The sequence below is a fragment of the Stegodyphus dumicola genome, chromosome 6 (assembly GCF_044657685.1).
Source record: "Stegodyphus dumicola isolate Sdum_Otavi_A_Nest chromosome 6, ASM4465768v1".
In the NCBI taxonomy this organism is placed as follows: Eukaryota; Metazoa; Arthropoda; class Arachnida; order Araneae; family Eresidae; genus Stegodyphus; species Stegodyphus dumicola.
The window spans coordinates 34,813,660-34,885,748 of record NC_140773.1 but is presented as its reverse complement, the minus strand read 5'-3'; positions in this window follow the sequence as shown (position 1 = coordinate 34,885,748).

The following is a 72,089-nucleotide window of genomic DNA, read 5'->3' as shown; positions in this document are numbered from 1 at the left end:
TTAACAATTTTGTTCCATACGTAGAAATTCTGGAATTATTCGCGGCAAATAATTGAAGCGAATCAGGATGCATTTTCTTAAACTTAGAAGTCGGTGTCACACATGAAACATCCGAGCCCGAATCAATCAAAAAGTTTAAATTTAGTCTGTTATCGTAAACATGTAAACGACATGAATGCGCGACTGCCGATGAATTTCGATCGACAGCCGCTACTGCTAGTTTTCCTGGGCCGTAGTGTTCTGAGAAAAGGAACAAGGTGCTCGACATTTTCGTGCATTATTACCGAATCGCGAATGAAAATAACAATAATTGTTCACACGCTCTCGGGAATGCCCACGCGAAAAACTACGTGCTGTGTTATGTTGATCCCGGGGGAAATTATTCCTCGTTTTTCCGCGGGAGAGTCGCTCGACTTGTTTACTTAGGGCAGAGATTTCACTCCTTAAGGCCTTAAGCTCCTCGAGGGGGGCACCAGAATCGTTAGGGTTTCTGGGGGAACTCGCCGAAGCTGCCTGGACCGCGAACACGCTGTTGTTCGTTGGCGTGCGCACTTCAGCTATCTTATCAGCCATTTTTGCTAAATTGTCTAAGGATTCCGAACTTATTGATAAAATGGCATGCACCTCGGAAGGTAACCTTTGCAGCCATAATGATTTTAAAAATTCGTCTGTTATACAGTTTCCACCTAATTCTCTCATTTTTCTCAATAAGTGAGATGGTTTGTCGTCCCCTAAATGCAATTCAGAAATAAGTCTGCGTATTTGCTCGCTTTCCGAATCTGAGAATTCTACTATTAACCTAGCTTTAAGGGCATCATATTTAGCCGTCGCTGGGGGATTAAATAAAATATCTGATACTGCGGAAAGAGTTTCAGGGTCTATCGAAGAAACCACGTGGTTGTATTTTGCACTATCGCTACTAATCTTCGCTAAAGCAAAGTTACTTTCAACTTGAATAAACCAAAGTTTAACATTCTTTTTCCATAAAGGGGGAATTTTAACTGCCACGTGTGAGATTTGTGGCTCCTGAACCGCCATATTTGATTCCTCATTGGTTTGGCCTTCCGATCCTGGCATGGTTGCCAATTATAAATATATCGTAAATCGTAAACTTAATGTTTTGCACTATACCTTATCAAAACAGTATCAATTTAGAATAAAATAATGAAGACATTCAATATCTCAATAAAGTGTGAGTACAAATATTACCCAAAGATCAATTTTAAACAATCAATAATTAAATTAAAACTATAATTTTAGAGCAAAACATATCACAAAAATATAATTAAGACCAATCACAGATAATTAAAAAAATTTTGATCACATACCTGTAAATCCTCCTTAAGTGTGATAAACCACGTGTAATCCGTACGATAAAATGAGGAGGAAATAAATAGGGTTGAGCCTTTATCAGTCATAAGGAAGAGCATTGGCATCAAAATAAGGCATATTTTTAGTTTTTAAACAAAGATTGAGACAGATAGTCATTAGGGATCGAAACAGAAGGAGCGAGGGACAGGGTCACCAATGATGTACGTGTGAGTAACACGTGCATACGAAAATATCCCTAACATTAACTAGGAAAGCCGAAATCTTAGTTAAGATAGACATGTTACAATTAATAATCAAATTTAATAAGGAAAAGTAACAGTTGCCGGGTACATTATAACGGCTTATTGGCGCTGCCGCTGCACTGTAAAGTACAAAGGTTCAAAGTACAAAAGTGTAAAGTCTAAAGGAGAATTTCGTTGAAAGGGTCGCATGAGTTCACCATTGGCTACTCGTGGGGGTCGTATGCTACACCTTCTGCTTAATCTTTTCGAGGAAACATTTCAATTACCTGTGGTAACGCCAGTTTATCCTGTTTGGATTCTTTGACTCAACTAAAATAATTTCTCCTGGAGAAACTGTCTTTCTCCGGGAAGACGACTTGGGATTTCTGATGAATTTTATATATTTCCGTATATTTAGACGTATGATGTGAAGGTAACGCACGTGTTTCAGTAATTGCTAAGAGTCAGTTAAATCCAAATGAATGGTTTCTTAATCTTCCAAATCTCGAATAATGTCAGCAGGCCTAAGCAGTCTCAATTCTTATTCCAGGGCTCGTCTACTTACAGTGGCCTCAGAATTAGTAGCAAAGTCTATATTTCTTTATATGTGACACAATGAAGTTACCCTCGCTCTATATTAAAAATTACGAAGTAAATCTTAAACACTTATTTCCTCGAAAAAATTCCAGAAAGGATTAAGCATGATCTAATTGGTAATAATAAATAAAGGCGTTATCTTTGTTATTGCGAAGCTAAGTTTCTCTAGATTGGCAACAAATCCACTAGTATGCTGTTTCAAATGTAAACAATCAATGGCCGCCATAAAAAAAAGGCTTAGCGGCACTTAAACAACTTTAAAATTGTTGATTATTCTAAAAATATTGCATACAGATTTACTAAAGGCATAAAAACCTTAACAGGAAGATAAGAACAACATAATTCAATCATTTTAAAGCAAACAATGTACAATTTACAAACATATAAGAGTAAAGAAACTGAGATTCTGAGCCGGGTAACAGAGTTGATATATATATAAATATATTTATATACGTTTGGCGCGGCCGATTGCAACCAAAATACGAGGTGCACATTGCATGTTATAGTAGTCCTATATACAAAATTTCAACGTTCTGAGCTACTCGTTTTTGAGTTATGAAAGATTTGTACGTACGTACGTACATACGTTCGTACAGACGCCACGAAAAATTCTCTTCAGAATTTATTTCAAAGCAGTTTTATAATTTTTAACGAGTCTTTTATTCTGTCCTTATGCACAGGTATCAAGCAAAACAATCGTTAAATTGCATTCGAAAGTAGTCAAAATGAATATTTTCTTTGAAATATGCTGCCTGAAACTTTTCGCGATTACAGTACTTCCTTTTTACTTCGTACAAGGAAGTAAAAAGGACCGAAAAATATGCACTGAAATTTCTTCATAAGAATTTTGCTTCTTTTCCGTTTATAGTTGTTATGAATTAGTTCACAAAAAAAGGTAAGTGGACTGTAATATATCACTTGTTTATTTTACATAACACTTTGGAATAGAAGGAATGCCGTCCACGTGACGACACAGCTCACATCACTCCATGCACAGTAGCAATTAATAAAACAAAAAAGAATAGAATACAAATCACATAAATTATGAGTTGAAAGTTCGTTACCATAGCAACCAGAATTGAATCATCAGGCGGCAACGCCATCTAATGTTGCAAAGACACACTAGTAATTCATTTGGTACGAAAAATACTAAACATAGCCCCCGGCCTTGAAGCCTTCTAAGGGTTCAAAAAAGACAAATAGTTAAAGCATACATAATAACATTAACAAAAAAAATTAATTGAAAATATAACTAAAATTAAAGTTCAATAATATGAAAAAAGTCAATAGTTCATAGTTCATATTAGTCATGATTGGGGATAAGACACAATTTAGTAACAGCTCGTTTGAAATTACCAGCGGCTGTATGGATTGTAGCCACTCGAACTTTTTTATCACTACCTGGATGAATTAAGGCAATTCTTCCAATTTTCCATTGGTTTGGAGGCAGTTGTTCGTTTTTGATCAGAACTAAATCACCACATTTTAGATTTGGAGACGCACGAAACCACTTAGCACGTTGTTGAAGTGTTGTTAAATATTCTGCACACCATCGTTTCCAAAAATGTTGCACAGTCTGTTGAACTAGAGACCAACGTTTAAGTCGTGAAGATTTCACATCACTCAAGTCAGATTCCGGAATGGCAAGCAAAGGGGCTCCAATCAGAAAATGACCTGGAGTCAATGCACTAAAGTCGTTTGGATCACTAGACATCGCACAAAGAGGACGGGAATTCATACACGCTTCCACTTGTGTAAGCACTGTTAAAAATTCCTTGTAAGTTAGAAGTTTGGATCCTAATACTCGTTTAAGATGAAATTTCATGGATTTCACATTAGATTCCCACAAGCCACCGTAGTGAGGAGATGTCGGAGGATTAAATAACCAAGTTATACCTTCTGAGGTAATGTAGTCACATAATTCACTGCTTTTCTCAATGCGAGCTGCATTTTTATAAATCTCCTTCAGTTCCTTACTAGCACCTTTGAAGTTAGTAGCACAGTCACTCGAAATTTTAGATGGTTTGCCTCGTCGGGCGATAAATCGTTTTAGAGCTGCTAAAAACGTTGAAGTTGATAAATCACTGACTAACTCCAAGTGTACAGCTTTTGTTGAGAAACACACAAAAATGGATATGTAACACTTGAAAGTTTTTGTTCTTCTCCCAACTTGGGACTTAATAGAATATGGACCAGCATAATCAACACCGGTGACTGCAAAAGGTCTTGATGGTTGAACTCTGGGCGAGGGTAAATCACCCATTATCTGGGTCACAGTCTTTCCTCGATTTCTAATACAAGGAATACATCTGTGAATAATCTTTCTCACTACGCTTCTCACCGCAAGAATCCAAAACTGCATTCGTAAAGTGCTTATTAATAACTCTTGACTAGCATGCAAATAATTGACATGGTAATGAGTTACGATGAGATTAGTGACATGTCCTTCCTTTGGAAGCAAAATAGGATGTTTGCTATTTTCAGGAATGTTTGCATTTTTTAAGCGACCACCTACTCGAATGACGCCTTCTTCATCAAGGAAGGGAGTTAATTGTATTACTCGGCTGCTCACACCTTTTAATTCTCTCGATGTTTTTAAATAAGAGAGCTCTTGAGGAAAATATGATTCTTGGACATTTTTTATCACTGTTTTTGTAGCTAATCGAAGCTCATCGGTTGTCAGAAAACCTTTCAAACGATTTTCGGAGAAGTTTCGACAGTTGTAAATAAATCTTAGGCATAATAACTATACGACGTAATTTTGTCCAAGATGAATACCGTTTAAAAATGTCATTTTCCTTTGCCGCACAAGATACTGAAATGCAAGTTTTTCTTTCTTCTCTACGAACTCCTTCATAATCTACATCAGAAAGATGTTCACTGTCAGGACATGGTTCGAAATCTTGTGAATATAACCAAGTAGGTTCAATGAACCATCGTTCACACTTCAGAAATTCTGCTGGAAATATTCCTCTTGTACCTGAATCAGCTGGGTTCCGCTTTCCATTGATATGGTTCCACCTTACATTAGGAATTGTATTCTGTATTTTAGCAACGCGGTTTGCAACAAAGGGAACCCAACGGTATGGTTCTGCAGAAATCCAGGACAGTACAACAGTTGAATCTGTCCAGGCCAAAACTTTACGTATAGGAAACTCTAAATGTTCTAACACTGATTTAAGCAAATTCACTAACAAAACTGCGGCGCATAACTCTAATCGAGGTAATGATTGCACTTTCAGAGGAGCAACTCTTGTTTTTGATGTTAAGAGTGTTACTTTGATGTCCAAATTACGTGACATTGAACGCAAATAAATTGCTGCACAGTAGCCTTTCTCGGAGGCATCACAAAAAGCACAGATATCAATATAGTTCACATCAGGAATCAAAACAAATCTCGGTATTTTTAATTGTTGAATAAGATGTAAATCATTTCGGAAAGTCTTCCATTTGTTAGCAATCTCATCACTAACAGGTTCATCTTACGATAAATGGAGTTTCCACATCTCTTGTATCAAGATTTTGACATAAATAATACAAGGAGCAAGCCAACCCAATGGGTCAAATATTTTCGCTAAATCAGAAAGGATATCTCTTTTAGAGTATTTAAGCTTTTCACCAGAAATGGATACGGAAAAGTTAAAGTAGTCTTCACGGGGGTTCCAATTAATTCCTAAAACTTTGATTGAGCTATCGTCTTGAATTTTCATAGCCTCAGAATCATTTCTCAACTCCTGGGGTATATTCTCTAACACTGACAAGTCATTGGATGACCATTTACGCAGAAGAAATCCTCCACGTTCCAACATTTGCAAGAGTTGATTTACTAGATTTTTGCACTCTTCAGTGTTTTGAGCACCTACCAAACAATCATCTACAAAAAAGTTTTGAAGTACAGCCTTCGAAGCTAAAGAATAGTTATTCTGCTCATCGTAGGCAAGTTGGTATAAAGCACGAGTAGCCAAATATGGAGCCGAGGCAGTGCCGTATGTGACAGTATTAAATCGAAATTCTTGAATAGGATCACTTGGACGGTCCCGCCAAAATATCCTTTGAAAGTTTCTATCCTCTTCATTAACTAGAATTTGTCTAAACATTTTCATGATATCAGCTGTGACAACTACTGGGTAACATCTGAATTTGACCAAAACTGGAAACAGCTCTTGTTGTATTCTGGGACCTGTCATCAATATGTCGTTAAGAGACAGTCCTGATGAAGACTTACTAGTAGCATTAAATACCACACGTATTTTACTCGTAGAGCTAGATTCCTTAATTACTGCATGATGTGGCATGTAGTATGCCTGACTTGGGGACTCTGAACTACGGACTGGTTCCATGTGCCCGAGATCCAAGTATTCCTTCATGAAATGTTTATACATATCATATGTGTCAGGAGATCTTAAGAGATTTCTCTCTAAAGATTTAAATCTTTGTAAAGCAAGATCTTTAGAATTACCCAACCTTGAAGGGTTATCTTTAAATGGAAGTTTCACTACATAACGACCATTTTGATCACGGAAGTGTGTTGTTTTAAAGAACTCTTCACATTTTTTATCCTCACTTGAAATACGTTTGACTTCCGGAATGGAGTCTAAAGACCAAAATCTTTCAACTAATTCGTTTGTATTCAACTGAAGATTATTCACTGTAAAAGTGTTAGTTAGATTCGAATCATCAGTAATAGTGTTCCCGGAAATGATCCAACCCAACTGAGAACAAATTGCAAAGGGTAATGATTCTCCTCTCTTTATGATGTCTCCCTTAAGCATAGTAAAAAATACATTTACACCTAACAAAATATCTATTGGTTTTCTTTCATAGAACTTAGGATCAGCTAAGACTAGATCGTCAAAATGATTCGCAATTTTAGAAGGAAGCGACACGTTAGGCACATCTGAAGTTATCCTTGGAATCACGAATGCATATGTTCGAAATTTGGAATTTGACTCAAAGTGCGGGGTAAAGATTAATTCCACTTCTCCACTTGTTACAGTGTTGAACGAACCAAGGCACGATACTTCAATTTTTTTGTTAAATCTGCCTAACTTTAGTTTACTGACACACTCTTCACTTATAAAGCTGGCTTCACTGCCACAGTCTAGTAAAGCCCTGCAAGGGATGGCTTTACCATTGGAATCACTAACTTTAATGAGAGCAGTACACAGTAATACACGTTTTGATTCACCTTTAGAATAACTAAATTGTCCTGTACATGTTGTGGCATTTGTAACGACTTCATTCTTTGGTAAGAACACTTCGGCTTTGGGGGAGAGTGAGGACGTTTGTTTTGGTTTCTCATTTTCACTAGTTTTGATATTTCGATCAAAATGAAGAACAGTATGATGAGGTAACTTACACGTCATACATTTATGTAAACTACGACAGTTTTTCACTAAATGAGGCTGAGAAGATAAACAATTAAAACAAAGTTTGTGTTTCTTAACAAATTCGATTCTTTTTTGGACACTTAAGTTTAAAAACTTAGCACATTTGTGAAGAGAATGATCTTCCTTGCACATTATACAACTGTTTTTACTCGACACTAAAGAAATTAATTTGGAATTAGAAAATTTCCTAAAATCTTTAGATTGGTTTCTACTATTCTGCAGGGTTCTAGCGTGGTCTTTTAGAAACTCGAGTAAATTATCTATAGTACCTAATTCATCTTTTTTCAAAGTTCTTTCCCACCAAAATTTTATGTTTTTATCTAATTTCTCAGTTATCAGATAAACAAAAAGAACATCAGAAAGATCAGAAACTTCTAGCTTAAGATTTTTCAAAGAGCGTATACATTCATTCACTACATCAACACAATGTAAAATAGCTTGAGCTGAATCAGAAACATTTGGCAAATTAAACATTTTACGGATTAATGCATTAGTTAATTCTCTTTTATTAGAATAACGTTCCTGTAAAAGTTGCAATGCTATATCATAATTAGCATCAGAAATAGGAATTGACTCAATAATAGACAGAGCCTTTTTTTTACAAGAAGCTTTTAAATATTGAAACTTCTGACATTTAGAAATATTCGGATTGTTATCTACACTAGCCTTAAAAAGATCATAGAAACTAATCCACTCATCTATTTTTTCCCCTGTAAAGGTAGAAAGTTCTAATTTTGGTAATCGAACGTCAGACGAATTTACTTTTGCTGCACTACTTGTTTCGATAACAGAGTCACTGGAAAGTTTCTGTAACTTTTTATTTATAGTTATCCATAATTCATCTAAAGTTTCTTGTATTGTTTGTTGTTCCGTAATGAATGTATCACAATCTTTTTCAGGACACAACAAAAATATTTCTTCATAAATAGAACGAAGCTCACTGTTAAAAGCATTTAGTTTCGTTTCGAACAACTTTACCTCTAAAATTTCTGCTTGTTCTAAATTCGAATTTACCTTGCCTTTAAATGTTGTTATATTGCTTTTTAGAACCTTCTTTTTAGTTAAAACTGGTTTCAAATCAGCCATTATGAATAACAATAAATATTATACTAACAACTCTAGCAAAAGAAGATGAAATATTGGAACGTACTCACCCCAATGTTGAGGTTTCTACGCTACACCATGCCACGGGAATATTCCACAAATCGAATCGAAAGAACACTAAGCTGTTTATTAATCCACAAATCGAAAGTGATTTAACTTGCTAATATTTGAATAAATCACATCATATCCAAAGATCGCTAACTCTTCTCTCCGGTCGCTAGGACCAGAAATGTTATGAATTAGTTCACAAAAAAAGGTAAGTGGACTGTAATATATCACTTGTTTATTTTACATAACACTTTGAAATAGAAGGAATGCCGTCCACGTGACGACACAGCTCACATCACTCCATGCACAGTAGCAATTAATAAAACAAAAAAGAATAGAATACAAATCACATAAATTATGAGTTGAAAGTTCGTTACCATAGCAACCAGAATTGAATCATCAGGCGGCAACGCCATCTAATGTTGCAAAGACACACTAGTAATTCATTTGGTACGAAAAATACTAAACAATAGTCATATTTTTTATCTTCTTACCAGAGTCAGAAAATCAAGATTTTATGTGCTCTATCAAAAAGGGATTCTTTTTGCTCATGTTGTATTATCATAATTTAAAGAGATTAATAACCCTTTTATCATTATTCTCTATTAAATAATGACCGATAAAGGTATATAGCTTGTTGATTCCTTCAGAATTTGTTTCACGCTTTCAGGAGTTATCAAGATGCCTAAATTAACACTGTTCAATGAGCAATTGTTATTTTATTTTGTGTGTGTGTGTGTATATGCTTTCATTTTTGAATCATAAGCTAAACAATTTTTTAAAAAAAATGTACATATAACTGTTATTTTTATTTATTTATTTTAATCAACATGTTTTTCTCTTGAAAATCTGTCATATACTCCTACCGTTTCGTCATCTCCACTAGATTTTGTTAATTAGGCTGAAAACGCCTGCAAACGTTGCAAACACTTCTCAGTTTGTATCTGTTATAAGTGGCATTTTTCATAATTAACGCGATTCTTCCTTGCTGTTGAATATTAGGCAAACAGTTCATAAAAATCTTATCAATCCGAATTCTGTGATAGCCCTCAATTAGGCAAATTATAAATAACGGTAGTTTTATGTTCATTTTATTCCCGCGAGCAACGGAAGTAATTTGTTTCGTAAGTTTCAGTCCATACTTCAAGTTGAAAGATATAATTTTAGTTTTTTTCTAAGAGGGGGTGGGAGCAAACGAGTTTGACGTTTTACAAAAGTTTAAAAATATATAAATTAGATACTAGCAAGTATAATGTGAAATATGCATAAAATTACTTTAGATTGAACTTTTTGTTTTATTACTTCTTCTTTCAAAGAGGAACAAATTCGTTGAGCTTTCCCAGCAATAATCTATAATCATCAACGACATAAAATTCTTTTACAAAAATTTATTTCCCAGTTGTTAAGAAACTCCGTTGATACTGAAATAATTCAAAGCATTTGCAAAGAATGATTTTCAAAGTGTTTGATAACGCACTGAAGCTATAAAAATATCAGAATTAATGGTGCGCAGTGAAATGCGAAGAGATAATTCTGTGCAATGATGCCTATGTTATTGATTAAAGGGTACATAAACTTTTTAATCTCGCGTTTACTATTAAATGCATAGAATTAATTGCGGAAAATTATTTAATTTAGATAAGAGAATGCTTTTTAAAACAATGAATATTTATGTATATTGAATAAAAAAATATCGAATTTGTTATTGAATTTTACTTATTTAGCAACTTTACCGCTCGGCCGCTTCCCTATCATCCTAGTAGCAGTAGCTTGTCTTATAGCATATGTTACTTATAACATTATAAGAAACATTTTTATAATGTTATTCCAGAAATTATTAGATTTCAGTGACAAAGATTTCCAGCAACTAAGATATGTAACATTATAAATAATTCCTCAAGGATACGATGCGCATGTGACATTGATGTATTTCTTTCTGCTCTTTGTTTTAAACTTAGGCGTGAATAATATCTTTTCAAAACAACCACTCAGTTTTTAAAACTTAGTTTCTGACAAGTCATGATGTATCACAACATTTTTTTTTCTGCAATAGTTTATCTGAAAATCAATATCAAGCAGATAAAGAGGTTTTGCTTAATAAAAACTACGTTTTGGACAAGAAATATAGTAATGTAAAAGTTCTAATATGATCCGTTGCTTAGTTATAGGACTCATGTCAAACACTGACTCTATTACAAATTTTGTGACATAATTTGAATGCCTGAGCTTAAAAGACATATTTCTTTATATTACCAGTGCAAAGCGATACAATGTGCGTTTGAATTTCTGCTTGTTGTCTTCTAAATATGCGCCGGCTTTTGGTTTCGGCAAAATTTATCAAAGCATCAGTTTAAATCCAAAAGAGATTTAAAAATAGGTCATTCTTCTAGAATTGATATTTTACGTTGATCAATTACCAATTTCAGTGATGTTCATTATTCCATAATTTGGAGAATAGTTCGAAAATTTGCAGTAAGTCCCCTAAAAAGCAGGAGGACTCTTACCAAATTCGATACTACAACCAAGGAAAAAATATTGCGTCATTAAATAAAATTGTAATTAGTCTCCTTCGCAACACGTATTATAATATGATAGCAAGATAAAAATATATATTTTGTAACGCGTCGTTAATTCCTATTCGAGATAAAAATCCGAAGTAGCTATTTTAAGATAAACCTCAACTGATCTTTTGCTAAACGAACTGGGACAAAGAGTGCCATCAGTTCTGCCGAAGTGTATCTACAAACCATGCCAAAAACAATAACTCTTTAACAAAAAGCAGATAATTTTAGAGTCATTTAAACACTACACGATGATTAAGAATGAACGTTTCTCCTATTCATAGGCTATTAAATCACTCCTTAAGCAAACCAATCTTTTTCCAAACAAATCTTTGTGATTAATTTCAATATATGGAATATATTTAATTGCAATTGGTTAAAATTCTCGATCTTCCAGCAACTATAAAATACATTATTTCAAAATCAGTACTCATACGTTCAATAATTTACGCCATATCGTTGAGAACTTAAATTTTGCACGTCGTTACGTGAAACAGGATGTACAGTAATCTAGATTCGTAGTGTTTGCGAACAAATCCAGAAACTGGCAGCAGAATGTTTCCTGATGTTATAATAAGAAATGGAGAAAATCCGATGTTCGTTATCATTTTTCATAAGGCTCATCAAAACGAATGGTATGTATTAAGCACACAAATGTAACATTTTCTTTGACTAATTTATATATAATATATATATCATTCGTTTGGCATTAAAAAAACACATGTATATTTCAGATTGCTATTCCTTTTAAAAGACGTATAGAATCTACTTATTCTTTTAGTGAATATGCAACTTCGACACTATGTGGAAGACGAAGTAGCGAATTCTTGCTATGTCTTTTAAAAATGAACTTCAGAAGAAGGTTTTAAAATAACCTTTTATTTTAAACTAAAATGAACATATGCACGTACTTCGTGCTCACAAATCACCACCACTTGTGGTTTCGTAAATTAATAGTGTGTGTGTGTGTGATTATGGCAAAGCCTCGAGGGCTATCTGCCTAAAGGGAGGGATGCATTTCGTGGAGGACTTTCTAAGGGAAACTGGCTCGTATACACGTTACACATGGGGAAAACAACCACGAAAACGCCCATGCAGCCAACCCGTTCGCGGGATTCGAACCTCGGACCGAACTACCAGTGTTCAGCAACTTTACCGCTCGGTCGCTGGTGGGCCGTAAATTAATAGAAAAATAAGAATATAACAAATCACTCCTTAGCTTAGCTAACAATAAATCGGCTACACACAGCAAAGTGGAGCCGATAAATATCAGTATGAACTGAAAGGTGTCGAACACGGAACTAGAGAGCTAATTTCAAACTCGCAGCATAAACATCGGAATTAAGTCCGCTACTACTAGTTTTGAACTTCTGACACGCAGCTTAAATACTGCTTCTTAACATGTTTATAATTTGCATCTACATCATAATAAACTTAACATTCCTGTAGGAAATTGAAATCAGAATGAACAGGAAAGTGAATTAATGTATAATTGGTTAGAATAAAATAACTCCTTGCAGACTCAGAAAGTTTTGCATTCCATCAAATTTAAATTCAGTTCTCAGGTATTTAGAGATGATATTTAGGACATTTTACGTGTGTTTTTATGCGTATTTAATAGAGTAACATACCTGTTGAAAGCTGCCTCTCTTCCACATCCAGGTTGGTTAATTCAACAATATTGTTATCAACTTTGTATTTATGTAAATAATTTTAGTGAATTTACATGCAAAACTGTAATATCACACATATAATGTAACATAACAGACGTCAAGAGAGTGAAACTTCGTCGGAAAAATAAGGTTATAGGGGCAAGTTATCACCAAACAAATGGCGATGCTTTTCTCGACAAATTGCCGTCGCCAAATTTGGCGATAAATCGTGAAAGGTCGGTGACCATTTGGCGATCCGAATTCTCTATAACTGTAACTGATCTAATCCCTACGCGTGACTGGATTTCCCTATATGTATCTCGAACTGAATATGCCTTCCAGGAATTTCGAAACCTCGAAAGTATACGAAATTTCTCGCCTGCGGTGGGTAAACTGTATAAGAACGGAGAGAGCATCACTTTATCAGTTTATTTCAGATTTTAGTTCAGAGTTTAGCTCAGAGTATTGAGGGTATTGAGAATAGCGATTAAGCCATTTTTATAACGTGATGTGCTTAACGTTCTTAGTAGTTTTAAGTGGTAACTACTGTTTGTACTTTGTCATGCTGTAAAGTGCTGTTTGAGATTCTGGAAAGTTCCAGAACTGTAAAGTGTTTCTTTTGGGAAAATAAATATAATCAAGCTATAATCGGTTCTGTATGCATTCAATCCGTTATTTAGATTTTACATTACACATTACACAGAAAGGTACATCGTCGATCTATGAACACCACTGGGGACAATGAGCTGCCATGCAACTTTTAAAAATTTGGTGATTGTATTGTTGAACTGTATGAGCGAAGAAAACGGTAAAAAGGCTGAATAATAAAGGTAAAAGACAAAAAAAGGAGGAGAATAAGCAGAAGTGAATGCAAAAGCAGACTATTAAACTGCGAGCTCAGAGAGAGCGTAAAAAACCTTAACAAACCATTTTCGGAGACCAATAAAGTCTGAAACCTTTCAGATTTTTTTTAAATTTCGTTTTCGTGTTTTTTATTTTATTCTAGACCTTTTCATGCAGTACTTTCAAGATTCACACTTTCTCAAAACTTTATTAAATTTCTTAACGTATATCTTCTCATATTGTTCATGTAGTTTATTTTGATTGGGATTTTTCTCATTTGTAATGATTTATGAATTAGAACTGAATTATTTACATTATGAAAAATCTTGCAAGAGCTGTCTGTTCAAGAAATTGATAATTTCGAGGAGAAAGTTTAAAGGAAACTTACTTATATTCAGGTCATATGTCGTGTTGATTTACAGAAACTTGTAAAATGAACAGTGTAAGGAACTCGATTTTACAATATTCAAAATTGAATAACACTATACCAATAAAATAATAAAATTTGATGAATGTATGTTAATGGAACACATACTATTTACAGAGAAACACAGATTAAAACTTAACATTCCGGCCCAAAATTTAATCTTAAAACAGCTGACATGCTTGTAGGCCATTAACCAAAATCTCCAAAAATAAATGCAGTGTCCACTTAGCAGTTCTTGAATACAAAACTGACCATTCAATTTTACGAAGTTGAAAACATACGCGCATAACATTAAACACAGGTAGTTCGCCGCTCTTTTGTCTTTCAGCGATTTCTCGCACACAGGAAACGAAAGCCTCCTTCTTTAGACAAATAGCCATTGAGTCCATTGCCTTAGCTTATGCAACTTGTAGAGACATCAGGTTATTTCGAAACAGGAGATGTGAAAATGAGCAATACCCTCCCCGGGACTCGAGCCACGGACCTCTCGAATACGCGCCGAGCGTGCTGACCACTACACCACGAAGGCATGCTAAGAAGGCGGTAGAAATTCCTTATATACTACACCCTTTTAAAGGACGACTGGGAATTAGGGGACCCAATCGCCAAATCCTAGTGGTGGAGAATCATCATCCACCACCTTTTAGTTCGGGTGCCACTGTAGAGACATTAGGTTATTTAGAAACAGAAGATGTGAAAAATGAGCAATGTCCTAGCCTGGACTCGAACCATGGACCTCTGGAATACGCTCCAAGCGTGCTGACCACTACACCACAAAGGCATGCTAAAAAGGCAGGAGAAATACCTTATAAATTCAATGAAAATTCTTCAGAATTATTACTAAAATGGTATCGTAAACAGGACCTTAATCTGATAAGGTAGTAATATAGGCCTTTTAAATTTAATGTGAGCTCAAAATATTTAACATTATTTTATGCCAGTCTTAAATCAGCAATAAAAAATAAATAAAATATATAAATAAACCCAATATATTTCCTCACAAAATCCCTCATATCACGAACAGATACAGTTATGCATGAAGTGCAGTTTATTGTAGAATATAGTATTTAACATAGATTGAATCTTATTATGATGAATCTGTATTATTTAATATATATTTTCAGATACTATGCTATTTATTTCTTACTAAACTGACTCTTCAGTTTTCATAAGTAGGACAATGGGTATTTAAATCCAATATTATTACTTTATATTAAAATCATAGATCATATTTTTAACTAACATAATCCTCTTATCTAGCGGTTCCTGTAATTGTTCCAGTTAATTTTATTTGTCTCCAGTTAATTTTATATGTTCAGTACGGTCTGAAATAATGACACAAAAACGAGCTAAGTTTGTTTATTTTGTTTATGGATAAACATATGTCGGCTATCTGCCTAAGGGGAGGGTTAACTTCGTGAAAGACTTTCTAAGAAAATTTGGCTTGTATTCTAGTTACATATGAGGCACATCATGAACACCAACGATGCAGTTACTCGCTCGTCTGGTTTCAAACCCTATAAGGACTTTGTTTCAGCTTCAGCTTCCAGCTCAGATTTATGTGCTTTTTTTTAAACGGGTAAGAATTTGGAATAATAGACCATCAACTTACGATGAACGTGAACAATGCTTTTCCTGAAGAACTGACCTACACAGAATGTTTTCTTCAAAAATTGAAAACAATTAATTAAATAATAACTTCAGACCAAATTAAATAACAATAAATGTATTTCTTCAAAATATAATAAAAGCAGTACTTTTGTTTTGAGAAATAGAAGAAAAATGAATATGAGAAGTCTCTTTATATGAGGCAATGATATTTTGTTGAAGAAGTTCGCCCTCCCAGTGACCTCAGCTTCCGAGTTAACATGAACATATTGAAGGACAACAAAATTAGTTATTTGATTGTTATTTGCAACTAAAGGCTTGGATCTTTATTTTCGTTGTGCTGGTTTATATATGTCCCCTGAACTTTTTATGATGTGTACTGGCTGTTGTTCATATATACATTTTTCAAATATGTCTAACATTTAACTAACTCAATTCCCGTCATCGCATTCTCTTAAAAATCTTTTTCTAGTTTCTTATTACCCAAACTAGTTCATTAATTAGAACATCCCAGACTTATTAAATTGTTTTTGAAACTCAGTGCAGCTCTCGTATTTGACGGTTATATCATTTTGCATTTTTTTCCGTAAGAGGCATATTCTAATTTCACTTTAAAAAAATCTTTTACTTACAGTTTTTAAACTGATGACATAGAGGGAGTTTTTTGTATATTATTATCTACTAAATTCCGATTCAGTAGCAAGTTTTGTAATGAAATATTTCTAAGGACATCAGTATCCGCAAAATTAAGAGATGCTGTGTGACAGTATATGTTCAAATATTCAGATTGACTCAGATAAATCGCTTTTTACCTGCAGTGTAAATACACATTTATATAATGTAATGCAAGTGACCTGAAGAGATTGAAATCCGATGCAGGATATTTTGCAGAATTTCTGAACCTTTAACATTTATTTCCGTACAGTTATATGCCTGTGTCTGTATAGAAATTATGCTTCAGAATGACTTCATTTGGGCAAGACAAGAAGGTCTTCTGTCGTTTAAAAATTACGGTGGCACATGCCATAATCTTTAATAAAATTTGAACATTTTGCTACCAGAATTCTCGAGAATTATCAGTGAAACTCGTGACAGTGCAGTTTTTTATAATTTTATCAAAAGTCAAAAAATATTTGGGTCAATGGAAATAATTGAAAAAAAAATAGTTTATAACTAAGTATTGTACAGTGCCTTGCATTAGAAAACACTTTTATTAATCATGGTAATGCTACAAACATTCCTGTAAATTATCATTTAGATAAGTTACAAGTAAAACTGATGTTTCGAAGGAAAGCACTAAAGATTATCTCTTTTCCAGACCACGTAAAAAATTGGAATTTAAGCGAAACATAATCGTGTATTGGCATATATTTGAATAAAATTCATTTGATTACGACTGTGATTAGACATAGGGTCCTTCTTCTTCGGCAGCAAAATATTTTTGTCCTTCTCCTGTAATGAAATGGGCCCACCAGCGGCCGAGCGGTAAAATCGCTGAACACTGGTAGCTCCGACTTGGGTTCGAATATAGTCGAACGGGCTGGCAACATGGGAGTTCCCGTGGTTTCCTCATGTGTAACGTGTGTACGAGCAAGTTTCCCTTAGAAAGCCCTCCATCAAGGGAACCCTTCTCTTAGGCAGATAACCCTAGTGTGCTTTGCCGTAATAAACTAAACCAAACCAAACCTACAATGAAGTGACAGCTCGTTTCAAGCGTAACTTATAAAAATGATCCTTTTATGTTATATTAAACATACAAATGAGAAAATTTCAAAATATGTCTCGAAACCGAATGCGCAAAAGAGTAGAGAAAAGAGCAAACGATTAAAATATCAAAGCTTCAAAAATGAAGCAAAATACAGCATTAAAACAGTGCTTGTAAAGCGCTAAATTACAAAGAGTTAAGTTAGAATTTCAAAAACATAAATTATCACACACAGATTAAATCATAAAATCAAAAGATCAAATCAGAAGAAATGCAGAATCCTCTCTATCTTCTGAGAATGAAAGTAATTAGGTACCAATTCAAATGGCAATTTATGTCACGAAATGGCGTTAGATGGCAAGCTACAAGAAATTTATATGCCATATTTAATCTATTTTTTTAATTACAAGAAATTTAAAAATTAGATTAAATATGGCAACCTTAAAAAGCAAAGATAGACTGAATTTTAAATAAAACCAATTTTAGTAAATACTGAATAAAACTCAGTGAAAATAATAACTGAATAAATAGTTAGAGTTTTATACAAAATCTCCATCGAAGTAAGGTTGCTTTTATTTTAAATACAAATGTGACGTTAACTTGCTTTCAACCTCACAAGAAATGTTTGCTCCTGAAAAAGACAGATGTCTGATAGTCCTCGAATTTAAATTAATTATATTCAAAATGTGGGGTGTTTTTTCCTTTTCTTTCAGTTTTTTTTAAACCAGATCTATGTACTGCATTGGAATTTTTCTTTTTTAACTAAGTGAATAAAATACATGTTATCTTCTGTAGTACGAGTTCTTGTTGGATCTTTTGTTTATGAAAATACTTGGTTGTATAATATGACGCGATCTAACTTTTCCCAAGACTCCGCTATAGATTTCCAAGATCAAAACTAAAACTTCGTTTTCCTAAATAAGATGAAAGAAGAAAATTATATTCAAAAGAATATAGCAATTTAAAAAATGCATTAACAAACATTTAGAAAATTACAGCATCGAAATCCATCTTAAATTATTCCATTCAGTTGCAAGTAATCATAAATTCAACCGTGGAATTACACTATTATTATATATTTTAAATATTTTGCTTAAACTATTCATTAACTAAAATACAAGCTAAATTTTTTATCAAATATTTAGTTATAAAATCAGGATCATCATGGTAAAAATCTGAAACTTATACGTAAGAATGATTACTTGCTGTAACATTATAAACAAAAGCTACATCTTTAACTTTCATTTATTGTTCATTATTATCATGAAGAGCCGAAATAAGAAAAGCCGCAACCGCGCTTAATTTATTCTGCTTTTTTTTCTTTCAGATAAAGTCTCTTTTTGTTTCCTAAAAACTGGCTATCATGAAAAAGACGATGAACTTAAGTGCGGTAGCTTCCAAAAGAACGCATAATATCCTCCTGGAAAGCTAAAGCAAAAGGAATAGCACACTTCAAAAAAAAAAAAAGAAAAAGAAAAATTTAATCTAACTTCTTCGATCTGCTCGCAAGAACAAATTTCAAAGGGAACCATCCAAATAAAATTAAAATTCCTGCAAAAGAAGACGACTACTAACAAAAGAGTAGAAGAGAAACTTCCGCATCAAGCGGCATTCAGAGGTCTCGGAACGTTACTTCGGCAGAGATTGCAAACTCGTGCAGAAAGGCTTCATGCAAATAACTCAGATGTGGGGGTAACTGTGATGAATTAGATCAACTCGACTGTAATGAGAGTAATTTTAGAATTATTCTTCAAGTAGCAAAAGAATTCTATTATCTTTAATAAAGAGAAGAAAGGAAAATGGAATTGTGTCTTTTTTTCCTTGTGTTCAATGCCGCTTAAGAAGAAAATTGGTTTCTAAAACATTAGTATAAACACTCATGCTTGCTTTTCTTTCCTTGCTTTTGTGCTTTTTTGTTTATATATATATATAAATAAAAACGAGTTTGATTAAAAATATTTAGGATAAATTATATACTTGTACGTATCATTAAAATAGCTTCAAATGCAGTGATCGTATGTTACTTAAAACAATAGCATACCAATATAACTTCCATTTTATGCTGTAGAGTTCCTCACTTCGGAATTCTAAGTTAATGTTGGAAGTGAAGAATCTAAGAACTGATAAGCAAATAATCGCTTGAGTTCGGTGACAAGAAACAACAAGATAGAAGGGTAACTAACCTTTTATTATTCCAATAAGATTTAACAAAACTCCGCCTGGGAGTGTACAAACAAAGCCCGCACTTGGACTTGAACTTAAAAGATTAAGAATTAAACTAAAACTAAGATTAACTAAAGAAGTATAACCGAAGCTATCAAGGTTCAAATCAAGTTTGGCTACGAAGCTTAGCAAAGGCCTGAGTACGGCCGAGCGTATTAATAGCTTTGAGAGAGAGAGTGGCCAAAAAGGCAGACGCGCGTGAATCAGAAACTCTGATTCTCTCTGACTCAGTAAGTAACTTCGTGATTTACATACCGTTCCGCCTCATTAAATATTCAGCAAGATTCCATAAGTACGTTCTGGCCGGAAGTAGTAAGTTGAAGTTAAGAATTTGACAGGAAAGGAACTTAAAATTTAACTGTTAATAAAATTAACATAATTCAAACTCACTGAAGACGTCGTTAGCGCAATACAGGATGCATGCGAGTAAACTCTTCCAGCGAGATCAACTAAAAGACTACAAGCACTGAGCTGGTGGACCAGTGAACTGAGAGTTCAACAGAAGAAATGCCGGGCCCTCCGACGTCGACTCAAATGAGAACGGCAGAGGAGCAACGGCACCGAGACGACTATTCTCACAACATTTCAAAGAGAAAGGGCACTTTATAAAAGGATAATTCTTCAGGCAAAAGTAAACGCATGGAGAGCCTTCTGTACAGACAGTACAGCCCCATACGGTATTCACCACAAGCTGGCCACCGGAAAAAGGTTCATGCCAACCAACTTCCATCTTTTACCAGCAACAGGAAATTACAACGACAGTCCCACAGTGCACACTTTAAATGACATCCTGGATGCGGTCTTCCCGGAAGATAATGAGGATGAGGACACAACAGAACATCACTCCTTGCGGAACACAGCTCTGGATACCCACCACCCTAACGATCAGCAATTCACCTCTCATGAGATTCAGCAAGTGCTGCGTCAGCTACGTCGCCAAAACGCACCGGGTCCGGATGGTGTCAACAATAAGATCATTAAAGTGGGGATTCGCACCAATATTGAATTCTTCAGGACCCTCTTCAATAGCCTGTACGACACAGGCACATTTCCAAGATGCTTTAAAGTAGGCCAAGCGGTTTTCTTTTTAAAGAAGAATAGAGACCCCACCAACCCGGACTCGTACAGGCCAATTTGTCTGTTGTCCACGTTGGGAAAGGTGTATGAAAAGCTCTTAATGAACAGGCTGCGGCATCTCCTCCATTATACGGACTACCTAAGCCCCAACCAGTTTGGGTTCAGAACAGGCAAATCAGCAGTCCATGTGCTAGCAGAGGTGAAGAATGTAATACTTTCAAAAAGGGAAGCGGCCACCACACAGCATTCATCAGTCTAGACCTGAAAAGTGCCTTCGACACGTTGTGGTGGTCCGCCGTCCTAAACGCATTAGCGGATGCCAGATGCCCCTCCAACCTCTACCGCACTATCCGACACTACTTATCAGACAGGAGCACGGTCATAGTGCACAATGGTCGTATTCTACAAAGGAGGCAAACCAGTGGATGCCCACAGGGCTCGTGCGCGGGCCCTCACTTGTGGAACATTACTTTTAATCGCATAATAGCAGAGCAGTGGCCATCACATACTAAAGTAATAGCCTACGCAGATGACGCGGCCTTTATCGTAAAAGTACGTACCAGGAGGGAGCTCGAAGCTAACTGCATCGAAACCTGCTCCATCTTCAACACCAGATGCAACACTTATAAATTACTCATAGCAGAGAGCAAATCGCAGATAGTTCTGTACCCCAAAAAAGGTGGTTCACTCTCGCGTCAACCGCACATCACGCTAAATAACCAGCGGATAAAGATTGTGCCTCAGCTTAAATATTTGGGACTCATCTTCGATAACAAACTCAGCTGGATCCCTCATATAATAGATTTAAAGAAACGCACACAGGCTATCGCTAAGTACTTGCGCCATATGCAGGGTTACAGATGGGGCCTTAACCCCCATATACATAAGATGCTGTATCAGACTGTAACAGAAAAAATGGTAACATATGGTGCGGCCGTGTGGGCGCAGCCGATGCAGGTCCGAAAGGTCCGGCACCTGCTCAGCATTCAACGACAGTTCGCTCTTAATATAACGAGGGCATTTCGCACAACGGCCACAAATGCGCTGAACGTTCTAGCAGGACTGGTTCCCTTACACATCAGCACGGAACGGGAAGCAGTTCTACAGCAAATCAAACAGCTCAGTGTGCCAGCATCTTTTGAGGATACGTACTGGCCGAGTGACTATGAAGTACCTGCGGACTATGACTATGAAGCACCCAGCCGAACAATGCATAGGGATAAACGTCAGCATCAAAGAACAGTCTCTCGAGACCCATAGGCACAATACTTATGCTTACACCGACGGCTCAAAGATGGACGGACAGCCAGAAGAATGTTCAACACCCTCATCTTCACTGATGGTTCCAAAATGGACCACAATGTGGGATGCGCGTTTGTTACGTTTCAAGGCCAGGAGCAAGTCACGCAATGGAAGGGCCATCTTCATGGAAACAACAGCGTCTTTCAAGGGGAGGCAGTTGCTATCCAGAAAGCAGCACAATATATTGCCAGCAACAACATCAGAAAAGCTGTTATAGTATCCGATAGTATGTCAGCTCTGAGAGCCTTGCAAAATCCGGCACACTCCTCCTCAATAGTCCAGGAAATTCAAAGCCTCTTACGACAGTTTAAACATGTGGAAGCCCGCCTGACATGGACGAAAGCCCATGCAGGCCATATGGGAAATGAGGCAGCAGACCTCCTTGCGAAAGACGCTGCCCTAAATAAGGAAGCCGAGCAGCTAGCATTACCGTGCCCACATTCTACCTTAAAAAGAATGCTCCATCTGCAAGCACTCTCAAAGTGGCAGGCTGAGTGGAACATTGCTGAGACCGGCAGACGTACTCATTATCATCATTATCATCTTTTGTATGTTAATCCAGCCAGGCTCTACTCTAACCCGCACCTGGTCCGTTATGTTACAGGCCATGGACCCTTCCCGGAATACTTTGCCAGGCACAGCACGACTGACACAAACCAGTGCAGCTGCGGTACCTGGGTACTCCGGAGCATTACGTCACGACCTGCTCTCTGACCAACGGGATGCACATACGTATTCCCACTACAAACACACAGGCATTCTGTAAGCTCATGGTCAAACAGAAGCACCTCTGCCGGCAGCTCATCAAAATTGTGGAGAAACTAGCCAGTCTCGGCACGGACCTCTGCGCAGCAGAATAAATGACCCTGGAGTGACCATTACAGCAGAAAGTATCCTCTTTTAATGGCAACAACTGGAATACTAATCGTTAGCACTTTACAGACTTTCACTACATCTTTGTCTTTATCGTAATTTGTTATTTACACAAATGCAACAATTTTACTGCCAAGGTATACCACAATTGTTTGTAATCAATCATTCATTTTTAATAATGTACTCATGTATTTGAATTAGTGTTGCCTTAAGGGTTCTCTAGATCATGGTGGACGTGGTGCTACACTAATTAACCGTATGGTAGAGGCATAGTTCCACGTCCCCTGTTCCTTATCCTTATCCTTACGATGCTTCAAATTATATGCCCTCATTAGGTGAACAAATTCGAATGCTAATATCAGAAACTGAACAAAATAAAAGATAATTACATATTCCTGGATAGGCCACACATCCGCAAAACATACGCCTTTCGTTACCATCTTTAAGCTACTTCTCTTTTTGTGAGGGCATTCGGTATAGCAACAGGTCTAGTATATTTCTTGTAGTTTGAGCAAAGCGAATGCTTTATTGTTATTTTGCTTATGGTGAATTTTGGCAGCGAGAAAGAGTTGTAATTCGTCTTCTCGGTTTCGTCTCAGTTGGTTTCGTCTCAGTCTTCTGGAGAATTTTATATTACTATGCAAGGTATTTCTCCCGCCTTCTTAATTTGCATTCGTGGTATAGTGGTCAGTACGCCCGGCGCGTATTCGAGAGGTTCGTGGTTAGAGTCCCGGCAAGGGCATTGCTTATTTTTCTTCTATCCTCCTTTGAAAAATATCTAATGACTCTACAGTGTCCTCCGAACTAAAAAAGGTGGTGGATGATGATTCTCCACCAGCAGAATTTGGCGACTGGGTCCCTTAATTCGCTGTCTCCTTTAAAACGAGGAGTATATAACGTATTTCTTCCGCCTTATTAGTAGTGGTCACCATGCCCGGCCTCGTGGCGAAGAACGAAAAAGAACAGTCGCCCAGTTCCAGCAATCTTGTCAGCCATGAACCTGTTTTTCTCCCGGAAAGTGGGTCTTCCAGCTTCCAAAACTTGGCTCAAATCGTAAAATTCACAATGAAACACTGCAAGGCTACCACAAGGCGGAGAAAACAAAATATCTCCCACTAGCCTCGCCTGCCTCCAACAGGGTGCAAATCTAATAGAGGCGAAAACTGAACGGCCAAAATTTTCAACCCTCTCAAGCGGACCACGTAATACAATTACATAGCTACTTTAAGGCAGGACTTTAAAGTGATTCATTATTCATTTTCACTGTGGCAATATAACACATTACTACGCTTAATTGCTCCCCGTGAGTTTACTCCGCTACGTAGCACTTCTCGACATTTCCCTGGACAGCGACGTACATGTGCGAGCCTAGTCCAACGTTGCCTTTGACATACTGGACTGTACACCAAACGCTATAGATTGCTATCACACGTACGTTTGTTTCTGAACGAACAATTGTTTAAAACAATTTTTCTCTCATATTTACTGAAAGAAAGACATACGACCTTTTTTCTTCCCTTCACCCCCCAAAAAAATTTAAAAGACAAAAAAGAAAAAAGCAGAGTTGTTCGTTTGAAACCAATCAACTGTCAACATCGAATCCTTTATCGCCATCTTAATGGAGAACCGGTTTCCCCTTTACTTGGAAGCCTCAAAGTGATCTGTGGTGATTGGCTGTTACATATCATGTGACAAATTAGAAAAATTGTTTTATAATATTGTTTTTGAGAAATATTTTCAATGTGTGATACGTCCTTTAGACGTATGTCGTATGATGCGTTTATAATGTGCTTTAATATCGAGTTTCTTCAATGAAATACTTAAAGAATGTGAGAAAAACGTTTCTGTTCATATTTGTAGTACTTTAAAAGCAGCTTTATACAGGATGTTTAAGATTGCACTGCTGAACAAATCTTAAATATTTAATTGTGGACTAATAGTTCAAGTTTAGCAATGACCCAAGCAAGATAAACTTTCAGATTAGTACAATTTTAAGTCACATGCACGTTTTAATTGAAACAGACGAAACTAAATTGTATGTGTATGCTCCAGAAAGTAACTTAATAAAGGGTTCTTTATCCTATTAGAAACCTTTCAGAAAGCTGCAAGCTAAAAAATACAAAATTTGCTTTGAAAATAATTATAAAATTTTATGACTTTTATCATTTTCAATTGAAAAGGGAGAAAAAATGCACCAGTATAATATTATATGCTACAAAATTTTAAAATATAGAATTTTACCTTTACAATTACTGATGTGAAATAATGAAATAAATACGTCTAAATTATTTTTTTTTTCTAAATTAACAGAATTTTTTAGACATGTGCATTCAAAAATTTAGATTATAAATGTCTGTCTCTAGCAAAATATGTGCCGTGTCCAGAAATTTTATTATTAATATCTCGGATAATTTTGATCGTATCAAGACGAAATTGTTTAATAATTCATAAATTTAAAAAAAAATAATTTTTTATAAAAAGCATTCCTCGTAACTTGATTTTTTAATCGTGGTATGAAACTACATTATTAATTCATTTCTCAAACTGGAACTATATGTTTGCCACCCGCTATTCAAGCGATATTTAGTCGCCCGATCTTCTTGAAACAATCTTTACAAGAACACTGTAAATACATCATCCAGAATATCTTTTCCATCTTTTTATCTAAACTGGTGTTAATGTACTTTACACTCAACTACTAGATACATGAAGGCCCAGAGTAGTTATTGATCAAAAACAACATGCTTAAGTAGAAACTATTGAATGCGACTTTAACATTACAAAATATGAATATATGAAGAGCTACCATGCAAAAGTAATCTCACTAGGAGAAGATATCTTAAATTTGGTGTACGCTGACGGTGACTTCTCAGTTAAATGCTGTTAGAGAAGAAATTTTATCCCGGCTCGAATTTCCGCGATTAATTTCTCCAATTTAAAATTATTTCGAAAAATTTCGCAAATATCAGATTTTCTCGCAAATATTTAACAAAGCTAAAATTTTCAGATTCATTCTTTTTCTATTTTTAAAATTTACTTTTTACTATAATTGTCAGATTACTTTATATTAAAAAACTTTCTGTACTACTTTCACTTCAAAATTTTCGATAAATTCCGCAGCAATATAATCCTCTTCCAAAATACATCCTGGAAGACCGAATATTGAATTACTTTTAAGTTTTACTCTATTTCTAGAATACGAACAAAATTATACATTTCGTTGCCTATCAGCGCCGGAAAGAATTTCAATACTGCACTATCTTTTTTACAAACATTGAAAAAAAATGGTAGTATGCAGCATACTATGTATAAACACCATCCAAGCATTATCTAAAGTAATGATGTTGAATGCATTTATAAAATTTGTCAGTTTATAAACTTGACTTCCTAATGCAAAATGTATGGTATGTATTTTTATTTAATCACATGTTATTATGTGAATGCGATTATTTAATTTCTAGTGTATATCTCTGCCTTTCCCTCAGAAATAGTAATGTAAATCCTCGACCACAATGTATTTCACGAAACTGAGTAAATTTGAGGATACTGAAAGTTTTAGAATTTTCAGAATTTAACCCATGCTCCTTTTTACTGCAATAAAATTATAACGTGCACTAAGATTAGGTCTGTAACACATAAGAAAAGCATGTGAAAATAAAGCCACGCGTGTAAACCTAGAACGGCTTTCTAATTGACAGGCGAGCAGAAACTTTATAAGTATTTCTCCCTCCTTTTTAGCGTGCCTTCGTGGTGTGGTGGTCTGCACGGTGGGCGCGTATTCCAGAGGTCCGTGGTTCGATTCTCGGCGAAGGTGTAGCATATTTTTCATCTTGCCTGCTTCCAAGAATACCTGATGTCCCTAAAACGTATGATACGTTTTAACGGATAACTATGTTGTGATCAGGCTATTTTTAACTTAGAAACTTAGAAAGGTTTATGAAGTTAGGTAAAACTTAGAAAACATTCAGTTTTACAGTCATAATGTTTTTATTATGGAGTATAATTAGAACTAAATTAAATTATAAATATATAATTTTAAACTTACTCGTTGTTTAAATCAGACGACTGAAATAATATGTATCTCTAATTACAATTTCAGAAACGTTAACTTTAAATGCAGAACTCTGTAAGCTACACTTAACCCTTTTTCTTCCACCATCGCAAATGCAAAAAAGGCAGTAGGCAGAAATGTATTTGGAATTTATTTATAAATTCACTTAATGCAAGATCCCATTAATATTTTACTGACATCTTTGATGCTACGGGTTTTGGTATTTTATTCATTTTCAAAGAATTTTTTTAATGTAAGGAAGATTTAAAAAATTCTCTTTTACCCAAACTGAAAGATTTCAAAGAAATCTTTTAAATAATGACCGACGCCGGGGATGAGAGTGGCGGCCGACGTCAGGCAATTGACTCAGAGCTATCATCACAAGAGCACGTGCAAACTTTATTTTCCCGGTTAATTACATCTGCTTCATTTTACTTTAATTTAGTACCTTCAAGACGTTATTCCATTTAATCCTTGAAACGAAAAAGAACCAAAACTGTTAAAGAACGCCGGATTTTTTTTTTTAAGTAATTGCGTTAGTCATTAATATGCATGAAATTTGCCCTAATAATGCGATTATTGTGCTCGAAACACGCTTATATGTAGAAACGAAAGATAGGAAATGCGACCAAAAAGAGAACATTGCAACTAAAAGAGGTTTAACTGAAAAAAATATTTGAGTTGGGTTTTAGTCACACTGAGCATGCTAAGTAAATTTTATTTGAAGTTGATCATGGTGCGAAAAGAAACACCACCGATATATCGATAATGGGATAAAAATGAAAATTTCAGGATGCAGAGACATTAGGCATTTTTTTTTTGGAAGCCAGAGAGATGAAAAATATGCAACCTCCTTCGCCGGGAATCGAACCACGGACTTCTGAAATACCGACTCAGTGTGCAGAACCACTACACCACGAAGGCACGCTACGGAAGTGGTAGAAATACCTTATAATAAAATATTCGATTTTTAGAAAAGAAACATGCAAATATAAAATTTAAATTAAGTCCAAATAAAAGCAACGTAAATTGGGAGCAGATATTTGAAGAAAACTCTCGGTTTCTAGGATGATCAGACGGAAGTCTTTCTTCGGAAACAAAAATAATTCTGCAAAAACGAGAGATGCGACAACATTTTATATCATGAGCATTGGCTTGAGTTAAGCGAAAATGAATTTAGTATCATCTGTAGAGGAAAAGAGTAATAATAATTACAAAAAGACTTCTGAACGTTTTAGGAAGAATAAGATTGGAATTAATATAACCAATGAAGATACATTTTTGGGAATGTTAAAAGTTTCAAGAAAGTCTATTTTATCATGTTAATGAGGTATTTCTTACGCCTTCTTAGCTTGCCTTCGTTGTGTAATGGCCAGCACGCTCGGCGCGTATTCGAGAGGTTGGAGGTTCTCAACAAAGTGACGAAGTTTTACGGGTAATTTTCGCAGAACCAAAAGTTAAAACTGTGATTTAGAGCTTACTTGGGATTGATTACAGAATATTTGTTTATATCTCCGTTCGAAAGTAACATTCATGTTTCTTGACTATTTTAACGATCTTTTAATCTGGCGCACATACGAGATTAACCGTAATGTATATTAACCATAATGGCAAGACATGACGTAAATGCCGCATGAATTGAAATCCCAGATGGGATATTTAAGAATCGAGCAATGGATTTTACTGACAGGGGTTAATTTATCAGTATATTTGTAGAACATTTATATTTACAGATAGGTAAGAATCTATCAGAACCTATTTTCAATTCCAGATAAGCATTTCGCTCATTTCCGCTTTGCTCTTTTGAAATTTAAACTAGTTGTAGTACTAGCTTTCAGTTCCAAACGTAGCTCTTGCCAGTAACCTGTTTAACATGAAGGTATTAAAAATACGTAATATGCACTTTTGGAGAGTACTCTTATTCATTTACATGTAATAAATGAAGTAGACACTTTTGCCTCTAAGCAGAAAGTTTCAGAGAGGAGGAGTGTTTCAATACATCATTATAAAGTATCATTACAGAGCAATTAAAGACTAAATAACATTCTAAAAATATAAGAGATGTTGGAAAATATTGTCCAAAATAGTAGTAAAATATATGCAAGGCAAAATATGTACAAGTCGCTTTGCTCTGTTCATTGGTTTCCTTATAAATGTTTACTGCTCGTCCCATTTCTGCAAATATTTTTTTCCTCAGAAGAAGAATGATTTGAGCCTAACGCTCTCAATACTGCTGTATTTGTAAAAATTGACGCCAAACTAACATCGCTTTCCTATCTAATTTTAAATAATTCATACTTATTTTTCTTAAAATTTTGACTTTGAGTAAATTGCTTAATTATAAATTGCTTATTGCATTCGTGTAACCCGATTTTTCTTATCGTAGATTAACTGAAAAATAAACTGTTTTTAAAGAAAAACCTTATATATTTAAATTGTATTAAAATTAATTTGTATTATTATATTTAAATTGTGAATAACACAACTTGATATTCACTAAATTATTTGAAATATTCACCATATTTATCACATAGGAAATTAATATTTTTTTTAGCCCAAAGGGCTTTAGCCCGGAAGGGCTGTTAATTTCGTTTGACATTTTGCGTTGGTTCACTATAAATGACGGTTAACTTTTAAAATTGTTGCTACCAAATGTTATTGCCCTGTGTTATATGTAAAGAAATTAAACAATGAAGAATCGACATATGTATGTCTCTCGCATTGTGATAAAACAACGATACCTAGAGCCACCAAATTTTGAATTACGTAGTCTTCCACCGAATATGGGCATCTGGAAGCCCTTAATTTGGAATTTGAAATTTGTTTTATGATCGATTTCCTATTTTGTAACATTTGATTAACAAATTCAAAGATTTCAAAACGAGTAATGGCAACACTGTAAAAATTAATTTCTTTTTCCAACAAACGTTTTCGAGAACGTAAATCCTTTTTTTCAAGTAATTGAAGAAAATGTCTTCCTGCAGCAAATAATTTTTACATCGCATAATTTAATTGCAAGGAATATTTTTACGATGCATAATAATAATCATATTTTTAAGAATGTATGGAATAATTTTAAGATGCATGGAATAATTTTACGTCAAAAATAAGAAAAATTTTCAAATACTTCCTTGAGAAATTATTAAATCGCTTATCAACTCAAAAGAAATTTAAGCTCCCTTTCTCTCTGTATGTAAACATGCATGTTAATTTTATAATTTATGCCGTTATAAACATAAGAGACAACTGCTTTGTTGATGGTAAATAATTATGTTTGAATTTCAGTCTTCGCACTCCTCAGGGAAGGTATTCCGTCGTATATCATGTGTTGATTCCTGTTTAAGTGAGCTTGAGTGAATCTCCGGTGAATTTCCTAAGAGCCTCCTGTCTTCTGGGAAGATAAGTTTATTCAACGTGGTTGCGTTAAATCCTTAAATGTTATTCTGATCTCGATATCCTTATTTCTGGAGTAGAGCTCATGACATACATCATAATGCAAACTTAGACAGCGAATTCAGGAGTCTTCGAGGTAAGATAAGTGCAAAGGATTACAGAGATATGTAAACGAATGAATGCACTAATATGACGTGTATTTTCCGCACGCAAAGGCATCATGGTCTAAATAATTGTTAAAATGTATATCAGAAGGTTGAAATTCCATTATTTTAAAGTGGAAATGTTATGTATTTACAACTGTTGTTTTTTAGTTAACTTCTTGAATTTATAGCTGTGCATTTCGAAAATACTGTTATTGCCTTTTGTTATATTTAAAGAAATTAAACAATGAAGAACCTTCATAAATGTATGTATGTCTCTCGCACTGTGATAAAACAACGGTACCTAGAGCGACCAAATTTCGAGTGCATTTCGAAAATACTGTTTCTAGCATACAACAAGAAAATAACACTAGGAAGAAACAGAAAGGGAGAAGATGAGATTACTCTTTTGTTATAAATGTTTTATGGAGTGCCTAGCAGTTTGCTTTAACGCACAAAATCGTCCAAGGTAATTTGGGCAATAGCTGACCAACCGCTGTCGAGGCCCGGCTAATAATAAGGGTAATAATAAATTCGAAAAAAAGAGAAGCACAGGGAAGTCTCTCCGCCCCCCCCCTTATTCGAATGATACCCATGAAAAATGTCGACAAAAATATATAATTGTCTATTGTTTAATTAAAATTAAATACTTAATTTGATTTTGAAAAGAATCTTAACGAAAAAACAACTTACGTCTTGCAAATATAGGTTTAAATTATCTTTTATCGTCACTTTATGACTTTCTTGCACAGGGTGTTAAATTATACACATATTTTGCTGCACTTCATTTAAACACATTTCCTCAAATTTCGTTAGAGATATATTTCGCATTCAATCAATTTAGTTCTCACTTCCCGGCAAGGTAAAAATACATAACATTGAAAATATTTTCATTAGAAATTATTAAATAAAGAATAACCTAAAACGTCAAATACAATTAAAAACAGTTAAAAACGTTTACAATTAAAATTACAGTTTATACATAAAAACAAGCAATTCGGTCAACGGACAGAAAGATAAAATTTTCGATGCACAAAACTGAAGGATAATTTTTGGCCCCACTGCGCAAAAGGACACTGGATATTGTGCACCAAATGATTTAAATCGCTATTCTACTAACAGATTCAAACGTAAGCAAATGGCGTCTTTGTTAGGACTAGCGCAGCTTAAACTTTAAAGTGTTGGTAATTCTACAATTATTGCATGCAGATTAACTAAAGGCTTAAAAAATTCATTCTGGACATAAGAACAATATAATTCAGTCATTTTTAAAGTAAAAAATACCCAATCTACTAGCATTTAAGAATAAAAACACATAGCCCATTAAGTCGGGTAATCAGCAAAACTTCCTGCATTAAACGCATCATGGAATATTAACGAATTCATTCTCAAGGCTAGCTACAGATTCAATCTGCCCAATGGAACTTTCATAGAATGGAAGTCAGTAGTTATTGCTCAACTCAAACGAGGTACTAATTTTTTTTCTTGGCAGTTACGATTACTCAAGTTACACAACATACTCAGGAATTAAACCACTGTCACAGAAATCAATAAATCTAGCAATAACTTTAACATTATTTGTAAAAGCTTTTATGCTCAGATGCTGGAGATAGAACTAGATAGCATCTTTACCTACAAGCACACCAAGATGCAAGATCCTACGATTGTTAAATAGTTTTTAGTATTTCACAAAATGCTTAGAATTGCACTTCTTCCAAGTTGCAACAGATTACCTAATCTTTATGCAGTTCCAAAATTTCATAAAGTTCCAGTTAAATTCAAAATATTGCCGACGGCACCAACAATTACAAGAAAAATATTAATTACATCTTTTGCACAAAAAAGTAAAAAGATTTGCACATTAATGCATAATTTAGTCAACAAAGAGCATAATTGTAGCTGAATCATTAACAATAATTTGACAGTAATAAACACTAACAAATTAAATATTCATGAAATTAACCTCCTAATGACAGTTTCGATAGTACGCTAGAAATTCCAAAATTATTTCCACAAGTGTGCTCAATAGGTTGTATTGAAAATTGGAAAAACTTTCCTTCAATGTACGTTATTCAATAACTTTATTAAATTGTATAATAATATTTTTCTACTGGTCAGAAGAATTCCCATGGGTTCTAACAGCTCAACACAGATTTGTAATTTACCCAAGAATATAAATTTCAGCTAAGATTAAAAAAACAGAATTAAAGCTATTTGCCAAAACCTACGAATATATATATGATATTATACCTTCAATAATAATAAAGGCCTTAGAGAGACTGAAAATCTACTCTAGTATTCTTACACTTAATTCTTCTAATACCAATCAAAGTGTTATAGATTATTTTGGCTTGCAAATTATTAATAATCGCACCATTAATATTTGTGGCAAAAGAAGAGAATATAAGTTCAGAACAATTAAGTTAACCCAATATTTCTAAAAAACAATATAAAATACTTTTATCTGTCAAATTAAGAGGATAAGGAATAGACATTCGAGATATTGAAAATAAAATTTTCTTTACACTCAATGATAACCAATTTCTTTCTAAATTTATCAGTTTTTATCTCAAAAAGGCATTCATTTTAAATTTCAATCTTTTAGAATAGGAGATATGAAGATTTTATACGAAACCTTAAATAAGGAGGGTAAAGTTAGATGACTTAGAATGGAAAATTTGTACAAATGTAAAATAGTACGATGCATAAATGCATAATATTCTCTTTCTGGTTTCTATGCTTTTACTATGAACCATTTATTAAATCATTTTTACAAGTCGTTTCGGCGTGAGGATTTTTATCTTTTTCTCTATCTTATTTTCTGTTTCATGACTTTTAGCTAGAAATTTTAGAAACAAATTTACTTGCTTATTCGATCGCTAATTCCCTGTCTAGCCATAGCTTACTTCCATTTCCCCTGTCTTATATAACGTTCTCTTAAACCTGGAAACTGCGAACAAACACACCTGCCCTTGGAATTTAAAAAAAAATGTTCGAGCATTATTGTTACAAATTACGATGTGCTAAGTAAGTTTATCATAGCTTTTAAAAATTAGTCATTCCTAATTTATTATTTTTAATGTAACAATTTCGTTTAATTCAATATTTTTGTAATTCAGGGTATTTTCCTTTTGTTCATATTTTCATCTACATGTTTTATTTGCACATTTTAGATGTTTTAATCGCATCATTGATTTGATACTTGCTTATTTTTCTAACGGTTTTTACAGTTTTAAATGATGGTTTTTGTTTCATTTTATTTGAATATTTCAAATAATTTTTAAACTTATTTGCATACTGTAGGGGAATTTCTGACATGCATTTGAGTTAGCTAAATTTAGGGAATTGAAAACTTAAATTATGTTTGCATGGCAAGGAAGAAACACGAGGTCTGAGCAGTTGGGAAGAGGGTTAAATACGTTAACTCCCCCTAAGGAGTCGGCATTATTTTGCATTATTTTCAATTATTAATTTTTCAGTAATTTTTTTTACGGTTATGCTATAATTTTCGTTTAATTTCCCTTTTTAGTTTTGCATCTCAATTTAATTTGCTTTTCCGCAACTCAGCTAGTGCTTGTAATGCAATTTCTTCCATCTGTCATTTTTTCTTTTATTCCAAGTTTCTTTTCAAATTATTTTTCAATTTTTATGTTACCTGTTTATTTATATAAAATCAGTTATTTATTTTACTGTTTGGTTTTTATATTTTTTTTATTTTTAAATTTTACTTTCTTCATTTTTCTATTACTACTTTGTAGATTGGAATTAATGCAGTCTTCAAATCGTAATTTTTAGTTTTTATTCTATTGGTTCTTAACTTTTACTTTATTGGAATCTTTGAAAGGAGTATTTCTATTTCATTCATTTGATTATGTTTAATTAAATCATTGTCGCCTACGCATTCCTTTTGTTTATGTTATTATATATACATTTATATGTGTATATATGATGACAATATATATATATATATATTAATAGGGGAGTGGACCACCCTTTGACTGAAGTACAGATTAAATGCGACGTGTAGTAGATGCATAAAGGTCATGGACAATATTTAAAGGAATATTATCCATTCCTCCTCCAGAGTGGTCCGGATGGAGGTGGAAATAGGAAACGCAGTTTGAACTCCAAATATGCCCATAAATGTCCCATAATAGACAAGTCCGGAGATTGAGGGGGCCAAGCGAGATGTTCAATTGCATCGTCATGCTCTTCGAACCATTCTTGAATATACCTAGCAGTGTGGATAGGGGCGTTGTCGTCTTGTAAAAGCGGTCGCTCCCCAGGGAATACAGTCTGGACAAAAGGAGGGACAATCTAAGCCTAGAATGCTTAGATAGAGATTAGATGTGATCCTCCTATGCAGAATAACAAGTGGCTCAAGACCGCGCCAAGATATCGCACCCCATACCATAATGGCGACACCCCCATGCTTCACAGTCTGCAAGAGGCAGTCAGGTTATAAGGCTTCTTTGGAGGTTCTCCAGACATAAACGCTTCCGGCAGTCTAAAATACGGTGAATGACGATTCATCTGACCATATTACCCGTTGCCACTGCTGTGGGGGGCAGCCTTTGTGATCTGTGCACCATTGGCGTCGCTTGGCGACCCTTGCTGTCACTAAGGGTTTACGAATTGCCACTCTTCCATAAATGTTCGCAGCATGAAGTTCCGTTTTGACAGTTTTTGTTGAAACGGGGTGCTGGAGCTGACTGTTCATTTCGGATGTTATCTAGGATAACGATTGCTTGTGCTTTCAGGCTACAATGCGCTTCAAGACCCGTCTATCCCTATCAGCCAGCTTTGAATTTCGGCCACTGTTGTGCCTTGAAGACGTCGTCTTAACCTCTTTCGTGTACGCTACCATAATGGCTGTTACCCTAATCCTTGCACATCCTACAAGGTTTGCTGTTTCCGTAACCGATGCTCTACTTAAAAGCGCCCCAACTATCATTCCTCTTTGGAAATCTGACAGGTCTGACTTTCAACTTCTCACAGACAGTTCGATCGAAGCATGCAACGCAAGTGACTGCTGCTGAGAGACTGATACCTTCCTCTTCACGGCTCAACTAGGTGGCAGACTTCTGTTGCAGGTGGCGCGTCTCTACTGCAGGTGTGAAAAAAGTCATACTTTTTTACAGGTGTTCGCATTATTTTGTCCTCCATCTATATATATTTAAATAAGGATTCCCTTATACACTTGACCTCGAAATGTATATATATGTATATATATATACACATTTGGTTCTGCCTACTGCAACAAAGACGGGAAGTGCACAACTGCGTGTTCTAGTATATCCATGTACAAATTTTAACGTTCTACGGCTAATCAGAGTTATTCGAGATGCATGTATACATACGTGCGTATAGATATGAAGAAAACATTTATTTCTGCATGCATTTTAAATCCATTTTAAAATCTGTTTTGAGAAAAATAGTCATTTGCTCTGTCCGTACTACATAAGCCATTCAAATAAGTTCTTACATTGTTTCGAGGGCAGCCAAAATGAATATTTTCTTTGAAATGTGATACCCTAACTTTTTCGCGATTCGTCCTTTTCTTCGTACGAGGGAGTAAAAAACTTATTTATCCGCTATTTTTCGATATTTTACAAAAGCATTTTTAACTTTTAATGTGATTAAATTGACATTCACTATAACTTTATTTCATTTTTTATAATAAAGATGTTTCATAGTTATTTCTTTCTTCGTATTAAAACTAAAATTTCATATATTTGAAAGAAAATTTCACGAAATAAAAATTTTTATGACAAGATTCCTACAATTTCAGTATCTCTAAAGTCTGAATATTTTACATTTTTCGATAGAATTCGTGAATTTAAATTGCAGTCTTTCAATTAAATTTTATAGGAAATATTTTCCGAGTTTACAGTTACTAATATAAAAATCATATCGTAATTTCAAAGCAATATTTTAAAATCGGCATTCACTAAACATTCTGCTCATTATCTAAAGATTATCTCTTTTGTAATAACGAAGTATTTTTTCATCAAAGTTTTAGCCTTTGTTTAGTTTCAAAATAAAAGCTCAGTTTTATTTCGTGAAATATGTATTTATTTCGAGAAAATTCTATTGTTAAAAAAACCATTAGAATTCTAAATTTGTGTATCGGAAGATAAATTTATTCATATAGGTGCATCTAAAGCAAAATTTGTGTTTAATGAAAGTACCGCTTATTCAAAGAACTTAATTTTGTATACGAAACTAGTCGTAGACATCTACTTTGAATCCTATCTTTAAAATCGCAACAAAATTTAATTTACATAAAAGATTACATGAGGCTTATTTTTAAAATTTATTTAATGTTGTTATTTAAAAAAGTTTTAATCTCAAACAATTTACATCAAGCAAAATGTGCAAATTACCAAACAATTACATTGAACTTGTTTTATTTGCATTTATACGTATTTCTAATGCATACTAATTCAATTGCTTTTCAATTGTTATAGAAGAATTACTAACATTATTGTAAATTACAAGTAAAAATTATGAATAGTTGATAAATTATTCCACGCTTTTTAAAATAACCTGAAACTTTTATTTGAAATTTTCAGTTGCACTGGAAGAATTACTAATATAATTGTAAACTATATATAAAAATCATGAATACTTGTGAAATTATTCACCGCTTTAAAAAATATTCTGAAAGTGGCTTAATAGTGTTTATATGAATTTCTAATGCAAGCTGAATCATTATGTTTCTTAAAAGTCAATTATGATTAAACATTCTTTCGACTATATTTAAATTAAAAACAAAGGACTCTGTTTGCGCAAAATATAAAAATGTGTACTCATTATGGATTCCTTTTAAAGAAATAACTTCATTATTCTCATTGCCGAAGCAATTTCTATCTTCAATTTGAGAGAATGAAATATAAATTTAATTCCTTTAATACTTTGATTTTACGAGTGCATAAGCTGATCATTTAGTTTCGATTAGCTACACACAGGTGCTTATGCAATGAATGGAAATTTAGTTCAATAAATTTAACTAACATGCATTAATAAAAACTATATATCACTTCTGCACAGAAACTTTGCAAAGTGATTCATAATTTCCTATGGGGCTTTGAAATTTTTAACACTGTAGGGTTTATAATTATTTTAACTAACATTTATTTTAAGTTTAAACTATCTTTCCTGTCAATCCTTACTTTCCCCTGGAACTGCCAATGCCAGAATATGTAAATTTGAGTAGAACGCGCAAGCATTCAAATTATCAGCGGAAGTAGTATGGTTTAAATAGAAGGAAACGAGTTCGGAGAGAGAGTTATTCTTACTTAGCGAGCGCGGAGGTAGTATTAGAGAATAAAAGAACCCCGCGTTGCGGCCTATGTGCTTGGCGGGAAGTAGTTGCAATTGTTCCAGTGAGCTTCAAGTCGGCTGAATTAGCTGCGGCTTTTGTAAAACGCGGTGAGTTAGTTATTTGAGAGAGCCTCGTAGTTAGAATATTGTCTTTAATTTCTTTTCAGGTTTTTATTTTTATTTTGACTGCCGAGTTGGCACCGTTTGTAAGCGTCAAGAGAACGCAATTGTAATTCAGTACGTTGAATAAAAAGGGACTTAAACCCTTTATAAGACTCTGTGGTTTATACAAGCTTTCACAGTCACCCTTGGTTGCGTGCAAGTTGTAGGCGCGCAACGTTATAACACAATAACCATGATGATAAATATCAGGGTGTAAACAATCTCTTCTAGTTTGTAATTATCGCTACCATCTAATTGTAGACTTAGCTGATATAGTCCCCTTTGGGTTTCACTTCACCTGACATAAAACTCAAATGATTTTTACTAATGTGATTACATGAAAAATCTTCTATTCGTGGACTCTGGCCACGTGATTTAGCAAACTTTTGAGAACGAATCCTGCATTAAATTTCCGTCATTGAGCTTAACATGTTGGGACATGGTTAGAAAGAACTTTAATTAGAGACTAATGTCCTATATCCAACGTCACCAGGGCGCAAATACCAAGTATGTGCAAGGAGATCATAAAAAGACTCATGCTCTACTTCTGCATCCTTTTTGCTATATTTGTTAATGTGTTATAAACTTTCAAAATCTCTAAGGGAATTATGAATCACCCTATACTGTTCAGCCGAAAATGATAAAAAGTTACTAGAATATTAATCTATCTTGGGTATAACTACTGTAGGTTTTCGTAATTAAAGATGTACATGATATTATCCTTCTAACTTATCAGCACTTTGATTGTAGATTGCAAGTTTCTCAATGAAGTTGCGCCTGTGACAGTTGTAAGCAATATAAGTGCAAAAAATGACAAAATTATTTCTGAATTAATGTGTCATCTACTTTACATACTTAATAAATGTATAATTTCCAGTACAAGGATCATGATAAATCACTTGATTTTTGTCTTGATTACTGAGATATTGCTGGCACATTTGAGTAGCATAATTGATGTGCATTATCATTCAAATACTGAGCACAGATATAACATCAATTTGTCAAAGAGAAAAATCTATTACATAAAACTTTAATTTTTAAAATTTTAGCATGTCGTCAAAACCCATTCATTGTTTGTCATTAAAATTTGCTCAAAGAGAAAGTACATGCTCCATAAAACGTTTATCATACAACTATCAGTTTTAGATGGCTACAAATATCACCTTAATGCTTCTAAACCTGGAGAGCATATGTTAACTGTATAAAATGATTTTGACGAATCTTATTAAAAACTGATTACGTTATTCCAAATACGTATTGATATATGTAATACAGAACCGTTATCGTAACTGAAGTGAATACGAAATTTGGGTAATCAGTTTTTGTACTCGATAAAGAAAGTTTTAAAATAAACCATTTTTCTCGACATACCAAATTATTTGTTTTCACTTAACGAAATTTTATTTTCAAACTATAATTTCTATACCGATGTTGAATTATAGTTTTCACAAAACGAAGAGTAAACAACTACCTGAAGCGAATGTACCTAACTGCTCATTTCGCATATTACAATCAGCAGTGCCTATCTTTCAGTGAAAAGGTTAGCAATGCCAACTGCCCTATCTTTGCGCTCAGGTTCGAACCCTGGATGAAGCCTAAGTTTGTAAATCAATAATGTCTTCGCGGCATGGAGGCACTTAAAATACCATCCAGCTGAAAACCCTTTCTATACGTTAGTGATAGTGGAAGAGAGACAGATCATTTGTATTTTCCAACGAAATTACAACTACGTTAGGCCAAATTGAATTATTACCCATGCACGAGGCCTTGATTATATGCATGAAGCAATGATTAACGACCAGCTAACTTTATTCGTTTTATTCATGAAGAACGCATGTACCTAATCAGAACTATATGCATATTAGGATGATTCGTCATAAAAACTAATCAGCAGTTAACGCACTTGCTGTATTTTATCTTTTTTTTTATTTTATCTTTTTTATCTTTCTTTTTAATCAATGATAATTACTGTGTTTTTAACCGAAAACACAGCTCTCTTGCTTACAAATACTATAATTACAACAAATACATGCAAATAATAAATTGCTTTTCATTTAAGCCGAAAGCCTGAACAGACTCGACAACTGAATTTATAATAAAAGAAGCGGAGGCATGGTTGTTTTAGAAAATACAGATTAGTGATTACGAAAAGGCTTGGAAATTCAACAGTTGATTTAAACGAGTACTAAATAATTAAATAAGCGCTAACAATAGCTAAATGATCCAATACTAAATAATCGAATAAATATTAATCATCAACAATTAAATAATCAAATAAGAGCCATTGAGAGATTTCGAAGGATTCCTCGCATGATACACATATCTTATTTCCATACTTTTCTCAGAATTGTCCCGTTACAGTTTCAAATAAGTTCCAAACCGACCGTTCTTGATAACAACTCGAGAGTTGATAAGGGTTGTTCATGTGGAATGGCGGGAATTATAAAATGTAATTGAGACAATTAGCCATTTAAAAATATTTGTTATTTATTCCACTGAACAACCAATGTTTGAGTATCTTCCATATAATGGTCACTGGGATGCATTTAAAATTAGTTATGACCTTCTGTTGAGATATCTTGATAACGTGATCTCTTGCAATCATCTATTTCGAAGTGAATTACAGACATGTGTTTCATCAATTGGTGAAACATAAGGAAGTTTAACAGCAATGTGTTAGGACAGTAAAAGAACTGGTATTCGATTTTGTAATCTCAAAGTGAGTCTGGTGTGAATCATTTGTAAAGTCTTGAGGTTTGCATCGTTTTGCAAATTAATTTTCTTTCGCATTTACGCCCTTTTCGGACTATATCGTACAATATGCAGTTAGCAGTAAGCCTAACATAAATCTTTAGAGGGAATTTCAATTATTATTATTATAATCGGAACTTACTGTCTAGGAATATGATGTTTGTAAACTTACTTCTTAGGTGGCTGTCTAGGGGCTAATAAACTAGTCCGATTTACAAATAACTTGAATATTTAATGAAACATGAATAGTTGCAACAAACTACAAATAGGAGGAAATAGGTGAGATTATTTACAGATGAAGAGAAGGAATTATCTTTACATTCAAACATCTTTTAATCGCGTCATCGTCTTAAAGGCGGAATCGTCTGCCTTCTATCATCGGAAAAGTAAAAGATTTATTTTCACAGCTTGTCGCGTCATCTGATTATAATGAACGATGCCATCCCACAAATGCTCGTCCATCCTGATGGAATGCGGCCTCGCATTCTCGTAGCACCACCATCTACATCTAGGGATCTGAAAAATAAAATTTAAAAAAAAAAAAAAATGTTTTTAGTTACTATAGAGGGAAAAGTCGTCTTAAAAGGTTTATTTCAGCCATCTTTTCTCATCATCTTAACATCCTCAGAAATCGTTCATCTTTAACAGTCTATCTGAATACATACATTTACAAACACGTCTTCCTTTGATGTTGTCTGGAACAATTTGTCTGGATTGGTCTTCGTATTTACGTCTTCTTAAACATCATCTGAATACGTCTTTTTAGATACCGCCTGGATACGTCTTCTGAATGCGTCTTCATAGATATCTTCAAGTTCCGTCGTTCGAATGCGTCTTCTCAAAATCATCTTCTTTAAGCCGTCTTCCTTCATATATTTCATCCTTAGACATCATCTTCAGTCTTCTTAAATTAGTTCACGTCTTTAAAATAATAGTCCATTAGTCAAATCGTGAGAAATTTGTCAACTTGGGAAAAAGTCTATAATCTGAAATCATCAAAATCGGTATTTCATTGTCAAAGCCTTTCGGGTTTCTTCCTGGACCTTCTGAATCTGTTTTTTCGCTTCTTTTTTCTCACCTTCTTTAATTTCTTTTGTTCCGTCTTTGCTTTCCGTATCAGCGTCGTTGTGATCAGGTTTTCTAACTGACTTCTGCTTTTCAATCTTCTCTTCTTCTTCGGTGGTCTCTGTAGTTTCCTTGTCTCCAGTGGTTTCTTTTGCTTGTCTGTTATCAGATATGTTACTGAAGTTTTTTTAGTAGAATTAGCAATTAATTCATCATAAACTCTAACATTAGACTCTTCTTTAGGAACATGCTTCTTTTGAGAATCTCCTTCTTCAGTGGCGTTTCTCCGCGTTGGCATCAAAGCTAATTTTATTGTGCTTGAGTTTCCGTTTTGCACTAATTCAAATTCATCTTTAATAGCATCATTTTCACTTATATCAGAATTTGCATCACTCGGGACGTTGTCAGAATTCACAATCAGGAAATCATTGCCACTTGCTTTGATTGTGGATGAGGTATCCAGTTTGATCACATTCTGTACTGTAACAGGAACTATACTAACAGGATCAATTTCTGGTTTTGGAAGCAAAAAACCATAATTAACAGTTTTTTCAAATCCTTCTTCAGAACCATTTCCATTGCAATAAGCATTTTTTTGCTCTTCAGAATCATTCTCAGATTTCTTGTTTTGTGCTATAACACAAATATTTGATCTAAATGAAGAACCATCAATTTGGAATTCACCTTCAAATCTCTCTATAGGTTTGTTGCCAAATTCCGTTAACTGTAGCTCTGCCGACTTAAGTTCAGGAGAACCTATCTTCTTATATATATCTTCTCGGATTAACGTTACTTGACTACCAGTATCTATTAAAGCATCATTTTGCAAATTCCCCAAATTAACAATTTTATGCATTTCTTTCTGACAAGTCTGAGTTATTGGAGTAACAGCTTTGGCATCTTGGATATTTTTAGATGATGTTTTCGAACAATCTACGGCTCTGTGTCCAAACAAATCGCATTTAAAACACTTAAATCCTTTACTCTTATTGTTACATGAGTTAGATTTATGACCAATACTTCCACAGTTATAACACCTTGGTTCCTTACTCTTAGGTATAGTGTGTGCTTTATTTTGTATGTTAGTACTTGAATAACCCTTATTCTTCGTATCTGGAACGCGAATTTTCTCATATATTTTTAATTTCTCTTTGAATTCAGAAATAGTTTTACACCCATACAAAATAATTTTGTTACTACTCTGATCTGGTATCCCATTGATTACATAATCAAGAATTGATGAATCATCAACAGAACCGCGACTGGCTATTTCACGCATGGCAATTAAATATTCGGAAAGTGATTCACCAGGTTTTAAGTGTCGTTTCTGTAATAAATTATGAAGTTGTGCACTGTTTATTTTAGAACCAAATTCAGATAAAAGATTTTCTTTTAATTTTTTCCATGATATTATACCTTTCAAAGACCTAATAAATACTTTAGCAGAACCAGTAAGCAATTTTTTAGCAAACACAATTTTCTGTAATTCCGATAACTTAAATAATTTAAAAGATTCTTCTAAATCACCAATGAAGGATTCAACTGGATATGTATCAGTGCCATTAAATTCAGAAACAGTTTCTAAGATATCACGAAAATGTAGGGAAATATTGCTAGGCATTATAATGTTTTCATTCACTGAGTTATTTATGGGAGGTGATTCTGACCGAACAGAATTAATATCATCATTTTTATCAGAATCATAAACACTTTCGTTTTCAGATAACTCGTCTTCGTCATCACTTTCGCATTTTAAAAGCTTAAAATCACAAGGACTATTTAATATTAAATCACAGTTTTTATCAGGATTTGAATCATAATTAAGATGTAACAAATTACACACAGAAATAAAATCATTTGCAGTAACAGTTTTAAGTAATTTTTGTTTTGTTTCTTCAATATTAAAATCAGATGAAAAACCGCAAAAGTTACGCAATCTAGCTCTATTTTTTCGATCACCCAAAGTTCCAAACACAATTTGATGTAAAAGTTTAATTGACTTAGTAGGCCCAGTCTTTAAAGAATTTGAAAATCTAGGAATAAAATTTAAGGTAGTCATCTTCCTTCACAGTTACAGTATCATAGAACACTATTCTTAGAAGTAACAATGTGGAAATAATCGAAACAAAACTTACATCTCTTATTTTGTAATATTCATAATGCTTCTTCCTAGGCTCATCGCGGCCTGAGCACCCAAATCTGTAGAATCGGAACTTACTGTCTAGGAATATGATGTTTGTAAACTTACTTCTAAGGTGGCTGTCTAGGGGCTAATAAACTAGTCCGATTTACAAATAACTTGAATATTTAATGAAACATGAATAGTTGCAACAAACTACAAAGTAATTACATACGTAGAAGGAAATAGGTGAGATTATTTACAGATGAAGAGAAGGAATTATCTTTACATTCAAACATCTTTTAATCGCGTCATCGTCTTAAAGGCGGAATCGTCTGCCTTCTATCATCGGAAAAGTAAAAGATTTATTTTCACAGCTTGTCGCGTCATCTGATTATAATGAACGATGCCATCCCACATTATTATTATTATTTTTATTATTATTATTATTGTAAATTTGTAAGGTACTTTCTGTCTCCTTCCCGAATGGATTCGTGTTGTAATTCGAAGTGTGTCCAGCTGGTATCGGGAGTTCCACAGTTCTACCCCTAGTGAGGGCAGAGCACATTTTTCACATCTCATTTTCCAATCCTTATAACACTGCAAGTGGCGTTCGAGATTAAAGTGATGATATAACATAATTCTTCACCACTAGGATTTGGCAATTTGGTAGACAATTTCACCTTTTTTTTTTTTTTTTTTTTTTTTTTTTTTTTTTTTTTTTTTTTTGCATCATTTCGCTCCAAACACTCTAACTCTCTTTCTTATTTTCTCTTCTTTCACTATATTTTCATGCTGTTGTTAGCTTTACTCTGATCATCAATAATCCATACCATGAAATACCATGTCAAAGAGATTCTATATTCTAAGTTCCTTAACACAAAATTCAACATGACGATCTGGTACACTTTCATCTGAATGAACGTTACATAAATATTAACGAAAAGACAAATTATCCTAAATACATTTACAAGCAGAAATATTGATAATATGTTTGACAACCTACAAAATTAATGCAGTAGAGAAGGTTACTGCACAGATAAATTGTTGTGTGATTACTGGTTCGTAATGGATTGAATGCACACAGAAACAATGATAGTTTGATGAAATTAATTTTCCACTTTTCATTAATTTTCAACCATATGGCACTTTCCACAAAAGTACTCTTGCAGCTCCTCTTAGTAGCACAACCAGCAATCATTACTTCACACTAAAAACGTTGAGTTGTTAAACACGGCGCAATGCAAATCGCATTTACAAGAACGAAACTCAAACAAAGATCTCTTAATATACTCCGAACTCAACTCTGAATTAAACCTGAGAACTGATGCTCTGTCCGGTCTTATATATCCCCCCCAGCTGGCAAGAAATTTCTAGTACTTTCTATTTTCCGAAATTCCTGGAAGGAATATGCAGTTACATAAGGCCAGACACAGTTACAGTTGCGTAGGCATTTGAGCCAATTGTAGTTATAAAGGGACCAGACCCAAATGTCGGCAACTGTTCATCAAGTTTGGCGACACTTGTCGATTTCGCACCAATTTGTCGCCTAAACCATTATTAGCTTGGCGCTATCTCGCCAATTTCGCAAGATAGCCATTTACACTCAGCGTTATATGACCTGCTCCTGCTACTACATTTTTACATATAATTAAAAAAAATTCTGAATGTTTTCAGATTTTAACGGTCATTCCAAAGTGTGTGTTAAGGTTTTCTACGCTTCCACTGAGCTCTCAGTCCACTAGTCTGATGTTGAACTTTCCCCTGCTAAACCTTTTCTTTTTGCTTTATTATTAAGCATAATTTTCTTCACATTTACGCTACAAAAGTAAAATTTCAAAAATTTTCAAAGCATTGAAACAGTATATATTTAAATTTCCCTATGCAGCGTTAAGTGTTGGCATACATTTTTCTCTTTTTTTTCAGTCTTTTCTCAGTTCATCATATCAGTGTTCAGTTTTCTTAATAAGACGGCTTTAGACAAACTTTTCTTTTCTTTTTATTATTGGAGTTCTGTCTGTTAACTTTATGTATTAAATATCACCTTCTTGACACTTACACAACATAAAATTCGATTCAACAGCAAGATCATAAAATATTAAAAGCAGCACATTTTTAGAATTTCCGATAGACACTCTCGAGCACTGAAGATAAAAGTGTTTTATTCGAATAGTGTTGCTACTACTCGCTTTGAAATCATTGAGGTTTTCAATCAAAAATCCGTTAAAAGTTTTAAAAAATATGAAATAGATTGTGAAACATATTCGAAATTCAAAATTCGGCTTTCCAGATGCCCATATTCGGGTGAAGGACTACGACATCAAAATTTTATGGCTCTAGTTCAAATCAGTTTCGTGGCTCTAGTACGTCATCAAACTTTCATGGCTCTGTTGTCTTTTCACAATGCGAGAAACATGAGTACGTGCATGCACATTCTTCATAACTTAATTTCTTTAAATATAATGTAGACGATAATATTTGGTGACAAGGATTTGAAAAGTGATGTGCCGTTATTAGTAAGAAAGTTAGGATAAGTGGACAAAATGTCTTCACAAAAATGAAGCCAAGAAAATGACGTCATGCCTTATCATGACCCCAATACTTCGAAACGTATTGCTACATAAAATTACACTGACTTTGAGAGCAAACATCAACGTCACAGGTTCAGAAAGTGCGTTTAGGGATAATTTGCATAAAATAGCATTGAAAAGTTCACTGATCTTCAGGGTTTGCCTTATAGTTACCATTTGCACATTTCTTGTACGTAGATTTTATTAAATTCGAAACAGTTATTTGCAATTGAGTTTTCTATAAACTAAGTAGAAAATCAATTATGCTAAGCATTAAAATTATAACAGGAAACATATAAACGTTCAATGATGTATAGGTAATATATAGATATCATCAATTATAATGTAAACAAAACCAACTATATATTCACCTATGACAGCAGCCATGGTAAGTTGGGACGTCATCCTGTGACGTAGCATGGTTTCATTTTAATTGTGCAGGACGTACGGAGAAGGCTTACTCCATTTATTCTAATCTCCTTGGTTCAGCAAAATACGTCGTTTTGAGACTAATATACCATTCGGGATTAACATCCCGTTTGGGCTAATTACTATACAATTCCATTTATCTGAACTCCGACTATCCGAATCGCTGGTTATCCGAATCTCTTTTAGAATTTCAGAATTTTTCAGATCCAACTAAAGAAGAGAAGGAAAAGGAGAAAGAAGAAGAGGAAAAGGAAGAGTCAGGAGAAGATGAGGATGACTTGTCACTTCAGGAATTAAGAACCATTCTTTTAAAAATTTCTGGATGTTCAGAAGTTAATGCTGAGGAATAACTTTCAGCACTTGTAATTACTGTACAGTACGATATATAAAATTTGCATTAAAATGTTGCCTTTTCATTTTAATTAATTAAAACCTCTTTTTATTTAAAAATAGTTTTTCTCCCATTTTCAACTTACAGTAAGTAATTAAATTGTACGTAGACCCTTTCTTCGGATAAAAATCCAATTATCCGAATTTTTGATTATCCTAATGGGGTCCGATCCCATTTGATTCGTATAATTGGAGTTCTACTGCACTTACCTATATAAAAAGTTCGTAACAATATATATTGGCGTATTATAACAAATAAATGATACTCCTCTCGTGTGATTTTTGAGACACGTGGTTATCATATTGAGCTAGAATGAGAAGACTAGCAATCACTACCTGATTTGCCCACCGTTTGCATTTCACATCTCTTGATTAAAAAATTTATAATAGTAATGATCATGACGATGATGACGACTCTACAATATCATGTATTATTGGCTTAAATAAAAGAAAGAGCTCTACTTAGAAATTATCATTTTGAAAATGACTAGAAATAATACAACCTGAGATGGAACTGGAGAAAATTTAACAAGATTTAATTTCTATTTTTATGCGAAAATATTTTTTATTTCTGGGAACAAAATACAATGTTTAATAGTGATGACATATTTTGTTTTGCAGGAACTTACAACCTACAGATATTTACTCTTCACATATTGCGTAACAGATGTTCTATTCAACGCCATATTTTGTTAAACAAATAAGCGAACTTCGATTGACGTCTTTTGTCTTGAATCTCTTGTTGTTGAGAGCAGGAAATTAAATTTTATGGGTTCGCCGGATATTATAACTTGAGGGGAAAATAAGCGAGACAACGAATATTAACATGGCTAAATTTAGCAATTAAGTTGGGACATTTTCGTTATGACTAGAAGCATTTATGTTACCTGAAAGAATTGTGAGTTAATAAAAGTTTCTCATTTTAAATGTCAGACAAAAATTTAATATGAAAAATATATAAGTGCGTGCGAAACTTTTATTTCGAACTGCATTCCTAGAGTCTGTATCAAGTATATCATTTATTGAAACACATAAAAATCAGATAAAGAATCGAATTTGGTTTTATTGCTAGATTTGTTCTATCTAATATATCATTTTTATGTTCATTCGGTTTGGTACTTCAGTTTCTTCTGTCGGCTATCATCAGAATATATATATATATATATTTGCCAGCATAAACCATATTGTATAGGACATTCTTACATCAGTTTTAAGATTTAAATTTTGTGTAAAAATATTGTTCTTGTTTTAATTTTATTTTTGTTCTTTAGTTCAATTTGAATTTAACTTACAGGCACGTCGGGAAAAGGAACGAAGCTATTGAGACTTAGCTAGAATAAGTTAAATTAATATAATAATTTCATTACGAATTACCGCTTTCAGTCTCAATTGTTAAGTGCGACGAAACGTGCCTATGTCATTAGCCAAATTTGAGTTTTCAAGCATTTTTCTCTTGATAAGTCTGTCTGAAACCTCTAATTGAGCTAATTGACCTTTGTTTACAACTTTTGTTCTTGTATGTAATTTCTTTGTCTTCAAAATGTCTTTAATTTTTAAGTGTATATAATATGATGTAGTTGTTTAGTTTTTTTTTGTTTTTTTTTTAATTATTATTCTAATTTCCAATTTTTGTTTTTGTAGTTTATTTTTAAAACCTGTATCTGAGTTCAAAATCTTCTTTTTCACCCATTTCATCTCTTCAGTTTTCCTTTTTTCCTTTTTGTACTTTTTTTGTTTAACCTTTCCCTTTTCATTATCTTTTTCATTTCTTATTAAGTATATCTTCATAATCTTTTGCCAGAGCTCTTTGGGGATGGCAGATTTCATTTTGTGTCGGCCTTTATTAGACTGCTTCTGAAGTGAAGCCTTAGGGTAAGGTCTAATATATGAGTGTAAAAAAAATTTTTTTTTTACATTTCGGGAAAGAAAGTCTGATAGAAAATAGTAATATGCATGTTAAAAAAGAAAAATATACGTTAAAGAAAGTCCGACTATATGTACCAAAATCTTGTTCAAATTCTAAAATGCTAAACTTGCTCCGAGATTCTGTTACATCTTGCCCCAGATGACTTTTCTTTAATAAAAGTATTGCGACTAGGAAAAAATTAAAGCAGCACTTTAAAACTTATAAAGAAAGAATCATTTATAAAAAGCTCAATTAATTCACTTTAATTCGAAATTTAGGAAATATTTTTTTCTCGTTAGCTAGCTAAGATGGAACACCTGCACGCAACGTCCCATTATCAGTTTCGGTGGGGCACAGACTGTGCTTATGTATAATAGGGCTCATCATATAAGTGATGCTAAGTGAAAATTCTGATAAAAAATTTTAAAAACTACTTACCCCTGTTACTAGGTCCTAGCTCCTCTAATAAATGATAAGCTATTTGATAACTAAATTAGCAAGAACTTCTGTGGCATGGAATAATTTAACATTTGACGTTTCTAATTGTCAATTTGAAGAGTTAACGCTGTTATATTGTTGCGTGCGTACAAGTTCGTAATAGATTGAATGCACAAGTCTGATAAAAAGTTAATAAAATTTATTCTTATCACAAGAAATATAACAAAACGCTGGATTTTTCCTCAAAGATGTTCGTACAATATACATATATCACGCAATATAATCAGTAGCTGTATTTTAAACTTCTAAAACGTTAAATAGAACGCTATCCAAAGCGCAGAGAAACCTAATCGATCAAAATTACAGCAACTTAGTAAACAACAACAGCTCACTAAAACAACTGAGCTGATATGTTTCTCTCCGGCTTATATAGCTTTTTAAATCGGCCACGCGAGATACTTCTAGCAGTTTCTGAAAATCAAAAAGAGTAGAATTACCGGTTACAGTTAACATAGTAGTCAACTACATTTATTCAAATTAAATATAAATTACCGAGATAAACTTTTATTCAATGGTAAATGCATGTTATAAGGTTTTTCTCTCGCCTTCTTAGCATGCCTTCTTAGTGCAGCGGACTGCACGCTGGACGCGTATTCTAGAGGTATATGGTCCGATTCCCGGAGAGGGAGTTGTTCATTTTTCACATCTCCTGCTTCCAAATAACCTAATAGTCTCTACAACATGCTCTTGTAATTTTACTCTTCCGGCGTAGATTTCTCTTAAAATTTGTCCCGCGCTGCACAGCACGGCGAAATAAAACAATTTTAATTATAACTCTACTAAAAATATCTAACTTAACATAGTAGTCAATTACATTTATTCAAATTAAATATAAATTACCGTGATAATCTTTTATTGAATGATAAATGCACGTTATAAGGTATTTCTCCCTCCTTCTTAGCATGCTTTCGTAGTGTAGCGGACTGCACGCTGGACGCGTATTCATAAAAATGTCATTCATTTTTAGTCATAAAAATGCTTTGAATTGTTTGTACCTTGCGTAAATCCAAATTAAATATTTAAGGTATCCTTATTAGCATCGCCTGGCAGTTTTGCAAACTTAAATGATAATGTAATTTAAAATGTTTTCTTCTAGTACAACATTTACAAATTTAGAAGACTTGGTGAATAAGTTTCATTTCATCTAATGCAATATTATCGTACTTTCAAAACTTCAGACATGGGTCAAAGAACCTTTGCCTGAGCCGAAGCTGCTAACTTCATAAAACAACTTTTAACAACGTTGTATTGTTGTTTCCGCCGCTGCTTTTAGAAGTTGCCAGTGTCATGAAGACATCTATGACTGGGTATAGGAACCAACTGTTGCCCACGCAACGTGAAGATGTATTGGAAATGGAAAGTCACTATTCTTAGCTGTTCTGCTCGTTGCTCGTTCTACTCGGGCTTAGAACTCCAACATGGAGCCTCAGCTTGAAGCTTAAGGCCAGTCAGGCCAAACCAGCTGTCTGGACACAGGCGAACTGAAGCGAGATATTTCTACGCAGCGAGTAATGTGCCAGAAACTTAAGAAACGCAGCCACTAGTTCTCCACAACTACTACAAGCAAGAGAACAAAAAGAAGCAACTCCGCACAAGTTCTAATAAGCTAATGGTGAAGATTAACGTACAGCTTTTAAACTATAATGCTCACCATTTAGTTTACAAAGACTTTCTGATCTGAGCAAGGATGGTGATAAGACAAGAAAAGTATAATATACTTCACATCAAAACAAACTGTTAAACAAGAAAAACTTAAGATATATTTCTCATCATAACTTTTGTTAGAAATTATAGGAATTATTGTCACAAAAAGAACTGAATTAGATAGATTTCTAGTCTATTACATATACTAAACAGAAATTTAATGAAATAACGAACAGCTGTGAGAGAGATTTTCAAGGTAGGTTTTCTGATTCCAAGACTCAATGCAGATACTGATAATAGCTTTTTATGATTTCTCAAGCCTTCTTTCTCTCACTGTCTGATTGAATAATCATGTTGCTAATTTATGTGCAGTGAAATCTGCGTTCGCTGAAACTATTCATTTCATTGTTGAAACAAGATGTAAATGGAGTATCTTTAAATCACGAAATAATTATTGGGAATATGAAATTAACTAGAAAGTCCGACGGTCATACGAAAGGAGAGCTGTTCTAGATATTATAAATAGTAATTAAAGTGATTTATTCAAAGGTGTCTGCTAATTCAAATTGAATTACCCAGTGTAGGCGGCGAGGACGCCCCTTTGCTTACTGCTCCACGGGGTTTCCCCCTTCTACTTGCTTAATTCCTTAAAGTAGAGTGCAATGAAGGAAACCACTGGCGGTACATTTCTTAAGAGCCACCGCTAGCTCAATAAATAAAGGTGATTAAAATAATAAAATGTTAATTCACATGTCAAAAATCTCTTTGTACACAACATTTCTTGTGTAGATCTTTCCATCATTTTTAAGCTCGCCTTGCAGAGGACCATCCATTATTTTTAATTTAGCACCCGTTCTTTCACGAACTCTTAAACAGGCAACATAAAACTGACCGTGTCCAAATGCAGGCTCAGGTGAAAAAAATGCCAACACGCTTGAGAGTTTAGCCCTGAGACTTATGGATGGTCATAGCAAAAGCAAGTTTTACAGGAAATTGTCTACGTGTCAATTGAAACGGCAACCCTGTGCCGTGGCAACTTCACTCCATTGGCTCGTCCGCAAGCAACCAATAAACTATCGGCGACAAACAGACACTTAAGCCGCATATATATATATATGGGGTGAAGTAACATCATCTCTTGCGAAACGGCTGGCTTCCGGGCTTAGCGAAGCACACTGCAGGTCCGTGGCACGTCATTTTAAGCATTCGCGTCTTCGTGGGACTTCAATTAAGCGGGATATTTATTAAAAAGTAATTTTTCCTAAATTTTCCACTTTTTCTTGGGTTTTCTCTATTAGAGGGATTTGGCTACGTGCCAAATTCTTTTTTCTCGAATATCTACGGAACGGCGCCGAGTTGAAATTCGAGACTCGTATCCTCGGATTCCAAAAAATTCTCCGAATCCATCGATACCGTTCTCCTCTTCGTACGACTGTAATAGGCCGAGATATTAATTAACAACTGCGGAAACGTTAATTTCGGCGCTCATTTTTTCGAGTGGCAACAATAAACTATCAGCGACACACACTTGAGCCGCTTATACATATAAAGATAATGCAATGACACTAGAAATACTTCATTGTTGTTGTTCTTTTTTTCTCATGTGTGTAAATTCAGTACTTGTATGTGTTTCTGTTTTTTTATTTCTGGCATATATATATTAAGTTGCTGAAGCAGTATACAGTAATAATTATTTTTATAATTTTGTCGGAAGGAATCGGCACTTAGCATGCGAAATTTGTTGAGGAGAGAACTAGTAATACTAAAGAAGTTTCGATCTATAACCTCGGCACTTAGCATACGAAATTTGTAGAGGAGAGAACTAGTAATACTAAAGAAGTTTCGAACTATAAATCATGAAAAGTATGATTGCTTTAAAATAAGTAATATGCGCTCATTTCGATTGTTTTCTTTTTTCTGAGCTATTGCACGCATCTCAATTATGACTGCAATCCGCCTATAATCTAAAGAAATAGTTAAAACACTTTCAATGAATTTCAAACAGCAGTTGTTTTATTTGAAAACTCAATTACAGATAGTTTTCTCAAATAAGAAAAACAAAAGAGGAAACCAAAAGCGTTCTTTGAAATTCGATTAAGAACTTTAATTTCTGTAATTGTGAAACCTGAGTCCAGCTGCTTTATCAAAAGGCAAAAAAAAAATGGCTTTCGAATTATCCCAGTGCATTACAGCATCTGAGATATGTAGAAGAAAATAAAATGGGAAAACGATTAAAAATTAAAAGAAGAGTAAACAGAATAAGAAATACAAAACATAATTTAAAAATCTGGGAAGAGAAAGGTACCGTTAAAAGTTAATTACTAATATCAATGGTTTTTATTTCAAAGAGGAAAGAAATCAAAAAAGTGGAAACGTTAAATAAATAATTCGCTCGAAATTATTTCGGAAATAAATCAATTAATCACTTGCCTGGGGATTAAAGCACTAGAGATTAGTAAATTTTCCGGAGCAAGTATGTGAGATAAGTGCTTTGGCATACACATTAGGAAGAGGTTAAAAAAAGAAAAAAAATATATATATACCATTTTTTTCACAATTTTTGTTTCGGAATATGCATAATGCATATTCAGAAGGAATATGTTTTGTAAGACTTGTAACGAAGAAAACATTTAAAATAACAGTGAAAGTGTATATAGATTATTTACAGAATTAAAGGTGAACTATGTGGATGTAAAGAAATCGCTAATTCTACCAAATTAGAAACAGGATTTTTGAAAATTATGCAGAATTTTTCATAAAATCAAAGAAGCCAAAGAACGTATGTATATATCTCGCATAACTCAAAACCCAGTAGCCTCAGAACGTTGAAATTTCGTACGTAGGACTGCTATAACATGTAGTTGTGCAACTCCCGTTTTGGTTGCAATCGGCCGCACCAAACATGTATATATACTACTTTGTTACTCGGCTCAGTGAACTCAGTTTTTTTATTTTTATATGATGTTAAATTGTGCATTTTTTTTGCTATAAAAATGATTGAATTATGTTGTTCTTATCTTCCGGTTAAAATTTTTATGCCTTTAGTTAATCTGCATGCAATAGTTGTAGAATTATCAACAATTTAAAAGTTGTTTAAGTGCGGTTATGCCTATTTTTTTTTACCACAACAGCCATATTTGTTTACATTTGAAATTTAGCAGAATAGTGAATTAAGTCTTTTTGCACCTTCAAGTGTTTTTTGCCGAGTGCGACCAAAATGAAACTTTTAGTTTTGTGCATCGACAAATCCGCATTCTTGCATTTTGGCCGAATTGGTTGTTTTCGCTTAGAAACTGTAATTTAATTGTAAAAATTGTTTTTACTTCCTTTTACAAAGGAGGTATTGTAATGGTGAAAATTTTCGGGTATCATATTTCAAAGAAAATATCCATTTTGACAACTATCAATTGCAGTTTAACGACATTTTTGCATGACATGTGTACAGAAAGGCAGAATAAAGGACTCTTTTCCACAAAACGAATTATAAAACTAATTTAAAATGGATTCAGAGGAGATTTTTTTCTTGGCGTCTGTACAATAATGAAGTTGCAAACAATTAATTAACTTGGACAATTTGATGTTTTTCTAACCGTCAAACGCTATCTCCTGAACTCTCTCTCTCTCTCCTGAAATCAATTTTTGACTGGACACCGAAATTTTAAGAGTTATTAAAAAAGCGACTGAGAATTGCTTCATGTGCTCTGTGCAGCTGTGGTACAGCGATGATGATGTTCAGCATATTCTTCTTGAGTACGCTTGTCATGTCCAGCACAGGAAGATACTTCAAACACTTGTTTATATATTTGTCAGCAATGCTTTCTAAAGTTTTTCAGACTAAGGAGACAACTTATGCTTTTCGGAATTTTATTCTTGATTTAGATTATTGAATTACCATTATTGAGTTTATCACTTTTTATTTTATTTTTCTTATTTTTTATAATTTTTCTCCATTTGCTATGCAATTGTCTCCATTTTCCCATCTTATACATTTGCTTATTTATTTTGTTAATGCCATAACTTACTTGCTTTATGGTATACTTCATGGAAAAAAGGAGATGAAACGGAATTATATATATATATTTATAGAAAATTATCGAATTTTTTTATTAATTTCAAAAATTCTTCATAAAAAATACTCAGATGTTTTAGAAACAACACCTGCAAATTATACTATATGTTCAAATCTAGGGTTTTCTATTATTATTGAAAAGATATTGTAATAAGCAAAAATATTGGCGACGATTACGTGTAATTAGACTTTCTGATATATTTATCATATTTTAAATCAAAAGGAAGATGATTATTATAAAAGTACTTAATCAATCAAATTTTTTAATTCACTTTTTATTTGGCAATATACAAAGAAATCACGTAAGGCTTCATAAAAATGGGAAAGTAATACTTTGTGTTATCATATTCGAATAGATGCAATTATGCGTTAAATTTAGCTTTGAGAAAACGCATTAAGTTCGAATTATTATATTTATATTTTTAAAATATACTAACATACCTAAAACTCATTGCATTTCGTAAATTATATTTATTCATTGTAATTTTTACCTCGGGTATGAAGGACTCCTTCATTCTCTAATTCGTTCTGCTTCCAATTCTGAAAACTTCTTTAAATGTGTAAGCATCAAGGCGAAGATAATTAATTAAAAGAACATATAGTATCCCTTGAAAACCTTTCTTCAATTATATGATAGCCATCATACTGATAAATTCACAGTTTGTTCTTCAGCAAAAATATCTTTGCGGTTGAGCTTTGAAGCTCTTGCTTACGTTCTGTGTTCTCCGTATAACTACTTCAGCAATGTAAAATAGTTTCAAGTACACATATTTGATTATGATAATTATGGTTTTTGACTTCGCTTGTACATATTGCCACATTTTCTTGCAGATGCTGCAAGTTGTTGAAATTTGCACTATCTTTCGGAGCAGATAGGACTGTAGGAACTAGCCATACATTAGTAGATTTACTTTCGAACAAATGCAAGCACTGCTGCATTTCTTTCACGTTGTATAGTTCGTAAGTTATAGCATCTGCTGTCAATTGCAATTCTACTCCATTTTTGCTACTCATCAATAAACTTATGAATTGATTTTCCGCGATATTTTCCGAATCTTAAAGACGACAGGCCTTTGAATTTCCCAATTTATTCATATTTGAATACAACTATTATATAAACTGCGAAATTTTATTAAAATTATATTTCACAGTTTATATAATTATTAATTATCTCAAAATATTGTTGAAAATATAACCTGAAATCTTTTCTCATTAATTCCTAACACATTTCGAGCCTTTTAAAGACCAGCTACGGTTTTCCTGCTTCATAAAATCATCAGTATCTTCTGTTCTAGTTAGTGCAGAATTAAAAAGAAATTTGCAATCTAAAGCTAATAATATGCTCTAGAAAATAAAGCAATGAAATAAAATTTAGAATTTGCGCCAAAGTTGACCATTTCCAAACTATCCTTAAGAGGACCTAACAATTCTGCGTAGCACCTAACAATTCAACGTAAATTTTAATTCATCCACCAGTGAGCTTAGATAGTTGAAAATCATTCCGCAGTTAAAACTCCATCACTTTTATAAAGAATATAAACATTTCGTTTTATATACAATGTAATATAATTCATTTGTTCGCTATATATGAGATTTTTTTAAATGTATATAATGGCGGGTACTAGCCATTCTTAGGCTTTCGCCACCACTAAGGCCAGAAATGGTGGTCAATTCTTACGGAGGCACCTAATATGCGACCACCTTTACCTCCTATGAAGGGACAGACAACTTACATTCATGCCTTCTCCGGGATTCGAACACGGGTACTTCGGTATCGCAGTCGGCTCCTCTAACCACTATACCGTCTGGGCGGCTCCTACATGTAAACGAAGTGTCGAATGAAAAACGATGATTAAAAACACGAAATGGTGACGAAGGGTTTCGGGTTTCACGGATTCAAGATTAGTCTTGTCCATCGCATTGGCTAAGTCTGGTTTCGATTAAGTTCAATTCAGTTAAGTAAGGCTTTCTGTATTTTTCAGTTGTTTGCATAAAACCCATTAAGGCTGCGGTATGAATTTCTAAAATTGTAAAGTTTCCGAGTTGTGGCTTGAATTTAAATTTAATAACTATGCATAAGATATTTTAACCAGCTGTGTATACATAAGGGATTTATTTGCATATTTGTGTTAGGATAGTGTTGATGTAAAAGGTAACTTACTTATTTCGATTCATACATTTAAAATACGAAATGCCGCCCAATCGATATGATTGTTAGCTTCGCTGACTACCGCGACGAAAGGCAGGATGACGGAGAAGGCACGGATGCTTGTAAATGTATAGTGTCAGCATGGCGGCACTCTAGATATACGGTGAGCCGAAAGCCTTCTCGTGTGGTTTGGTGGAAGGAGAGAGGGCTGGAGACCCTCGGACCCGTCCCCCGGGGTGTTCTCCGTCGAAATTTGAGGCGGAATTGAGCTAAATCGCACTGTCACCTGAATGGTGCTCAAAGCTGTTGCCAACGTCAGACGTAAAATTGCGCTCCTTGCCAAGAGGAATTTTGTGGACTTGGACTGATGTTATTGTCAGACAAATGAGCATAAGTAACAACACAGCAACAAAATACGAAATTCCTAGTTACCTAGATGAAAGTAATCCGCTTTTATCTCTCTCTCTCTCTCTACATATATATATATATATATATATATATAAATCTCATTTCTATCAAAATTAAAACTTGTAATTTTCTTCCCAAGTGCTAATTTTCATATCGTACACTTTACTTAAATTGCTCAAATTCCTTTATAATATCATGTAAAGGTAACTAATAAATGTATTCATTCGCAATGAAAATTAATTTCTGCCCCATAGAATTAGATTTTCAGCTTATTTGATATCTTTATTTTTCTTAAATCTACATTAAAAAAAATTGCAACCAATTTCATCAAACCTGGCCGAGGATGGAGATAGAATTAAAAAAAGAAAGTATTGGCGTCCTTCCTTGAAATCTGAGACATTCGAATCCTAATATGGGTTTGGAGAAGCAATGACGTGTGAAATTGAATCTTTTGGAGAAGCTTTCAAAATTGTCATTCTTTCAAACAATAAATAGAGATTCGATATTGACTGTTCTTAATTCACTTGAATGAAATTCTTTTACAGTTAAGTGAGTTTTTTAAATAAAAGACAAAAGTCAACGTTTTCTAACACACTATGGTGTGCTAGTGTCCATTTAGTAAAGATTACTTGAGATCGTTCTTCAAGTATTGGCTTAACAAAAACATCATTGAATTCATTAAAGCTTTTATTAGTTTTAAAGAAATAAAAGAGAACTGTTTAAAGGTAGTAGTGAAACACTCTAATCAACCGGACTGGACTTCAGATATCTGAAAATGAAGTTTTTGAGATTTCGTTCTAGAGCTTGTACTTCTTTCACTGCCTAAGTAATAAGATAAGTTGATGTTAATTCAACGAGATGCATTCCGCAAGAGAAGAAGAAGAAGTAAGACTTTGTTTACATTAGCGATGCATAAATCACGTGATCTCAGAGGTCATCGGATTGTTCTCATTGTGTGTTTTTATTAATTTTTTTATTTACCAATTCACCTGCATGTGTAATTTAAATGATTTATATAAAATAATTTTACCTCAATAAAAAAATATAAATTAACTTAACTGACTAGATTTAAGCAAGTTTTCTGGATTTCAAAAAGGGATAAAATATTTATTCATTTATTTGAGTACACTCAGTTTATAAATAGGGTTATGTGCTTAGATTTATATCAGTGTTGCTAAACATAAACTTTTCGCTTTACGAATAAAAATTATTAAGATTTCCTTAATATTTCGCAAAAATATTAACTAATTTTGTGTTTCTGCTAATAAAAATACAATAATATCTCTGTTTAATTTCCCTAAAACTCTTCTTTGTTCTAATAAATGTCTCTTGCTCACATGAAAATTTTATTTAAGGAAATAATTTTATAAGTTTTCAAGCATATATATGTAATGATTTAATCTGTAGATAACGTAGTATTGGAAGATAGCTTGAAACTGTTGCCTAGATGGAATGATGTACTTCCGCACAAACGTTGCCGAGTTTAATACATAATTTATTCTTGAGAAACTCCATAATTCTTCATACACATCTCTAATCAGACATCTTTAATTACTATTCTTTGATTTTTCACGCCATCACAGATGAAAGAAGCGCCCCACTATTTACTATACGCATAATTACATCTTTGAACAAGAGCTATAAGCAGGAAACAATTAATTACGCACTTGTGAAGCGAGAGAGAGCGCGAGAGAAGATAATGCATGTTCATCAGATGGGGCATATATAGATTCGAGACCTTCGTGTCAGTTTGAATGGTGACTGGGCAAGAGCTCTATAACACTGCGGATCACTGCAGATGAAATAATGACGTAAATGATGCAAAAGAGATTTTTTAGGGGAAGTTAACTAAATAAATATTATTTTCTTTCTTTGCTAAACAAGCAAATATAATTTGAAATGAACAAAAATGGAAGTACAATGTGTATTAAGAAAGAATCATGGAATATTGGTATGCACCGACTATTCTACGACAAACTGTTGAAATAAGAGTCAGTGCGGCAAAAACTGTGCACTCCTAATCGAAACTATTAACCAACAGTTAGTGAGGAAAAGGCCCGGATAACTATATAAAGATTCTGTTCTGTGTACCTTAAGTTACAGTTGAATGTGAGAATGTGAAGAATCTTAAGAACTAGTAAGCGAATAATCGCTTCAGATCGTGAGATAGTAAGTAAATCTTGGAAAGAGTTAAAAGACCCTTTATTATTCAAATAAGATTTAACAGAACTCCGTCCTGGAGTTTTACAATAAAGCCGACACTCGGGCTTGAACTTAAAGAATTAAGAAATAAATAGATCTTTAATTTCATTAAATCCGTTTCTGGACAACAATGGATTACTAAATGTTGGATAACGTTTAAGAAATGCCAGATTACCATAGTGAAACATTAGATAATATTGCTTAAGAATCATTCTCTTACAAAATTATTAGTGAAATCTTAATTATCATTTGTGCATGGAGGAGTACAATCAGTAAACTCTGCGATGAAACAAATTTTTGGATTATGAGAGCAAAATCTGCAATATGTAGGCAAGTGAGAAAAGGCCAAATTAGCTGCAGATTTTTCTCTGAGTATTCGAAATAAATGATAGCAGACTTACCTTTAGCAAAAGTAAATCCCGGAAGAGAATTTCTTATATGTGGTACTGATTTTTCGGAACATTTTTAATCAGCCCTCGACATGGTAGACAGTTAAGTCATTCAAAATGTACGTTTGTGCTTTTGTGTAAGCGCTCATGTATGTATTACAGAACTCAAAAGATGTATCGCTCGATGACACAGGATAGCTGAATTGGACGATTGTGAAACGAATTTTATTTGTGCAAAAATTATTTAGAAACATATACGATAGACAGTTGGTATTCACTGACCAATGAAAGCATTAAATAGATGATGAATGTTCCATGCGCTCCTCATTTTGGAGGCCTATAGGAGGCAGCCCTTAATCCATGAGATTTCACATGAAACATGTCATAGGATATCAGATCCTCTCACAAGAACAGTGTTCTGTATATCTTGTGGAGATTGAAGTAGTACTTAACTCTCGTCCTTTAGTGGCTGTTCCTGAGGATCCAAATGACTTTTCTGTCATTGCACCGTGTCATTTCATTACCTATTAGGAATTAAAAGTGTTCCTCAACCTGATTTTACATGTAAAAATTCCAACTCATGAACGGTGGAAATAAGTTACACTTATTTTCTAGTCGTTTCGGAAATCATGGTAATTCAATTGCAAGTGCGCCACAAGAAGAAAATTTCCAGAGCCAATTTACGTGTGAATGATCTAGCATTGATTGAAGATGAATCCTTCCCGCTCCTTAAGAGGAAAATCGCAAGAGTAATTCACACCTGTAAAAACTCTCATGTGAAAGGAAAAGAACAATCCATAAACTGGTTTGACTTCCAGTGGCTGATTTATTTTATTAGTCCAAAGGGATTTGAATCCCGAAGGACTATTAGTTTCGTTTTGCCATTTTGCGTCGGACTCATAAATGACGGTTCACTTTTCAAACTGTTGCCACAAAATGTTAGAGTCCTGCATTATATTTGAAGAAATTAAATAATGAAAAATCTGCATAAATGTATCTATATTTCTCGTATTGTGATAAAACAACGGTACATAGAGTCATCGAATTTTGAATAACGTAATCCTCCAACGAATATGAGCATGTGGAAGACCAAATTTGAAATTTGAAATTTGTTTTATGATCGATTTCCTATTTTTTAAAACTTTGACGAATTTTTGATTAACAAACTCAAGGATTTCAAAGCGAGCAATGGCAACGTTGTGCAGAAAAAACATTTTTATCTCCAGCGCGTGAGTCTCTGTATCGGAAATTCTAAAGATATGCTCGTTTTAAAACTATTTTGCGATATCGCTGTTGCACTGGATCTTATGGTTTAAGTGCGAGGAACATGATATTTAATAAAGAAAGGTAACACACAAAATGTTAAAAAACGCCCCTTTGGACGTAATTTAAAATCTGAAACATTTCAGATTTTTTTTTTTATTTATTTATTTTACGTTTTATATTTACAGTTAGTTTAAGTTTCATTTGAGCTGGTGACGGGGTCATGGGGAACCCGATGTGTTACGACATCTATTCCGTTGCGACCAGCCAAGAGAGAGCATTGTATCTTCCTTTTTGTTTTGTATTTAGCGTGTGTGAACGTGTAGATGGAATAAGCGTGTTTTCAGTAAAGGTGCTGTCAATTTTTTTTCTAACTGAGGAGTTTGATTTTAACAAGTAAATATATGTTTTCCTCTCTATAAAATGAGGAAAACATATATTTACTTGTAAGAAAATAAATTCACACTCTGGTTGATGAACTATTTAGCAGTTGTGCAGGAAAGCCTCCACATTTATTTAACATCAAGTCTGTTCACTGCAATCGCTCAATGACAGAGCGAGGTTGACGATTAAATTGCCCCCTTTCTATATACCTTTCCTTCGCACCTATGCTTGATTTTTCGCCCATAGGTGCAGAAAGACTTAGCGGGTGCAAAACAAGACATCTGTCTACTTTGTCTGTCTGTCTGTCTGACAACCGGTTTTCTCTTTTTCTCCTGCTAGACTCCGAAGGTGTAGGGCGGGCTTCTGTCCGTCCTCACCGGGGATGATGCGTGTCTGCAATTTGTTCCTTTTCGTGCCTTTCTGACGACCATCTCCATATAGTTTCAAGAGAATGCATTTTTGTCAAAAATAATAGTAAGCGGATGAAGTTTCAACTAAATTGATCTAGATGCTGACTTCAGCGGTAAATGAATGGTGTTTTACGACTTGAAAGGAATTCCCGTGCACGTGTTGCATCTTGATTAGGCCTCGTGTTTCCACAAAAATATATTGAAATAATCATTTAAGTAAAAACCCTTCGTTATAAAAATTGAAATTTTTTTGTTATCATGTAACTTTGTGTAACGAAGATGAACTGAGATTTATTAGATTGGATTCTTAACGCATTTGTGCACGAAAGGCTAGGACTCAAAATGGTAGGACTGATCTTACTATTGCAGTAGCACATGGTGTATTGTCTTATGTCTGGTTATGTTTTCTTGATTTATACTAATATTAATTTAAATTTTCACAATGTCAAGATATAATAAATTTCTCGTAATTCACATTATTTGAAGTGTCATCCTTTGGGGGTAAGTTACTTTAATTCTATTTTTTTTTCAGATCACACATTTCAGCCTGTACGTAGCCACGTTTTGGGTTATCGCGGTATCACATTTGGCTCCGATACATTATTACATTTGGTGATGAATCTTCTCATATACATGAATAATCATATTAGAAAATATTTTCGACATCAACACGTGTCTATTAATGACTGACATGTTCATTTGATTATGGATGATTGTGCGGTGATGTATATTATTCTTGGCACTATCTAGTGGACAGGAAGAACTCACCTAAAAAATGTATCTCCTTCTACATTGAGTCTACTTACTCCTGCAATGGATCTTGTTCCAACTTACATATATGCCATGTGACTTCTTTACCTGCATCTTAGTGCACATATTTCAAACTTTTGCTGCTGACTCTCATGCTAAGTACACAGGTAAACTTCACTTTTACTATGCAGAGACAATGGATTGTTTATATTTTATCTTACTTTATAATGCCTCTAAGGACATTATATTACGGACTCGTTCACCAATGGAGGTTGTAAGCTACAGCATACCTGTGTGTATGCACATAATTACATTGTATTACTCAATCTTTTGTTTAACAAACTATGTAACCTTTGTAACTTTTTCTATTGTTTAATAAACGCCGACTGATTCTGTCGGACCGTCCTCTGGCCGTGGCTAGCGGATGGTGGATTATTTTCTGGGGGTGGTGGATTACTCTGTTTGTTCGCTTTTAGCGATCGACGGTCAGAGTCCACTCCCCTTCAGGTTGTGATGTATTGAGAAGTATTAATTATTGTCTTACTTATTGTTATTAATATTTACAGTAGGAACTTCATTTATCATTTAAGACCATTCCTTTATCAGACTCTATAGCTAATTCATCTACAAAAGGACTGCAATCTTAATTCTGAAAAGTATTAAATAAATAATCTTCTCTATCAATGTAAAGCTCTACTATCGAGTGATAAAATATGTCGCTTTAGAAGAGCCTTGCTGATGAGAGTAATCTTTCTATGAAAGCCATTATCAATCTTCCCTTTAAATTGTATTTAGGATTATTAATGATATACAGGAAGCCTCTATTCTCAAGGAATTTATAAATTTATTGGAGACCTATTTTATCCTGGACAATATTTAATATGTAGGAAACATTAATTATCTCAAATGTTGTACCCTTCAAATTAATTTCTTAAGACATGAGACTTTTTTTTATCCTTTGGGGAAGAAGGTAATTAAATTTTCCATTATTCATTCCTTTATTGAGTAGGTAATTGCTGCAAAATCCCAAAAATTAATTCTCATGGCAGGAAATATAAATGGAAATATAATATAATATAAAATTATACCATTTAGTATATTCTTCCTTCAAACTGGACAGGAAAAAAAGGTAAACATACAAAAATTATATGAGTAAAATTTGTAAAATTGCACGAAGGATTATAATAAAAAAATCGTATAAGAATAAAGAAAGAAATAAGATAAATATTCAAAGAATATAATGCTGAAAGAAACAACTAGTTTGAATTTATAATTAGTATTTAACCATAGGAAATCCTCTGTTAAAGCGAAATTATTATTGCAAATAATTAATTAAAATTTCGGTTTAATACTATAAAATTATTTCCCCCTTTATGTGAATAATTAATCAATTATTGTTATTTCTTACTATTAAAGTTTTCATTCACACCATATCTGACATGAACTGCCTTAAAAATATTCTTCAGACGATTAAATATGTTTACTTTGCATCATGGTAAGTGAACCAGGAAGATGGCAGCAATGCCTAAATTATCACGAAGGATAATTTAGGCATGCTGTATTGAAGAAGTGTGGCTTGTTTTATAAATTCAAAACACTAGCTTTCAATTTCCTGTTCAGTTGCGTTTATTGCTGGGATAAAACATAATGTGTTGCTCTACTTTGAAAATGGTTAACGTTAAATGAACCGCATTGTATCGCAAGAAGAAACGTAGACCTTTACATTCTTTGTGTATAATGCGGACTTTTCAATAAAACGGAATCTCATTTTCAATAACAGTTTAGCTTTTGGTATTAATGTATTTCTTTAACTAGATTTTAAGATTTGTTAAACATCATATTGAATTTTAATGTATATAGGGTGTTTCATATTGAATGGGAAAAAAGGAATAGCATACTACAAATTCTGTAATTGATTTACTAAGCCGAAACAAATGAATTCTGAAACTACAATAATACAAGATTTATTTGGCAACAGCGAAAAATCTCCCGCTTACGAAAATGCCGGTGGAACACTAGTAATCAAAATGGCGCCATCCGCGCAGGAGAAAACGTACAATGTTTTGGACTACGCCAAAACATCATTACTTATAGTCGTTCAAAGACATATTCAACTGCAATTTGGGAAGAATACATCGCATCGTCATAAGACTGAATGGTAGGTGAAGTAGTTTCAGGGCACGGGCTACTTGTATAAGTAAACCAGCCCAAGACGAACAGCAGCCCAAACCGAAGTGGTTGAAAAAAATTCGTGAAATGTTTTACGAAGTCCCACAAAATCTTGAACTTAGTGTGCCTCATGTAAGTAAGGCCATACACCTTTCTGCTGCTGGCATTAAAACCTTTGCGTAAAGCTTTCTATGAGAATTTGCAAGATAAGCTAGTGGTAGATGGTTTCGCAAACAGACTGGTGTTTACAGGTGAAGCCGCTTTTCATGTTTCTGGCAAAATTAACTGCCATAATTTACAATTTGGGGGGCACGAAAAATCCACATGGTGTAATGCAACTTGCGCGTGATTCTCCAAAAAATTTCCAATTCTGAGTAATGCCCAGCAGTTGAGCTTTTGATCCTTCTTTCTTCGTGGAAATATAGATTTATAGATGCATGTGCCAAGATGTATTATCAGAATGGTTGTTCCCTCAGTTCGAGGTAGCGGTTGGCAGCTTCATTATCCAGCAAGACTATGCTCCACTATATTATCATAAAAAAGTACTCCAGCACCTGAAAGATAGTCTACTTCATCGCTGGATTAGCCGTACTGGCCCCGATATGCCATTCCTTTTTTGGCCACTGAGTTCCCCAGGTCTAATCCCTTGTGAATTTTTCCTACGAGGTTTTGTTAGACAAAGTATTCATACCTTCATTTCCCCAGGCATTAAAGCAACTGAAGCAGCGGAGAGATGAAGTGCGCGAATCATTAATAAAAGATATTCTTTCACGAGTATGGCAGAAACGGGATTATAGATATCTGCGGTCTCACCGGAGGGTCACATATACAACATCAGTAGAAACTTGGCTTTTACAGTTTCACTGTATATTTTATTTATCAGAATAAAATAATTACAACGTTCACAAGTATGCTTTCTTTTTGTCCCATTCAGTATGAAATACCTTGTAAGAAACACCTCGTAATTACTTTTTTTTTTATCTAAAATCTCAAGAAAAAGGAATTTCCGCCAGTGAAGGAGGAATCGTAAAGAAAACATGTAATCCGTTCTTGTTCAGCAAAAAATGTTATTCTTGGTTATGTTCTGTCATCTACTTTCAAACCGAAACAGGACCACAGATAAGAAGTCAATTGCAAATGAGTTTAAAATACTTTGACCGTACTAAGGACATTATGCTACATGGTCACCCTTCAAAATGGTACGAAGCTAACGTTTTGTTCAAGTATTCAGAACTGAACACCACATATCGTAAATTGCAAGACAAAAATCAGGGGCACTTCTCAAATATTTTTACGCATTTTTTAAGAGAAGTCGATAAGTAAAGGCTCACAAAATATAAAAAATACTTTCAAAAACTAATTTTCTTTATTTTTGTTTAGTTAATAAAACCAATGTCGAGTATAATTTTTACCATCTGTATATACGAAACCTTGTAATAATTTTTATTTCTGCTTTTTATCATACACAGTTATGCTAAGCATATATTTATTGTTGGTAAAATTGATTCCAATCAACCGAAATTTTCCTGTAACGTCAAGGCAGAGAATTCATTATTAACAGAATAAAAGGCTAGTTCATGTAAGGAAGTAATTTTTTAATTTCTGACAGTGTTAATGTCCGTTACCTGAAATAAAATGTTATACTTTTCCGTCATTAAAAAATTTAGTAAATTAAATTGGTAGTAATTTTATAAAATTTTAATATATTACGGTATATGATATCTCCGAATAACTGATATCAAACTGTTTTAAGATAATTTCCTAATAGAGTTTATATCTACAGACAAATACATTTTTTCATTTATTCGGTGATATAAATCCAAAACATGAACTGTTTTCCTATAAACTGTGAAAGATCTTACTTTAAAAATCGCAGCAATTAATCATTTCGCTGAATTTCTTAGATATGCAAAGTATACTTTTGTTTACTGTGCTGAATGTTCTTGAAATCCAAATTCTATTATGTATGTAAAAAGTGAAAATTAAAGGAAAATATTCAAACGAAAATATATCACTTATTTTATATGCTCAGAATTAAATAGCCATTTTGTTTTTCAGTTTTATGCCTATTTACATACCTACAGAAACCTAAAAACTTTTGAGTAGTTGCATTCTTGCCAGTATAGTTTATCACTTTTGGAAAAAAAAAATTAAATAAATAAAATAAATAAATAAATAACGCATTGTAAAAAGTTTTGTTGATTAATTTAAAGTAAAATTAAATTAAACTTTATCATTTTCAAAAAATAAGGAAATAAAAGGAAAGCTGATTAGTCACGCAAGTTAAATATGCGCTAAGCTTCAGAGAAAAGAAAGATTTATAATGCAGCTTAAGACCAGAAAATTAATGAGAGGGATTTAAAAACTACAAGGACGAAGAAACATTCCTTTACTGTCTAAACTTTTTATAACGTAATTTATTCTAAAACAAGTTAACTAAACACTACCTAAAATTATGGAGCAAAACTAAAATGTTTATTATAGAAATAAACAAAATTGCGAGGTAAATTACAGTTATCGAATTAATTTTATTCAAATCTTTTAAATTCCATTATAATCTCAACTAATTTTGTAGTATATGTTTCTCTCAAAAATCGTCATTTCATAAACTGCGCAAATTATAGACATACTCTTCCTGCAAAACTATTAAAAATTGGTTTCTACATCTCCAAACTTCCATTTTTAAGATATTTTTAATGGAATCTATGCCATTTGAAGTATTATTTAAAGGCAGGGCAAAGATTATTTAAAGGCAGGGCAAAGATTAAGGTAGCAAAATGTTTGAATGTTTCTGAAAGAGCTGAGATGATCTCCTTTAAGCATTACATAATGCTTAAACTTTTACCTAAAGAGTAAATTAAGGATTGAAAATTATAAATGAAATTTTTCTGCAATAGTACGACGCAGTAGACTGCCAGAGAACAGGCTGTTGCAAATGATCCAGAAATAACTATATTTAAAAACTATTTATAAATGTCTTAATGTTGTAAATCTCTACACATCATTTCAGTGTCATCTGTCATTTGTGAAAACAGTTTCGGTACATCGCATTCATACCGCGAAAACCTGTGCAAGGTCGACAAAGATCCACAACAACGAATGATCATTATTATTTGGCACTTCCAGCGCGGCGACACAGGACTGTTGCAGCTTCACACGTGAACCGTATACTGCCACTGGAACCCGAGTCTACAGTTGCTGAAGTCTTCGTGAGATAGCGCGGTATGCCAGAAGACTCGATGTTTGCGTTCCGATGACTGTAGCATACAAACGAGAGGGCTGAACTTGGTAGTCAACATATGCACTGGACCAGACTACACTAAATCACCGTACGTTTTACAGATCAGCTGAGATTCAGCCTGGACAGTGATGTTTTGGCATACCTGCAGTTGAAGAGAGCCTGAAACACAATACTTTTCATTTCTTATGAGGTAAAATGGTCATTACGGTGGTGGAGATGTAACGGTTTGGGCAGGCATTATACTAGAGGGCCGTACACCCTTGTTTGTCTTCAACAAAGGCTCTCTAACTGTTAAAGAAAGTTAAGAGATGTCATCTTAGAGTCCTATATTCGACTTTTCAGAGGGGCAGTTAATTCTGAGTCCTCGTTAATATAATTAATGGACAACAACGCTCGTCCACAAAGAGCTGAGATGGTCGACGATTGCCTGGAAATTGAAGATATTCACTACTTGGATTCGCTAGCCAGATCTTCTAACCTGGATACATACTATAGAGCATGTCTGGCACTCTCTTGGGATGGCAGCTTCATCTCGCCATCTCTCTCAGAGAACCATCCGGAAGTTGAATCATCCTGGAATTGCCCTGCTAAACTGCATCTCAACTGCATTCTGTCCAGTATGCCGTCAAGCTGCGAGACCTGTCTGACTATGAAAGGGAGCCATATCCCATATTAAACTCAATTTCAGTTCGGTATCACAATGTCAATTTTGGAAATTCCTGCACCACGAGTTTACTGATAATCATGCGCATATAAAATAACTTTTGAACGGTAGCTCTCTTTCTTTGTTGTAAATGTACATTCATACGAAATTTCATTACACTCCGTCTATTAGTTTCTCCGAAATTTCACATAAGGAGCAAATATTTTTAATTTTGCACTCTAGTGTATGCATATACGTCATGCCACCGTATATGTGTTGTATGAGAAGGCAGGATTACGAGCAAAGCTCATGCGTGCAGCGCAAGCAGAAAATGTAGCCCTTATACTCACAATCAAGAGCAATATTTGCAGATAAGGGAGTATTTTAATCTATATAATGCACAGAAACATTTATAGATATTCAGAGTGCAAAAGCTGTTGAAGTAATGAAAAATTTATGCGCTAGATTAAAATTGGGATAGCTGCTATTTTGCCACACTTTATAAGGCCCTAACGTCCTTAGTGAACTGCAAATTACGTGTTATGCGTTTTCTATAAATTGCTGTGTACCTGCTACAGGTGTTATTTCATGTTCCATTATTTCACTTGTTTTAAAATCCATTATCTGCTGGGAGACACTTTTCGATGTTGTCTTGAATTTTTGGGAAAGGATTTTGCTCTACCAAAAATATATATAAAAGACTTGCTTCTTATTAAATTTACTGGTTAATAATCTCAACCGTTTATTACGTTCAAAGTTCCAGGAGCTAAAACAAATACATACTATCGAACATTAAAATCGCAATTTATTTACTCACCTCCCCTCTTATTAAACTCAGATAGGCAAATGACCAATTCTTCAGTGCCACAATATCTTACTTGCAATTATCAGACTTTTTCGTGGTTCGCTCGTTTAACTTATAATGGATATTAGCTTTATCATTCAGATATGTAATACTTCAATAAAGCTGTTTGACCGAAAACTTAAAACCTCCCCCTCCAGTTCGTGTTAGTGAGACAATGCTTAACAGAGTTCTTTGTCCTCGGTGGACATCAGAGTAGAAGAAAATCCTTATCTTAAGATTAACAAAAACAATCCTCTACAGACATTGCAGAAAAGTAAGGTTTTCTCGAATACTAATTTATAGAAGGAGCAAATGCAACTTTTGTACCCCAGCTTTTAAGATATCCACATAAAATTATTTCCTTTAGGATAGACACATTATGTTCATAATAGTTATAAAAAAGTTTACGAAATGCTTCTAAGCATTACGGTACTTTAAGAGTTTTTAATGGAAAGGGAAGTGGTAACTGTAGTCTGAAGAAAAAGGAAGGAAAGCATTAGTGTTTCCAATCATGAAAGAGGAAGATAGGCTAAACAGACCATGAATAATCTATCAGCTGGTTAGAAATGGAAATTTTGAAATTTGAATTAATCACTGGAAGAAAGCATTTTTTTTTTTAATTTTCTGTGTGCTTAACTTGTTACATACCAAAATGCCAAGCGAAACGATTTAAGCCTAAACAAATAAAATAAACTGTTAAAAGATTTTAATATTCTTAATAAGTACAGACACAGAAAAACTACACTTAAACCAGGTGTTTCCCATACAGCATTGTGCAGTTTACGTTTAAACAAGGAATTATAAGTAATGAAGAGCTAATAAAGAATGCGAATGTTTCATGGAAAAGCAAAACGACAGAAAGTCGAGAGACGCTGAAATTGCTTTTCTAAAATGGTGTTAAGTTTTAAACCTAAAAAATGTTTCCATTTCTACAGCTTTCTGCACTAACGCGTTAATTGCTAGGAGAGAATTTTATATCAACTGGCACATAGCTCAAAAGTTGGAGAAAGTGAAATCCAATATTGTCCATCAAAACTTGCATGATGAGAAGGACGAAGCATTGCATGATAAGAAGGTTGCAACTAATAACTGGATACAGACGTTTTACTTGGGATGCTAAATGTATACAAGCCACAGAATGGAATTGAATTCTGTAAAAATACAAGCACTTCGAAGAGATGTGCCTTAAGATGGTGCCTCTGCTAGAAACCATGCATTATAGCCAATGCAGGGAGTTAGTCTCTTAAAATCAGTTAAAACGTTTTTCAAAAATGTTGCTTTTATGTATAAGAAGCCTCGGAGTAATTTCAAACTGCAGCTAATATTTCAGGCATCAGCGAGGGACGTTTTGAAAATTCAGTTTTAGAATATCTGGCGTCAATTGATCTTAAGCAATATTGAGACCATTGTATAAAAAAACTGACTGTGAAAACGTTAAAATAGCTTCAGAAACTGGCAACAAAAATGATACGGAGAAACGTGATACCATGCCATCGTCAACTGAATCTAGATAAGAAATGAAATTTCTAAGAAAAATTCTTGAACAGATAAAAGGTGTTGATCAAACACCTGTCAACAGTTTTATGAAATCGAAAACCTGTTGTTGAACAATAGGAACAAATACAGATAGACTAGTTGTTTGTAAAAGATAAAATTCCTCATAAACATATTTTTATAAAAAATTTAAAAATTACATAAATAGTTTAATTTTAGTACAATTTTAAAATTATTTTTTTCGATTAATTAATGAATTATTTG